The sequence below is a fragment of the Beta vulgaris genome, chromosome 8 (genome assembly GCF_026745355.1).
Source record: "Beta vulgaris subsp. vulgaris cultivar EL10 chromosome 8, EL10.2, whole genome shotgun sequence".
Taxonomy (NCBI): domain Eukaryota; kingdom Viridiplantae; phylum Streptophyta; class Magnoliopsida; order Caryophyllales; family Amaranthaceae; genus Beta; species Beta vulgaris.
The window spans coordinates 36,687,902-36,759,990 of NC_079209.1; the positions used below are offsets into that span (position 1 = coordinate 36,687,902).

Sequence of the window (72,089 nt, forward strand, 5' to 3'; positions counted from 1 at the left end):
CAACTTACAAAATGATCACGAGACATAGAAGAACGCAACCCACCTAAAATACTCACAATGTCACTAGACTGGTCAACACAAGGAATCAGAGGCCAATCCCCTGAAGCATTTAAAGAGAAGGCCACATCCTGTAAAACAGGACACCCCAAAGAGAACATGGAAAGAGTCCTCACAATGAAAGCTGCACAAATCACACTCCTGTGGAAAAAAAACATGACTCTTCTCAAGACGCGCTTTAGTCGAGAGGCCATCCATACAAATTTTCCACAAGAAAAACTTAATCTTAGGAGGAATAGGCAGATCCCAAATCCAAAGAAATTTAACATGATCCGGGGGATGAAGCCCTAGACCTTGAGCCAGCCTAGCACCTGATCGAACAGAATACACCCCATCCGGAGAAAGCCCCCACACCTGCTTATCAGCCATCACAGACGAAGGGATAAAAATCTCGGAGATATCCAGCAGCACATACTCCGGGACCACTCCACGAAGCAACTCAACATCCCATGAATTAGAAAGGGAAATAAAAGAGTTAACACAAATACGATCCATGTCAGGCGGAATAGGAAGGACATTCGCTAAAGGGAAAGGATAAACCCAATTGTCATGCCAAAAGGAAATAGAGGCGCCATCACCCACCACCCATCGCAAACCTTTCTTAAAGAGGGGCCGAAGCTTCAAAAGATTGCGCCACTACCAGGACACAATCGACAACGGAGAGTAACTCCAAAGAGAGTCCGACTTAAGATATTTCTTAGAAACCAAGGAGACCTAATTATTATTAGGATCAGAGATAATCCGCCATAATAATTTCGTCTGCAAAGCAACATTATTTATGTTGGCCTTACGAATGCCAGACCACCAAAGCACTTTGGTTGACAAACTTTATCCCACCCAATAAGGTTTGCTGATTTACAATCCGGGGATTTGTTCCACAAAAAAATCCTATTTATCTTATCAAGATCCTGAAGCACCCCCCCCCCCCGGGGCGAGAAAAACTTTGCATCATAAAAGAAGATTTAGCAGCCAAATTAGCTTGGACCAACACAGCACGACCAGCATGAGATAAAGAATTTGCCTTCCATTTCGTTAGCTGCAACATCGAATTCTCAACAACTTCAGAGAAAGTGGTCTTATTAACCCTATCAGAGATGATCAGACAACCGAGATATTTACCCAGACAAAGAGAATGAGACACAGATAAAATATCTTGAAACGCAGAGAGGCCTCCTCGGGAACATTTTTGAACATTGAAATGAGGACTTATGGAAATTAACAAGCTGACCTAAAATATGACAATAATGATCAAGTACCCCTTTAATGGCAATGTAGCTTTCCTGAGTTGCCTGAACAAAGATCATTGTGTCATCAGCAAATGTAAGAAATGGGATTCGCAAACCAGCCCTGCCAACCTTAATACCAATCAAATTATTAGGAGAGGAGCTGTGGGCCTGATGAGAACGAGCCAAAAGTTCAGCACACAGAATGAATAAGTACGGAGACAAAGGGTCACCCTGCCGAATGCCACGAGAAGGAATAAACTGGTCACCAGGGACCCCATTAACCAGGACGGCAAACGAAACAGACGCTAAACATTGTTCAATCCACCCAATCCACCTCGGGTGAAAGCCAAATTTCTGAAGCATCGCGAGAATAAAGCTCCATTCCAACCTATCATAGGCCTTTTCCATATCTAATTTGATTGCAAGCCATCCAGACTGACCCCCTTTGTTTTTGAAAGAGTGAAAAATCTCATGAGCAATCAAAATATTGTCTTGAATTATCCTATCAGGAACAAAAGCCCCTTGAAAAGGATGGATTAATTTCCCAAGGCATACCTTCAATCTATTAGCCATAATTTTTGCGATTATTTTATAGATAGTAGAGCATAAACTAATGGGACGAAAATGATTTGCCGAAGACGGGTTATCAATTTTAGGGATGAGAGTAATAAATGCATGGTTAATCTCCTTGAGCATTTTCCTCGAAAAGAAAAATGCTTTAATCGCTTTAGTAACTGAATTACCTACCAAGGACCAATACTTCTGGAAAAAGAAAGGAGGAAAACCATCGGGACCAGGCGTTTTATCCGGCGCCAAATCAAAAACAGCCGCTTTAATTTCATTATCTGAAACTGGACGAATTAGACAATTATTATCGTCCTCCGAAATAATTGGGTCAATCAAAGTAAAATCACTATCCAAATCAAAACCACACGAGGGATTGGACGTGAATCGGTCTGCAAACTCAGATGTAATTTCGAGGGCAATTTGGAGAGGGTTAGAAATCCAAATACCTGAACTAGAACAAAAAGATTTAATTTGGTTACGATTTCGGCGAATGGACGCTGAGGCATGGAAATAAGCAGTATTAGCATCACCTTGCTCCCAAAATGTTTCTTTAGATGTTTGTTTCCAGTAAGAAGATTGAAACGCAAACAATTTACGACGTTTAGCAAGAAGGGATTCTTGTCGTGTCATTAAACGTGAATTGGAAGGATCTAACAGAAGATCATTTTGAATCAGAGTTAGAGAAGCATCTACAACTTTAACTTGACGAAAAATATTACCAAATTTATACCTGTTCCATTCCTTAGCTTTTGACTTGAGAAGTTTACACTTTTGAACTAAACAGTACATATATGAACAGTGAAACTTAGTACACCAAGTTTTTTTAACAAGACAATCAAAATCTTTACGTAAACACCACATTTTCTAGAAAACGAAAAGGTGGAGCCTTAGATTGCTTCAACATATTAAGATAAAGAGAAATTGGACAATGATCCGATGACGTAAATATGTGATTAACTATCGAAGCAGCAGGAAAAAGATCCAGCCACCCCAGAGATACAATCGCTTTATCAAGACGCTCCAAAACATTGTTAGGTCCACTACGCTTCTTCCGCTAGGTAAAAGCTTGACCTACAAATGGTAATTCAATAGCAGCGGTAGAACTACAAATACTTAAGAATCGGGCAATCCGGTTAACAGTAAAAGGGGCGCCCCCTAATTTATCAGAACTCGAGCTAAGTTCATTTAAGTCCCCAATAATAATAAATGGAAGAGAGGAGGAATTAGCAAAGGAGGAAACCTCCTCCCAAAATTCATCTTTTGCATTTGCATGGGGAGGGGCATAAATAAAAATAACTAGAAACTGAATGTCCGAAATTAGATACTTAATAGAACAAGCAATAAAACGAGAAGATTTACTAATAACAGATAATAAAAAAGGATTAGAAACATCATCCTTCCAAAGCAACCACACACCACCCGCAAAACCCTGGGTTGGGACAAAATCACAAAAACGGAACCCAACTTTTTTCAAGCAACTATCAAAGGGGGGGGGGGAGGGGAGATTTAGTCTCACACAACATCATGATACTTATATTATTTACAAGACAAAAGGATTTAACTTCCTCTAGGGCATTAGGCCTCCTACAGCCCCTAATATTCCAACAGCCTACAGACATATATTAACAAAAACCATCCGAAACCAGCATACTATTCAAGCTTTGGATCTCTTCAGGATTGAAGATGCAGAATCATCCTCAATACTCTTCCTGCGCTTGGTAGAACTAGACATGGAAGTGGGTTCCACAAGGAGCCTCGCTCAACATCTAACGCCTCAATATTCGTAACCAATGAGCTTTCAGAATTGATAGAATGAAATGATTGCCCAGGTTGAGTATGATACTCCTGAATAAACTCACCTTCATCATTAAGCACAAGAGTAGCATTCTCAACCCCAGAATCATACAGAGAGGGATCAATAAACCGAGGGACCTCAGAGGTGTCCAGAGGGGCAAACTGATTTGCATCAAAAAATTCCGAAGGAAAAACTACCTGGAGAGGCATTGGAGATAGAACCATAGCATGAGACAAAGATGGAGCATGACACCCTGCACCCACACTTCCACCAAGGGGAGCAAGCTTGATAAGAGGTTTTTAGTGTGTCGTTAAAGCACTAAGAATCGCTTTCCAAACAATATTTATAAGTCCTAACAAGCAATTACTAAGAGAATAGTAAGGGCAAGTTAAGGGTCGATCCACAGGGAAAAGGGATTGATTAAAGTCTATCAAGTCCAGACTACCTAATTGAAAGGTATTTGGGGTTTTGAAAGATGTTTGGTAACAATTAAGACTAACTATCAACTAGAACAAGCAAATATCGAGAGTTTAAATATCAAATAAAAGACACTAGAGTTAAGGTTACTAGTATGAATAAGAACGGATAATGATTGTTAATGCGATTGTGAAGCAACAAAGACATTATGCAAGGTTAATTCTCCTCTAAAATACTCGAGTCCTCTCTCGAATGGTCCTCAAGAGTAATCACTTAATCAATCAACTAAATCCTCTCTCGAATGGTCTTTAGTTAATTGATTAAGAGATTCAATAAGTTTGGAAAACCCCTAATGAAGGATCCCCTTAATTTCATCCAATATCTTGGATAGAAATTAAGTTGATTCTTGGGGATGATAAAAGAGTTCAAAATCCGATTTAAGAACATTTGAAATCAAAATACCAAAGTATAAATGTGATCAATATCTATCCTAAGGTCTCAAAACACCAAGATCAATGCATAACTTTCCATACATCACAATCACATCAACATCATATTTAAAACCCTAATTCATACTTTCACCCTAACCCTAGATTATGAAACTACTCACTAATCATGGAGTTAAAGCAATTAAACAAAGAATCTATGACTAATCTAAGGCTAAACATGATTAAGTAATGATTAAACTAATGTAAATCGCAATTAAACTAAGAGAATAAAGATCTAGAAAAATCAAAAGCAAGAACAAAGACGGAAAGAATGAAATAAAACTATAACTTTGAATTGAATTGAATGAAAAGTACCTTGAATGTCAATCGAATCACAAACTATGATCACTAATCTCAATATCCAATGAAACTAAAGTTTTTCTCTCTAATATAAAACCCTAAAATATTTTGAAAACTAGAATGAAAGCGTAAGTCTTCGAAATAAAAAAAACTCGTTTAATGAAGCCACGAGCTCATTTTCCGGAAACGACTGGTGCGGGCGCACAAGATGAGGTGCGGGCCACCAACAGAGGGGGCGCACCAAATCAGGTGCGGGCGCACCTCACCCTTCTGCCTCAAACTGGGCAGTTCAATTTAAAATGATCATAACTTCTTCTTTTCATTTCCAAATCAAGCTTATGACCAGTCGTTGGAAAGATATCGAAACGAGCTTTCACCTCCAACTGAATTACCTTCATCCGATTTTGGTTTGAAAGTTATGTCCATTTGAAGTTCTCCGTTCAAGATTTCATTGTGCAATGTGCTCCTTTGTGCGAGCGGACATGGGGAATGGTGCAAGCGCACCATTTATCAATGTGTGCTTTGTTTTCATTGCTACCTTTTCCAACTTTACAAATCGTAGCCATCTTAGTAGTTTCACCTATATCAAGAACAGAAAACAAGGTGAAAGCAAATGTACTAGAAATTCGGTCAAAAATGACTAAAATCTAGCAAAATATCACTATGATCAAGTATGATCAAGTGAATGAATAGAAGGGGAAAGGGAGAATAAAGAGGAAGAAAGGGGAGAAAGAGGATCAAAATGAGCTAAAAGGAGTCCATAAAGTACGTTTGAAACACACTTATCAAACTCCCCCAAGCTTAGCGTTTTGCTTGTCCTCAAGTAAACCAAGAGTGAGAATGAAGGAAAGAAGAAGAAAAAGAGAATAAAAAGAAAAGGGAAACATGCAACAAACTAACCTAAATGCTCTAAATGCAAGGTTACAAACATGACATGCAAGCTAAATGAGTTCATAGCAAGATTTAGGAGACCAACCAAACACAAGAGGGATGATGATTAGGAAGCACAAGAGTGACTCTAAGGCTCAATCCACCGATCAACCGAGTCTTTTTGAAAGAAGCTTTCCAAGAGTGATTTCTCACTCTTCTCCACTTCCAAGACCCAAGTTTGACTCCCCTAGGGATGCTCAACCATAATTGCTCGCCTCTACCACATTTTGATGACCCTTATCATGACTTGCACAAAATCTCGCCCGCCACTACTAAATCGACCAAGTCCAATCTAGAAGTAAAAGGGACTTTGTTAAGGTTGTAACGGGGCTAGGTTAAGGGTGTGGATGATAGTTTAGGAATGTGGTGCAAAAAGGGTAAGTGGAGTACAAACTAGGGGTAAATACTCCCCCAAGCTAGTCCTAACACCAATCTAATTCAAGAACTCACACATAACCTTGATTTCCACTTTGACTCTTTCACCTTTTGAACTCTTTCACTTTTTGAATATTTTTCATTTTCTCATAAATTGCTCTTTCTTTCTTTTCTTTCAATAGAAATTCAAATGAAACACTAAGAGCTTTCTTTCTTTCTTTTATTTTTTGAAATTTTGTTAGTTTTGCAAATACTTGCATATTAACTAACTTTCAACCAAGACTCAATATCAAAACAACTCAACTCACACAAACTAGACATGCACTCCACTTTGGGAAAGTTTGGCCATGACTTATTATGAGGGTTAAGCAAAAATAGGATAGAAAGGCTCAGATGGGTTGAGAAGCGGATAATTATGCCGGTATACAAGCTTTTGGCTTTGTAGCTCCTATTTCTAGCAAAAAGAAACGCCCTAAATCATTTTCTAAAGGCTCGTCTTATGCAATCTTGGGGAGCTAAAATGCAAGTCACAAGTTAGGCGATCAATGGTGAGGGTTGGGAATGAGTCTTACGAGGTTCTTGGCCCTCCTTCGGGATTCGTCGCACAAGGGGCAAGGCAATCCATTCATCCAACTCGCCTAATTTCAAAGAGACTCTACCAAAAGTTATCGTTCTCAAGAGTCACTTAAAGTCACAACAGGGCTTCCAAAACCATCAAGTCTAATGTAGGGAAGGTCTTCCAATCAAGTTATGAACACTTTTAGCCACAAATCATGCATGCAACCAAGCTATCCTAAATGCAGGAAAAAAAAATATTTTGTGTGTTTTTTTTTATAAACCTAACATGCAAAAGCACTAAAAAGAACCTAAATGCAAAGGGAGAAAAAAATGTTGAGATGGAGAGAACACATGCTAACTAACCCCCCAAGCTTAATAAAACTCCGTCCTCGGAGTGTACAAGCAAAGAGAAAGTAAAGGATGAGGTGGGCAGAAAAACAAGCAAAAATCCTAACCAAGTCAGATAAGGAGAAAGGTCTCAACATACCTGGCATAAAGAGTTCTTTTAGGATAATTAGCTAGACCTTATCACTAAATAATTTGACAAAGATCTCAATAGTTTGTCATAAGCATTAGCACACATTTCACAATGGATCAAATAGGTATGATATAGATAAAGAGCATGCACAAATTTCAATGCGTCTATATGCTTACCAAGTAATGAGTGCCGGAAATAATGAAATTTCCAAGAGAATCCTGGAAAGTATGAAGAACAAACATTAAGATTCAAATAAAAAGAAGAAAACAATGAGTTCTCCTTTTGATGATCCTTGCAAATTTTAAGCTCGGCTATCCTCGATGACTTTCATTTGGGTCTTGTGAAGGTTTAAAGAGGTCAAAGGCTCTTCCAATGGTGAAACTTTGAGGCGGGAATAAGATGGGAAAGGAAGGAACTAAGTCGATTTTCCTTGAAAAAGGAATATGAAGAGAACGAGTAGAAACAAAAGTCTCATCAACTACTTTTTCAACATCATTAGACTTTATAGTGTAAGCTTTCTCAACAAATGATTCCTCTACTCGGGATTCTCATCCATATCCCACTCATCATCTTCATTAGTTATGGTCATACAAGAGTGATTTTGATTATTGATAATTTGACCCAATGTTTCAATTGATATTTTGCTAGATTCGACAATTTTGTCCATCATAGAATCACATCTCTTTAACAATGCCATATTTTCTTCAAGTGAATTAAGAATTTCAGAATAAACATGGCGTTCACAGCTAAGAGACATCTTCTAAATTTGAGAAAATGGTATTTCCATGGTCCCACTCATAAGTATCTCTAGACAACCACCCAAAGAAACTCCATGCTTCATCAAAGTGTTGGAATCGAAATTCACCATTAAACATAGACTCCACAATTTCTCTTGTATGCATATTCAAACCATCATATATCACCTCACACATCTCCCAAATCTCAAGTCTATACTTAGTTAGAAGAGTGTTCTCAAATCTCTGATAATAATTCCAAAATGGTTCATCCTCATATTGAGGAAAAAAGAAGTTCGTCATTTTTTGGAATTCTCTTTAAAAAAAATTTAAAAAAAATTATGTACAAAACCCTAGACTCATATAAACAGCACTTACCACATAAAAAAAAAGAAAAAAAAAACCAATAAAGAAAAGTAAAAAAAAAAAAAAAAAATCAATTAAGCAATTTCAAACTTAAAAAACTTCAATCAATAGCATAATTTCCCCGGCCACGGCGCCATTTTGATAAGAGGTTTTTAGTGTGTCGTTAAAGCACTAAGAACGCTTTCCAAACAATATTTATAAGTCCTAAAAGCAATTACTAAGAGAATAGTAAGGGCAAGTAAGGGTCGATCCACGGAAAATGGGATTGATTAAAGTCTATCAAGTCCAGACTACCTAATTGAAAGGTATTTGGGGTTTGAAAGATTTTGGTAACAATTAAGACTAACTATCAACTAGAACAAGCAAATATCGAAGTTTAAATATCAAATAAAAGACACTAGAGTTAAGGTTACTAGTATGAATAAGAACGGATAGATGATTGTTAATGCGATTGTGAAGCAACAAAGCGATTATGCAAGGTTTAGTTCTCCTCTAAATACTCGAGTCTCTCTCGAATGGTCCTCAAGAGTAATCACTTAATCAATCAACTAAACCTCTCTCGAATGGTCTTTAGTTAATTGATTAAGAGATTCAATAAGTTTGGAAAACCCCTAATGAAGGATCCCCTTAATTTCCATCCAATATCTTGGTATAGAAATTAAGTTGATTCTTGGGGATGATAAAAGAGTTCAAAATCCGATTTAAGAACATTTGAAATCAAAATACCAAAGTATAAATGTGATCAATATCTATCCTAAGGTCTCAAAACACCAAGATCAATGCATAACCTTCTCCATACATCCAATCACATCAACATCATATTTAAAACCCTAATTCATACTTTCACCCTAACCCTAGATTATGAAACTACTCACTAATCATGGAGTTAAAGCAATTAAACAAAGAATCTATGACTAATCTAAGCTAAACATGATTAAGTAATGATTAAACTAATGTAAATCGCAATTAAGGGACTAAGAGAATAAAGATCTAGAATAATCAAAACAAGAACAAAGACGGAAAGAATGAAATAAAAACTAAAACTTTGAATTGAATTGAATGAAAAGTACCTTGAATGTCAATCGAATCACAAACTATGATCACTAATCTCAATATCAATGGAAACTAAAGTGTTTTTCTCTCTAATATAAAACCCTAAAATATTCTCTGAAAACTAGAATGAAAGCGTAAGTCTTCGAAATAAAATAAAAACTCGTTTAATGAAGCCACGAGCTTCATTTTCCGGAAACGACTGGTGCGGGCGCACCAAGATGAGGTGCGGGCGCACCAATCAGAGGTGCGGGCGCACCAAAATCAGGTGCGGGCGCACCTCACCCTTCTGCCTCAGACTGGACAGTTCAACTTAAAACGAGCATAACTTCTTCGTTTTATATCCAAATCAAGCTTATGACCAGTCGTTGGAAAGATATCGAAACGAGCTTTCACCTCCAACTGAAATTACCTTCATCCGATTTGTGGTTTGAAAGTTATGTCCATTTGAAGTTCTCCGTTCAAGATTTCATTGTGCAATGTGCTCCTTTGTGCGAGCGGACATGGGGAATGGTGCAAGCGCACCATTTATCAATGTGTGCTTTGTTTTCATTGCTACCTTTTCCAACTTTACAAATCGTAACCATCTTAGTAGTTTCACCTATATCAAGAACATGGTAAAACAAGGTGAAAGCAAATGTACTAGAAATTCGGTCAAAAATGACTAAAAATCTAGCAAAATATCACTATGATCAAGTATGATCAAGTGAATAAAATAGAAGGGGAAAGGGAGAATAAAGAGGGAAGAAATGGGAGAAAGAGGATCAAAATGAGCTAAAATGAGTCCATAAAGTACGTTTGAAACACACTTATCAAAGCTCACCCACCTGGTTCTTCTTACAAGCAGAGGAATGCACCAGAGGCTTCAAATTAACATCAGTCTCATCATCAGAGCTACTATCAGTGCAATAACCTGGGGAAGCTGCCAATAAAACTGCCTTACCTTTACCTTTGCCATAGACAGGAGCACGAGAAGGGAGAACATGAGAGCCAGTTTTCAGAGGCTCCCTAAAAGAAATACCAGCACAGAAGCTTTATTAACAACATGGGACTTATTTCCCAAAACACCACTTTTAGAAGCCATTTTAGGTTTAGAGAAGGAGGCAGCAGAATTACGCACCATAGGCTTAGGCTTTGCCTGTACCACATGAGCTTGTTGAGCCATGGTACAAGCCTGAGCTTGCCTAGAGGCCTGAGAGAGTAACTCAGCAAGGGTTTTCTGTTTAGGACTCTTAAGAAGATAGATTTTAACATCTTTAGGAGGAGCACTCAACAAGGGACATAGATCAATGTCATGATCCTCATAACCACAGAAAGAACACCCAGATGAGAAGTCCTCATACCAGATATTATACCCACATACTTTCCCCCCAGCTTTTTTAATTTCAGCAAACTCTAGCAGAGGCTCTCGAATGTCAACCCGAATACAAGCACGGGCAAATCTAATCTTATGACGCAAAAGAGATCTAGGATCAAGTTTAATAAGCGTACCAACATTATTACCAGCAAGAAGATTCGCCACAGACTCAAAATTTAGGAGCTCAGTAGGGAACCTGGGGATACGAATCCACAGGTCCACCCACTGAATTTCCTCCAAATAAGGGTCAAAACCAGGACGCCAAGATTGGATAACAAACAGGTCACCTTGAACGTGCCAAGGACGTTCAGACCAAACCAAAGACAAATCAGAAGGATTAACAAAACGCATGAGAATCCAATGATTCCCCATCTCCAAATAATCCACATCACCTTTCAAAATTTCCAGTCAGCCTTAGTTTTAGACATAATAGTTCGAAACTCAATAGGGGCACCTAACACCTTACCCACCAGACAAGACCTTGTTAACTCAGCAATGTCATTTTTAACTTGGTCTAAATCATCTAAGACAGCCACCTCATCAGCGGCTGCCATAGACGGAGGGTCATGACACAGGTCAGCCAAAGGGTCAGCAACAACAGGCACAACACCCTCACAAAGGGTAGCAGACTCTTCAGAACCCAAGACATAAGTATTTCCAACCAAGGAGGGAGGAGTAGAAAGAATAGCATTTTTATAGGAGAAAGAGGACATATTAAGAGCCAGAAGACAAAAGAAATAAATAACAACAGAAAGAAGGAAGGGAATGAAGAGAAGGATGCCAAAAAACCTTACCTTTCCCGTCCTTTTATAGAAAAAAATTATGAATAAGAAGTTGATACCAGAATCCATCTCCAAAGAGAGAGAATTGAGACTTTCCATCACAATAAATGCTCCTGACTGAAGAAGCCCTAAAAAACAGCCAAGCCACCGCACAGCACGCGAGAGAAAATCGAAAGACACCACTCCAGAGAGGCAAAAGCACTCACAACTCACTCTAACACTCTGCCAAGCATTTAATTAAGGGAGAGAGAAAGAGAGATAAGAAACCCCAAACTGAACAGCAAACCCTAAAATTATCGGGAGATTAGAGCAAGGAAACTTATAATTTGGGCAAAAGGACACTTTAACAGTGACTTTAACCACCCTCTCAAAGCTGGAAAGCAACAATTATAGCCATAAAGGACTACTAGCCCTATAAATCGAAGCTATTAATAGCTCGAAATGATTAAGGAAGAACCAATAAACTGCCAAAAGGATAGAGAAATGGATTAACTCACTCTGACACGCATTAATCCACCTACTAGATGGATTTTCCAGTAGAAGAAGGATAATTGAAAACAAACTAAGAGAGGATTTAGATAGGGAAGCAAGAAATTTGAGACAAAAGTATCGGAATTTTTCTAGGGTTTCTTCGACAAAAAAGGGGAAAGTTGAGGGGTTGCAAAAGGTTTTTTTTCTCTTTCTCTTTCTAGCTTTCTCTCTCATCTTTTTTTTTTTATGACCGCACTCCTAGATTATCCAACTAATACTCTAGCCTTCTATCTCTGGAATTGATTTTGATATGGTCTTCTCACATAAATTACTTATTAAAAACAGTAATTAAAACTAATAAACATGATTAATAATAATAGAAAACATAAAAAATATAGTCTTTAATGGAAACTTGAGGAAGAAGAAAAGAAAAAGGGAGAAAAAGAGTGAAATACCGAAATTGCGAGTGAAATATGGCAACAGAATTGTGAAACTTGCAGAGGCCATAACTAATAGAATAAAAATCGGAATTGAGTTATTCTTGAGCCTAAATTCAATAACTTTTCGAGATCTACAACTTTCAAGAAGGAAATTTTGGCTAAAAATAAACGGAACTATGAGAAATCTGGCCAATCAGATTCGGGTGAGAGAAAAAACGAGTGAAGGGAGAGAAAGAAAACCATGAGGAGAGAAAGAATAGAAAGTGGCGTGAGATTTAGTGAGAGGAGAGAGAAAAATAAATCTTTGTGTGGAATAAATAATTGGTATTAAGATATTTATAAAGAGCTTCCTTTTTGGGCTTAGAAAAAAGAGATAAGGTTTAACGAAATTTGATGATGAACTAGATAAATAACTTGGGACTTTAATCATCAACATGACTCTTTTTCCTTTTATCCTTTTTGGATTTTTAGGTTCCTCAATTCCATTAGACTTCTTTTTCGATATAAATTAGTATTTAAAACTTTTATCAAAACATGCTTAATTAAAATATTTTCAACTTTATTAAGTCATGAAAATAATTTCATTTGACTTTTAAAATAGTCAACCTTTTTAAATAGTCAAATCATTTCAAAACTAATTTGTGTTTAAATATAAATATATAAATACTTAAATATATTTATAAAATCCTTTAAAATTATGCGGGATTACAATACGATACAAAACTGTTGTATTCCTTCTATTTGTTGTGATCCAAGTAGAAGGGGTGTGCATACTAGGGACTTTATGATATTGGCCATAGTTATATTGGGGTGACGATCTCTTGTTGAAGTAGGCAGATATAGGGATTAGTCCTGGCCTACTGGCGTTCACATTTCCCTCTCTTAATTTAAAATTGTTGTTTTTAATTACGTGATTAAATGTTATGATTATGTGACTTGTGTCTGGAGTTAGTAATACAAACGTTTGAAAACCCAAACATTAATATTGAAATTGTTCGATCACTTTATTTATTTCATTTTTTTCTAAAATAAAAATTTGATTTTAAAATTATTATTTTATGGGATGGAGTCGAATTACTCAGTTTTTCTGATTTTTGGAGTTGTCTCTCTTGTTGTATTCTTTCTATTATTTTGCAAGTTGAATTTGGTGATGAGATCTCGTGTGAGGAGGCTTAGATAATTCACCTAGACGATATTATTTAGTTATTCTATCTTGGATTTATTTATTTTAGTTTTTATCTAAACGTTGGTTGTAATAGTATTCTTATTTTAAAATAGTTGGGTTAATTTATTTTTCTTTGTTAGCCTTTCGTTTACTCTAGAGAGTGAATGGGCGGTAATATCCTTCAAGTTTTAATAAATGATTTTCTTGAAAACTATATTTATTTGATATTATACTTATTTAAATTTGGAGGGTGTTACAAAGTGGTATCAAGAGCTTAGGTTTAAGATTAATTAGGGAAAGTTGGGTTAAATGAACTAAATAGGTTAAGTAAATTAAATAAATCAAATTAGGACTAAATGAACTAAGTTATGAGAGTGGGTACGAAAAGAGATTATTTTATTAATGTTTTGAAGTACTAATTTGAAGTACTTAATATATGATCTTTATGTTTTAGATGGCAAGACTTCACCAAACCGCAAGAAAAAGGACAGCGAGGAAACTCAGTGGCACTCGCTCTGCTTCACCTTACTTGATTCGCATGAGATATGAGAGGATACTTGTGATTATGTCCATCGTTTGGACTTGGCTATTGAAAGCTACCATTTCAATGATTTATATGGAGATTTTGACTTTTGCACTCCTGAAAAGAAAGCTTATGTTTTGTTGACAACCCTACCTGAGCGAGGACCATTAAGAGCAATCAAAAGAAAATACAGTGATGTTTATGTTAATGAGACACCTAACTTTGAGAGGTACACGCATAAAGGATCGTGGTTTCTGACTATTGAGTATCTACGAAGGGTTATGATTGATGCTATCGAAGAATACCATTACAATCTCAATTTAAATGGCTCTAGTTCTGATGGAGGAGAGGCCGATAGAAGCCCTACCCTTACCCACCCTCAGTCTGATATGGAGGATGAATAGCCTATGGAGGAAGAAGAGCCTATGGGAGATGATGATGACCTTTAGGTTTTCTTTTATTTTATTTTAATATGTGTAATAAGGTTTATACAACCAGTAGCTGCTATGTTGAACAATGATGTTATGATTGAATGATTTAAATAAAGTTGTTTACATTTTCTAAGTTGTGTTCTTAGCTCAACTTATATGATTGTGTCTCATCATTATACTTTACATAAATAATAAATGGAGGTCACCCCATTGTTTTCTCTTTTCTAGGTAGCTTATGCCATTTAACGTCTATACTCGTTCACGTTCACGCCAAAACATAAGCTTGTCATATAGTGGTTTTATGGACGGTTCTTTTATGACTATCGATTATCGATCTACTTATATGTCATATTTCAAGCCTATGCCTGATATGTACAATTGTTCTCCATATTATGGTCCGCGAATTATAGCTGATAAGGGGATAGAGCGTGGAGTTGGACGTCCGAGGTCCACTCGAATGAAAAATGAAATGGATGCAGTAGTTAGGCCCGACAAATACTGCTATATTATTTATCAGGTTCCGGGACATAACAAGCAAAGATGCCCTAATAAGAACGATGAAGGAACATCTGGGTAAATTTGTTTCCATTACAAACATGAATTTATATTATCATATTCACTAAGACATAATGTATTGTTATTATCATAGTCGCTTTGTTTTTTCCATTGTGTTACTAACTTATAATTTTTTTGTTCTTAGGTCTGATGGCACAATTCATCTTTCCCGGTCCCACTGATCGCAACGTTCTCACCCTCTAGGACAAGCATTGGAGTGAGAATGCCTTGAGGGGAATAACGGACACAATATTATCGTGTTGGTTGCATCATCATAGTCTCATTCTTGACTGGGAGGTTCACGATAGGATTCTTCGGTATGTTGAGCGTGCTGATTTTGCTCAGCATCCATCATTTGGAAGGGGATGTTTGGAGATCGATCGACCAATTCTAACGTAGTGGAGCGATGGAGGCAGGAGACACATACCTTTCATTTGACTGTCGGGGAGGCGATTACTTTAGAAGATGTCGTTGTTATCCTTGGACTTAGAGTGCACGGGCTACCTATTACTAGTTCAGGTGAGGGTAATTGGGCTACAGTCGTGCACGAGTTGTTATGGATTTGGCCCACCACTCCGGAGAACAAGCCCAAAGTTCTCCAGGGTTCGTCTTTAAGGTTGACATGGCTTCAGCTTAAGTTTTTCTTGTTGCCAAACAATGCTGACGAGGAGACGGCTTAGAGATTCACACGAGCTTACATTCTTGTCTTTATGGGGTCCATTCTTTTTGCTGACAAGAGTGGAGATACAGTCCAGGTAATTTATCTTCCGATCTTGGTTGATCTGGACGTAGCGGGGACATATAGTTGGGGTAGTGCGACCCTTGCATACTTGTATCGACAGCTACGTTAGGCATCAAAGAGGGGTGCGAGGGAGTTAGGTGGATATGTGTTGTTGTTACAGCTTTGTGCATGGAGCGCATACACATCGACAGGCCTGAGATTTCGAGGGTGGGGGATCCACCTCCATAGTCTGACGACCGTGTTCCTGTTTTAGGCTCCCAGCATGTTCCGGGGGTTGACCCCTTAGCTGTCAAGTAATATGCACTGTCTCACATTTGTTACCGTTATTTATTTAATGTCATTTTCTAAAAGGATAATAATGTATATATCTTTTCAGTTGGCTTTGGGTACACCTCACCAGGTCCCACTTAGCAAGTGAGCTTTCTTACTACAGGGATGCACTTGACCATCAGACAAATGAGCAGGTAGATATGGTCTCACATGCCTAACTTATATACATTAGTAGATCTCTCTCACATGCCTAATATTTTTGCAACCTTCTTTCTTTGTAGATGACTTGGCAGCCGTATACGGAGGCGAGACTCACGTTGTTACCTGCTATATGTCGAGCTGATCTACATGTATGGCGCACATTGGCTCCACTTATTTGTTTCGACATTGTGGAGTTTCATTTTCCTGATTGAGTTATGTGCCAGTTTGGATTCAAGCAAATGATTCCAGCACCTTGTGATACGAGCAAATTCCTTCATGGCATAGATCGGAGGTCGACGAACAAGAATTATTCGCTCAGACATCGACCTTACATAGCGCAGTGAGGTGAGCGCGAGAGACGTATTGTTCAGGGTACTCCGTTTAGCAGTCGTACTCATGTCATAGAGGAGTATATGATATAGTATCGTTGCATCACGAGGTTGCACATGACGGATCCATTGAGGCGACCTCCTTCTACACATTATCAGCCTACATCTGCAGATATAGTACTGGTAAGTCACATGATTTGTATTTATACTTTTATTTATTTTTGAAACTACTTAATGTATATTTTTTATTCTATGCAGGCACATAATTTATCTGATGTTGCTCATATGTGCAGTACTACATTGGAGGTTGTTGAGTCTGTATGCGCACACATTGTAGACTATGAGGGGCTCGTGTATTAACGTTGTTGGTCGGGCTAGACATGGCCACATCTTACAGGGCGTGCCTATTTATGCTGCATATACATCAACTTCTATATCTTCTATGGCCACCACCCATACATCTACTACGATACCTTTGCTTTTGCCTCCACTCTGTCAGAGGACATATCAATGACATTTTGCCACGACTCCGTCTTCCCTTGATGCCATTGCGGAGTCTAATGAGTCCACACCTAGTTCATTTAGACCTACACAAAAGAAGAAGAGGGAGGCTTAACACTTTCATTTATTATTTGTATAGTTAGTTAGCTAACGCTATGTTACATTTTAGACTATGTTTGTGATTGATATATCATTTTCTTAATCTTTCTTCATCATTAAAATTTTTTTTGGTTAAATCTAAATTTGCATGAACTTGGTGTTTGGTGATTGATATGTGGATAAACTTGATGTTGTTGGATGATTGGAGAGATTTAGTGCTGGAATTGCAGGTTACAGAGCTTATTTTGAAATGTTTCTGGCATTTTGGCCAGTTATAGGAAAGCAACACTGGCTGGGGCTTGTGTGCATCTAAACTGCTACTTCGAGTAGCGTTTCATATACACCGGGTAGGGCTGATTAACAGATCAGGTTGGGTCGTGTTCGGGTTAATAATAAACGGGTTGAACATGTCCCAACCAAACCTAACCTGTTTATTAAACGAGTTGCAAAACTCAACCTTGACCCGATCTGTTTATTGGACGAGTTATCCATATAACCTGTTTAACTCATTTACATATTTATTACTACTAAATTTTTATTAAAATTTATTAATTTTCAACAATAACTTCACATAAAAGTATGCACGATTAGATTTTCTTTTGAATTTTTGTGTTCTACAATTAGTATTTTTGAAATTTTCACCAACTTTAACACAACTTGTTAGGAAATTTGTATTTTAATGAGTTAAACAGGTCAAAGCAGGTTAATTTCGGGTTGAAAATCTCAACCTTAACCTAACACATTTGATTAAATGGGTAAATCTTATCAACCCATTTACTCAAATGGGTTAAAAATCTCAACTCAAACCCGCTTATTTCAAGTCGGGTTCGGGTTTGGTAAACGGGTTGGGTCAGTTTTTCACAGTCCTAATACCGGGGCTGCATTTGCTGCCCACAACGGGACTTCAGGTAGTGGTTTACTCTACTTAACCGCTACTTTGAGTAGCGGTTAATTTTAAAGTGAACCGCTACTTTGACTAGCGGTTTATTTTGACGAAAACGAATTTTTTTTTTCTCGTGAGCTGTTCTACGTAGACGGTACCTATATAATTTAATTTATTCTTTGACGAATGTGAGGAATTAATACCCATTTTAATATTATTCAATGAAAAAATTCCTGCAAAACAAATTCTTCAAAAGTTTTTTTTTTGATATATAATAGAGATAAAAAGCACAGATCTGACCTCAATTCTTCCTTTCTTCTTTCAAGTAGACCATTCTCTCTCCGCTCTTCTTCTGCACGCTTCTCCCTCTGCTAAACTCTGCTGCACCAACCTTCAACAACCAAATATGGCTGATAATGCTGAATCATCCGAGTAAGTTTTTCTTCATCAAAGATCTCGAATTTCTATTTGATGTCACGCTTAACTTAACCAATTAATTTTTACCAATTATTTGTGATCCAATATTTTGATTCGATTTTGAATCGCCTTTACTCAATATTTATGTTTTTTCTTGTCAAATTTTGACAGTAAGGGCTCAAAAAGAGATTACAGTACTGCAATTCTTGAGCGCAAGAAGTCTCCAAATCGATTGGTTGTCGATGAAGCCGTTAATGATGACAATTCAGTTGTTTCTATGCATCCTGACACCATGGAAAAACTTCAGCTCTTTCGTGGTGATACTGTTTTAGTCAAGGTATAATTTTATAATCGATGTGTTGTGTTATCTGCTTGTTGTTTCCAATTTGTTTGGGTTCTTGAAAATTGTGTGTTTTCAAGTTGTTTTGGATAGAGATTTTATGTAAGGATTTATCCCGTTTTGCTAATGGCAGCGGGATCTCTGATATCATATGATCAATCAGGGTACCATTGAGAGATTTTTAGGTCTACATAAGTATATGTGATTTTGGCTGCTGGTAAGTCTGAGATGTTTTTGCTCTTTACTTAAGAGTTTGATTGTTCTCATGTGAAGTGGAAGATTTTGCTATAAACCATTTAAAATAAGGAAAAGGAAAGTAAGATTCACATACTCATGTAGGGAGACTTGTGGTTGACATAATCAAGGAAGTTTGTGTAGTTGACCTTGGGGATATTGTGTCCAGAAGCTATTTATGGCGTGCAGATTAGACCCTTTCTTTGAGATAGGGGAATATTAGGTTGAGGAATCATATTGAGTTTTTTTTTGAGTAAATGGAGACTTGGTTGGTGACAGCTTATGTAATGGGAGTGTTTGGTTAGGTGTATTATGGAAAGGGTAAGGGAATCATTACTTGATTCCCTTACTTGTTGTTTGTTTACTTCATTTAATGAAACCTTTTACCCTCTTCTTACCGGCTTACCCCCAAAGTCCTCTACTCTCTTACCCCCACCCCCCCTAAGGTTTCACTTACCCTTTCTTTGACTCACATTGAACATTTCCTTGATCACCCAACCAATCACCACCAAACCACCCAACCATCACCATCTGAACGCCCAACCACCACCACATGACCACCCAACGACCACCGCATAACACCTCGTCGCCTCCAAACCATCGTTCACCCAAAAACCACCTCTCCATCCACCACCGTTCACCACAAACCCTAGAAAAAATGGGAGAAGTGATGCTCTGCAAAGGACTGCCTCGTCAGTGACGGCAGCAAGTAGCGGAGGGGGAGGAGGTGATGCAGGGAAGGGGAGCGAGAGGAAGCGGCAACCAAACGAGTCGGGAAGGAGAGAGGGAGGAGTGCGGGACGCGATGGGAAGGGGAGGGGGAGGGGCGACGGCGAGTTGGAAGGGGGAGGGGCTACAATGAGTCAGGAAGGGTGGGGGACGGTCTGTGGCACGCAGTGCTACTGGGGTGGGTAGGGGGTGGCGGGGGCACTACAAGGGAGAGAAAAACGGGTGGTGCTATGGTGGAAGAAAGGTAGGAGGAGGAAGAAAGAGAAATGACCTTGTATCAACCAAACACCAATTAACATCTAAGGGTTTTCCTTTCCTTTCCCTTACTAGCCCTTTCTTGATTCCATTCCCTTTATCCCATGACAACCAAATCCCCCCTGAGTTTGTTTTGGCGATACATGTTTGGAATTTCCAAGCACCATTACAAATTGATGAAAAAATCTTAATAGATGTTATGATCATGTTCAGCTGAAAAGTATGGATAAGTGATCTTGTTTGATTGTGTAAAAGTGTAAGCTTTTTAATTGTCTCTTTTTACAGTTTATTAGAGGGAAAAATGATGTTTTTTGACCTTCCAATCGTTCTTTATGTGGCACATATGGTTTCAGTATTCTGCAGGTCATTCATCTAAGTTGGATGTTGGGTTCACTAAGTGTTCAATTTTCTTTTCCTGTAATCATGCTAGGAGAGCTAAAATTGTTTTAGACTTGCTATTTTGACTTACTAATGCAACTGTATATATTGAAGTCTGATTGTTGTGGTTTTTGTGGGGAAAAATTTCTAGGGAAAGAAAAGGAAAGACACAATCTGCATTGCCCTTGCTGACGAGACTTGTGAAGAACCAAAGATTAGGATGAACAAGGTTGTGAGATCTAATTTAAGGGTTCGTCTTGGTGACGTGGTCTCTGTCCACCAATGTCCTGATGTGAAATATGGGAAACGTGTCCATATTCTTCCTATTGATGATACCATTGAGGGTGTCACTGGAAATCTGTTTGATGCATACCTTAAACGTGAGTATTCATTTTATATTGCACTGAATTTTGCTATATTACTGAGTAAGCTGGATATGCAAGACATTATCTTAACATGTTGTCAAGATCTTTGTGTAAATTTCTGCACTTTAGGTATATATGAAACTTTTTTATTCCAACTATACAAGACTCTGTATTTGCAGCCCCGCCTTATGTTAGTACTTTCTAAGATTTTAGTAAAGTTTATATATTTTTTAACTTGTGATTAAATGATAATGTTAAGCAAATGGGGAAGGTCGAGTTGTTCCAGGTAAAGCTCTGGTGGTTAGGTGTGTCATGGAAAGGATGTGATGGAGAGAAGAGGTTTATATAAGTGAGCGGTTCACTGGTTGGCATTTCTATTTCAACTTTACACTTGTGACATGTGTTTCAAATTGTATGTGACAGATGAGAGCTGACTTGTGATGCGATTGAATTGCTTTAGGCCTTTTGTGTTCAGCTAGTTGAGCTTAGTTGCTGCTGTATACCTGTCTCTGACTAATTGTAGAACTTCTATTATACTTCCTTCGTTTTATTATACTTGCATCATCTTCCTTTACGGAAGCAGCATAATACTTGCACCATTACTTAAATTAAGCTGTCACTAAGGACTGATTTATGTTGAATAGGCCTTGTTGCTTTGTTGTATACATAAAAATTTGAAGTTGCAGGGAGCTATCAAGCACGGGTATGCCAGTTGAGTGCTGTATCCGGTACCGGGTTCGAGTCGGGTACGGTACAGGTACGGGGTGGATTCATACCCAAACCGTACCTGAGATGGTGGGTACGTGGGCTTTTGACAAGGACGACAGTCATATTTAAGTTTTTATTTGGAATACCGTTTCTGTTGATCTTACATACTCATGATGATTTTTTTGGAAGATTTTGCAGTTTTGATTGAAGATAGGTTGCTTAAGTGTGAACTTGTTATAACTGGAATTCTGAGTTAAGGAGCTTTTACTAGAACATGAAATTCGTTTCCTACTATATAGGTCAATATTCCTTTATACTTCCTCCTGCTCTATTATTGTTGCAACATCACCCCTTGGAACATAATCTAAGAAAGTGATGCGAGGAAGAGAGATAGAGATACATAAAAAGTGGGACCCATGTGATAGGAGAAGGATACAGAGAAGATATCACCATAGTACTTAATATGAACTTCCGTATAAGGAAAGCCTTGCAATCAAAAAAGAACGAAGGAAGTATATAGCTGTTCTAGTACCGGTATTGGACATTTCCTCTGTTCTTTTAGATTGATTTTTTTTTTCCAAAATACCATTGTAGGGAAGATAACGGGATATTGTTTGAGTGTTCGTTGACTAGTCTGCTCTCCTTATGAGTCTTTAAGGGAGTGTTTGTACATTCTTTTCCAATGAATGGTGCTAGCTTGATGACGTATGAGCTTAACTTGTTTTCCTTTAATATGTAACCCCTTGAGTCTACAGGTGGTTTAGAGCATCATTTTGATCCAGCATGGTTTGATGAATAATAGGACACTAATGTGTGAGGCTGTATGGCGGACTGTTCTTAGATTATAACTTTGTTCCGTAGAGTTGCTTTTGGCACGGTTATTAATATTTCCTCTAAGTGTTCGATTAATTTTGGAAGTTGTAGATAAAAAATAAGGGGAAATGTTGGGATAAAGTGAGGGAAGTAGAAAGAAAAAGTCAGAAAAAGTGGATAGAGAGAAACGAAAGACTTTGCCTATCACCTAACTTATTAGCCTATTTGGTGAAAGTGGGAAGAGAGAATGTCACACAAGGAATCAGCTGATTGTTTTGGGAGACTTTGTGAAAGTAACTATGCGAGTATTTTTGGACAAAGGGAGTATATTGGAGCTAGCACATCAGTTAAACAATTGTATCATTGTATGGATCTATATATGTTCTGATAATGACGGTTGTAGTAGTTTTAAGGTAACAGTGCTACAGTGGTGGATTGAGCAAGCAACTTAATGTTAGTGCTATGTCACACTTTCCAGTCATTGAAGCGTGAATTGCTAAATTGGAGATTGTCCACTTCATCATTGAGTTTCAAGCATGGAATTAAAACTCTCCCGTTCCGTTACAGAACGGCCGTTCTATAACGGATTTTGGATTTGCCGTTCCGCGAAATCCCGTTACGGAACGCCATAATAAAATTCACGTACTTCTCGGCGCGTTATCCGTTCCGTAACGCGAACTCGCCGCGTTAGAACGATTTTATCCCCGTTACATCCGTTCTTTTCAAACATTGGCCAAATTTTTTTTTATGATTTAATTATATAGTTGAGGAAACATGATATTCTATTAGATTTGATTATATTATGTTCTAATAATGCTTCATAAACTTAAAAAATGCAATGCAAATAAGGTTAAAACATATTAATGTGAATTTTTTACAAAAATTCACGCCGCGTCGGCCGCGAAACGTTCTATTTCGCCGTTACAAGCCGTTCCCGCGACAACGCGACCGTTCCCGCGAACGCGACCGCGGGCGCGTTTTTTTTCCCTGGTTTCAAGAGATCTGGACATAATTTTCTTAAAACTCCCAATGCCCTATAAGAGTTAATAGTTGTTGTATTTGTGTTGGTTCCTTTCTCCTATTAAAAACTAATCCTCACCAAACATAATTAAAATTTGCAACCTCCCTTTTTATTTCTTGCTTCTCATTGTTTGGGATGTTGGAGTAATTACAGATTTTGTGAAGACATTGAATGGTACAATGACCAAAATCTTGCTCTCTTTTATTTGTACTCTAAAACATCAGCTTATGAGCTAATAATTGAAAATTCTGAAATATTAAGTGCTAAAGAACTTGGAGAATCGGCTTTCACAGTAATGATTCATAGAACAAGCTTTGGTAATGGATGATAATTGATGATGCAGTAAGTCAGTAACACAAGTACATAACTGTTCGTGGCTACAACTGATATGTGTTTTATTTTATCAAATGCATTTGATAGAATCCTTATCACATAATGGCAAGTTGAAAATCTTTGATGTAGCCGCTTTTAATTATAGATCGGACTTGCTTTGATAATATGTAATCATTTCCAGCGTGTTTAATTGCTGGTTTTTTTGTGGGCTTTTCAGCATATTTTCTTGAAGCGTACCGGCCACTGAGGAAAGGAGACCTTTTTCTTGTGAGAGGGGGGATGAGAAGTGTCGAATTTAAGGTTATTGAGACTGATCCTCCTGAATATTGTGTGGTTGCCCCGGATACTGAAATTTATTGTGAGGGTGAGCCAGTTAAACGAGAAGATGAGAATCGATTAGATGAGGTTGGTTATGATGATGTTGGTGGTGTGAGGAAACAGATGGCCCAGATTAGGGAGCTGGTAGAACTTCCGTTAAGACACCCACAGTTGTTTAAATCTATTGGTGTGAAGCCACCTAAGGGAATTTTGCTTTATGGACCTCCTGGGTCAGGAAAGACTTTGATAGCACGAGCTGTGGCAAATGAAACTGGTGCATTCTTCTTTTGTATCAATGGGCCAGAGATCATGTCAAAATTGGCGGGGGAAAGTGAAAGCAATCTTAGGAAAGCTTTCGAGGAAGCTGAGAAGAACGCGCCATCCATCATTTTTATTGATGAAATTGATTCAATTGCTCCCAAGCGAGAGAAAACCAATGGAGAGGTGGAGAGGCGTATTGTTTCCCAGCTATTGACTCTTATGGATGGGCTTAAATCACGAGCACATGTTATTGTTATGGGTGCTACTAATCGTCCAAACAGCATTGACCCTGCACTAAGAAGGTTTGGTCGATTTGACAGAGAAATAGATATTGGTGTTCCAGATGAAGTAGGGAGACTTGAGATTCTACGCATTCACACAAAAAACATGAAGCTTTCTGATGATGTATGGACCTCTCTTTCCTCCTTTTAGGAAATTGATCGATGATATTCACTGCTTTGATATTTTGTTTAATCGAGTTTCTTTTCATCAAACAGGTTGATTTGGAAAGAATATCCAAGGACACACATGGTTATGTTGGTGCTGATCTAGCTGCCTTATGTACTGAAGCTGCACTTCAATGTATCAGAGAGAAGATGGATGTAATTGATCTGGAAGATGAGACTATTGATGCTGAGATCCTTAACTCCATGGCTGTTTCAAATGAACACTTCCAGACTGCTCTTGGACAGAGCAATCCATCTGCTCTGCGTGAAACGGTTAGTTCATGTTACGGTTTTAATATTAAGTTCCTATTCTGTTAATGATATGAAGGACTCATACTGCTGTCATGTGAATTTTTAGTATTTATTTGTAATCTTCATACATATATGAAATGTGAATTTAAGATAGTGTTTAGGACATATGCAATCTTTTATTTTTGTATGAAATTGATGTGCATATCTTATTGTTGATTATGACTGTTTGGTATGTCAGGTTGTTGAAGTTCCGAATGTCTCTTGGGAGGACATTGGTGGCCTTGAAAATGTCAAAAGGGAACTTCAAGAGGTGCTACCATTTCCCTGTAATTGTCCCCGCCTTTCTGCTCTACACTGTGAACTGAACACTTCCTCTTTTTCTATTGCAGACTGTTCAATATCCTGTGGAGCATCCTGAGAAATTCGAAAAATTTGGGATGTCTCCTTCTAAGGGAGTTCTATTTTATGGACCTCCTGGATGTGGAAAGACTTTGCTGGCGAAGGCTATTGCCAATGAGTGTCAGGCTAACTTCATTAGTGTGAAAGGTCCTGAATTGCTAACAATGTGGTTTGGTGAGAGTGAGGCTAATGTTCGAGAGATTTTTGACAAGGCCCGCCAGTCAGCTCCATGTGTTCTATTCTTTGATGAGCTTGATTCAATTGCAACTCAGGTGTAGACTCATACCTATTTGGCTGAATTCATCTTAGTATTTTTCCATGCTCATTGATATCATCTTGTGTCTTGGTGTTGCGTCTAGGCTAATAATCATTAAGTTTTTTATCCGTGGCCTTAAAGTGGTTTGAATAAATATGCTGAAAGCTTAGGTTGGCATGTCTGTTGAGTTTTGAATGAATAGAAAATGTCATTCAAAGAGGGAAAAGTCTGAAAGCATATTGATGTCACAGCGTGAAACAAATTAACACAAGCTCTAAATGTCCTAAATTATAATTTGATTCAAACTCAGCTTTAATTTTTCCACATTTCTGTACGCTATCTATATGTGCTGTTAGTTTTTGGGGCACTTGGTTTGTCATTGTTTGAATTGCAATATGTTTTTCTTTATTGTAAGTTACCAATCTAAATCCCGAATTCCCAATTATTCTGCTTCTGTAACTAGTTGAGTTTACCATTGGTCTATCATGATGTCTCAAACATACCTTCTATTAATGTTATTTATGGCACTTGCCATCTACGTTTGAGTGATTTGTTTTAGTTTCATTAATTTGGCTGATTGCAAGTGTGGTCTGTGGGTGTCTTATGCAGAGGGGAGGCAGTGTTGGCGATGCAGGTGGCGCTGCTGACAGGGTTTTGAACCAACTTTTGACAGAAATGGATGGCATGTCTGCCAAAAAGACTGTTTTCATAATTGGAGCCACAAATAGACCTGATATTATTGATTCAGCTCTTCTGAGACCAGGGCGTCTTGATCAACTCATTTATATTCCTCTTCCAGATGAGGATTCCCGTTATTCCATATTTAAGGCTGCCTTGAGGAAATCACCTATTGCCAAAGATGTTGATATCAGAGCACTTGCAAAGTACACTCAGGGATTTAGTGGTGCAGATATCACTGAAATATGTCAGCGGGCTTGCAAATATGCCATCAGAGAAAACATTGAGAAGGCAAGTATTTTACTTTGGCAGAAGGGATATTAACGGTTCATCTCCCGTTTTCCTGTTTTCAAAGTAGCACTTTGCTTATGTTTCCACTGTTAATCTGTTAGTGCTTTTTAAGCATTTGATCACATTTAAATTTGTAGTAGTCTTTTCGTCATTGGTGGGAGTAGGAATTTTGTGTGGTGAATTGATGAGTTGATTCTCAAGCTTCTTGACTGGGTTGTGATTATTCACAAGAGTTTTAGTAGAGACGGAATGGAGGGAGATGTAGTTACGGAGGAAGTGAGTTCAACTTCTAACAAAGCGATCTGAGTTTTTGGATTAGGGAGTTTGATTTTATTTATTTTATTAAAAAGTACATAACTTTCTGTTCTTTAGACAATCACCTTTATTTAAGAAAACAAAAGAAACAACATAAAGTTCTTTTTTTTAATGTAAACAGGATATTGAAAGAGAGAGAAGGGGAAGAGATAACCCTGAGGCCATGGAGGAGGATGTGGAGGATGAGGTTGCTGAAATCAAGGCTGCACATTTTGAAGAATCTATGAAATATGCCCGCAGAAGTGTCAGCGATGCTGATATTCGCAAGTATCAGGCCTTTGCTCAGACTTTGCAGCAGTCAAGAGGGTTTGGCAGTGAGTTCCGTTTCTCCAATACATCCACTGGGACTGCAGGTACAGATACTTTTGCTGCGTCTGCTGGTGGAGCTGATGAAGATGACCTCTATAGCTAGATTCTCTTTGGCTTTCATTTTTATTTCATCCGACCAATGTATTATTTAAGAGGATGTGGTTGCTTCCTCTGTTAAGGAGTTGTTGCTCATAAGTTGATCTCCTTGCCCTCATTTGCCTGTAAAATCCTGATGTTGGATTTGGTTGCCCGGAGCAGCTAATGTGAATCATCATAAATTAGTCAATATTTAGACATGCTACTTTTACCTGTCATTCTGCATTTCTATTTGTGTTTTGTTTCCCTTTCTTATCCATCGTACCCCAGTACTAAGACAAATGTTAGAGCCTTAATCTCATTAAAATAGTGTCAATGTTTGAGTAAGGTACGGACCGTCGCAAATGAATGGTTATGTTGGATAATGGAGCACTGTTCACTTTCTTTAGTTGGTGTGAACTAGCATACTACAAATATGCAAATTTGTAAATTTTGGTGTCAGAATTGTGCAAACCTTATTCTTCTGTCCTTTGCTCTTTCATTCAAGGAAATATTCGTAAGAATGATCCAGACTAGACTTGTCTTCCACTAATCACTCTATTTTGATTTGCTGAGCTGGTTTTTATGGAGTTATATAGCATGTTTTAATTAATCGGCTTTCATAGTTTCTAAAGACGAGCTTATTTGCATCCTTTCCATCTCACAAGTTATTTCATCAACTGCTGAAAACATCGTTCCCTCCCTTTCTTTTCAGAGCCTTCTCTGGTGAAGTTTATGATTTTTGTAGACGATCTTTTTCATCATTGATTTATGCAACAAATCAAAAATTGCCGAAAATTTTCCCTCCTTTAATCCATTTCCAATTTGACATCCTTTTCTTTGGCTTTTTTATTTATTAATTTTAATTGAATTAACCTCTTTTTTGACAATTGAAATTCTTGTAGAATAAAAATTTATACTGAAGTATAATGTTTGATTTTTGGATTTTGAATCTGATATCATTTTCTAAACGTTAAACCAAAAATTAAAAAGCTTATGATATTTTCAAAGTTGAATGTCTCGATTATGTGGGCATTAAACTAGTTCTCAAGCGTTTGAACATCTTCTTCAATTGATGATCAAGTTTTTTTTTCCAGATAAGGTCAAAGTATATAAGTAAATTCCTCATTTAGTTGTGATGTGAGAGAAGTTCAATATTTGCAAATGACGGTCTTCACCTCTATACAAGGACTTGGCTGAGTTTGTCTCATGACATAGAACACCCAACCAAAAAATGAAAATGCAGGAGATTGAAGTTAATTGAACAGCTGTACCAAGTCGTGGAGAAAATCGCGACAATAAGACCACCTTTGTAGGCAGTGGCGGATGTAGGAATTCAATCATATGGGTGTGGAGCCATTCAAAAATAATTTTGTTTAATGACCCTTTGATGATGTTCGGTATGGTAGGTGTTCTTATTAAGCAATATTATGACTAACCTATACTATCCCACATTTTGTGTTACTATTTGAGTGCCACTTATTCTAATAGGTTGATTAGAATGTCTTTTTAAATTTTACCTAAAAATTGGTGGATCATAGTAATATTACTAACCAATAGAATAAGGTGTCACACAAGTGGACAAAAAGTGGGAAATTGTTTATCTTACTAGTTTGTATGTGTTGTATTATAGAGAGATTTTTAAGCAAGATTGGAGAGTATGCTCTTGTTATTGTGTTCTTCACTTTCTCCCGCGAAGTGCGGTAATATATAGTCCTAGGTGAATAATTCACCCGGTGATACATATTACTGCATAACTGCAGTGAAGTGTCTAATCATGGAAGACAAAATACGGCGCCGTTTTTATCCGTTCACTGTTTACATAGAATATTACAACACTCCCCCTTGAACAGAACTTAAAACATATATTACGGGTGACAACTGCCTCATTAAAAACTTTACATTTGAAAAACCCTAATGGGATAAAAACAAATATAAAGGAAAAGAGTACAGTTGGGCTTTGATATGCTATATGCTTTTCTGCCTCGTTAAAACCTTGCCAAGAAAAACCCTATGGGATAAAAACTTGGATGAAGGAAAAAGAGTACAGTTCATATAGCGCTTCCCCTCAATTTAACGTATATCTCGAAGGCGACGCAGACCAGTTAGGTGTACAAGCTCTTGGAATTGCTTTGCTGGTAATGCCTTTGTGAGTAGGTCGGCTAAATTGTCGCATGATTGAACTTGTGTGACATTAATTGTTCCTTCCTTCTCCAAATCGTGGGTGGAAAAGAATTTAGGATCGATATGCTTTGTTCAGTCACCTTTGATATAGCCTTCTTTAATTTGTGCAATGCAAGTGGTATTATCTTCATGGATTATAGTTGGACCTTCTTGTGTCTCTTTGATACCACTTTCCCTGAGTATGTGATGGGTCAAAGATCTCAACCATACACATTCTCTACCAGCTTCATAAAGTGCGATTAATTCAGCTTGATTTGATGAAGTAGATGTTAGAGTCTGTTTTGTTGATTTCCAAGAGATTGTTGTATTTCCATAGCTAAAAAATAACCTTTTGCGATTTTGCCTTGACTGGATCTGACAGGTAACCTGCTCGCATATCCTACAAGGGTAGGATTTCCGTCTCGTGGATAGAATAATCCCATATCCGTTGTCCCGCGTATATAGGGAGTAAGTGTTTCACTCCACTCCAGTGCCTGTTTGTAGGTTCGGAGCTGTATCTAGCTAATAAATTGACCGAGAATGCAATGTCTGGTCTAGTATTGATGGCTAAGTACATTAAGGCTCCAATGGCACTTAGGTATGGTACTTCGGGACCGAGTATATCCTCCCTTCTTCCACGAGGGGGAAAGGATCTTCATCAATTTTTAAGCGACGAACAACATAGGTGAACTCAATGGATGTGATTTGTCCATATAAACCTTTTTAGCACTTTCTCGCTAATTGGATTGGTGAACAAGGATTCCATCCTTTAGGTGTTCAATTTGTAACCAGACAAAATTTGGTCTTTCCAAGATCTTTCATCTCGAATTCCTTCATCATGCATTTAGCAGGTTTCTTCAATTTCATCGGGTGTCCCGATGATATTTAAGTCATCAACATATACGCAATTATAACAAACCATTTTCGGTTTGTTTATGAAGACAATGGACAAATTTGGTCTTCTTGTAGCCTCGATTCATGAGGTATTCACTAAGACGGTTATACCACATCCTTCCAGATTGTTTTAAACCGTAAGTGATTTTTTCAATTTTATGGAATGTAGCTTTCGAGATTTTGACCTCAAGGATTCAGGTAGTTCAAGTCCTTCTGGGAGACTCATGTAGATATCAGTGTCAAGTGACCCATATAGATATGCTGTCACGACATCCATTGTTTGTCGTGACTCGTGACATCATATCTATATTTGCAAATGACGGTCTTCACCTCTAAAGTGTCACACAAGTGGAAAAAGGTAGGAAATTATTTGTCTTATGACATAGAACACCCAACCAAAAAATGAAAGTGCGGGAGATTGGAGTTAATTGAACAGTTGTACCAAGTCGTGGAGATAATCGCGACAACAAGACCACCTTTGTAGGCGGTGGCGGATCTAGGAATTCAATCATATGGGTTCGGAGCCATTCAAATTATAATTTTGTTTAATGACCCTTTGATGATGTTTCATATGGTACGTGTTCTTATTAAGCAATATGATGACTAACCTATACTATCCCACATTTTGTGTTACTATTTGAGTGCCGCTTATTCTAATAGGTTGATTAGAATGTCTTTTTAAATTTTAACTAAAAATTGATGGATCATAGTAATATTACTAACCAATAGAATAAAGTGTCACACAAGTGGACAAAAAGTGGGAAATTGTTTATCTTACTAGTTTTTATGATGTATTTCCTCTGTATTTTTTTATCTTTCCTACTTTGACTTTGCACGTTTGCCAATGCACTTATTCTACATTAAATATCTCTCATTACATATTAGTAAAAATTATAATGATTGAATATTAATAAAGTACTCATTGAGACGAATCAAACAAGACCCCACATGACTATATTTTTTTTTTATATATTGAGAAAAATTTAAAAGATTCTCTCTAATTGTGAATAGTGTCAAGATTCTAAGTGAGAAAGATAAAGAAATACAGAGGGAGTAGTTCTTTTCTCCCATATTTTTTTGAGAAGCAAATCTTGAGTTTCCTAGTGCCACAGAGGATGTAATTGCTTCGAATTTTTGCTTGAGTAATAATACTATCTAACTGCTCTCTTACTTCAAAAAAAATATTGATTGTCTGATTTCTACTAAGGGGACGTTTGGTTTGTAGGTTGGTACGGGTTTGGAATCAGGAATCAAATAAGGGTGGTATGGGGTTGGAACTTGATTCCTAATACCATGTGCTTGGTTCAGTTTTGGAATCAAAATGATCCCCATACCTAGTGTTTGGTTTAAAATATCTATGGAATCAAGAATGAAATTAAGTTTATTTTATTTTTGTCTTATGTCTTGTTTTAAATAAATCAATTGTGATACTATGCAATAATTCTAATCTTTTCCTTTTTTTAGACTTCTTTTAATTATCTAGAATCATTATCGTAAAATTTTAAAATACTAGAAAATTACAGCATATAATCCAAATACTACAAAGGTTCACAACTACTGGACAAATCATTGAATTGTCTACTAATTTAACACTTTCTCCACTTCTAAGGAAATACGTTCCTAGTGATTTTTCTTTTTACAATTGGCCAATGTATACAAGAACATAGCTACTATCTCTTCGAAGCTCATATTTCGAGTACCTCGTAATCAACCAATATCCCTAACCATCTCACAAAGTACACTAAAGGTGTCTATTCATTCGGAATTTACTCCTACAAGCAACATCACTATCCTTGATCAATGCATTCAAATTATCTAATCTACGACGCTTTTTAATCGGTGTTTAGGTGTATTTTACGTAGATTTACACCTATACTACGTAGCATTAGATACATGATAATTGCAGTGTTAATAATAACCAATAAAGTCACAAGTAGCTCTCTTTATCTCCTCCTCCTTCTCAAGAATAATCCATATACCTCCATTATTTCTATATTTGATCACATATTCAAAAGTAGTTGTGAGTATTCACTTTAATAAAATGACGATGATAAGAATAAATCTGAAATTCTAAAAGACAGATAGTCATATATTACTAAATCTTGTACTTAGAATTGTCACATAATATATATGAGACTAATAATATAACCAAGTTATCAACAAATATCACCAATAAATAGTGTAGAGCACTTATTATTCTGTCAAAAAAAAATAGCACCAATATCAAGACCTAATTAACACACAAGAAGTAATATAGAGCATAAATATAGAGCACTCACCATAAATACATAGCACTAATACCACCATATTCAACACATCATCAATACACCATATCACATAGTTCCAAACTCCCAATACATAAAATTAAAAAATTCATTCCTTATACCAAAAAATTTCTACACTTTCATTTGTTTAAGTAATAAATAAATACAATAATCATTAGGCTATGAAAAAAAGAACTGCAGGGAAGAAGAAGAATCTGAGTAGTAACAAGATCTTCTTCCAACTTTTGAATGCTCATCTTTTTCCAATCTTCTAATACATGTCTCAATAATCGAAACTACAAAAATCAGGATATACAAGAAGAATCTTTAAGAAATTATAATCTAAGAATTATAAAGTTCGAAAATCAGATTGTATGGCAAAACCCAAGGGATCATATTATGTGATGATAATCAAACTAGTTCAGGCCACTCGACAGTACAAGCTAAGAGAGAATAATGACTGAATACTTGGAGTTCAGACCACTCGACAATATGCAGGGAAGAAGAAGAACCAATGCTTTCTTCTCTTTTTTATTTCTGTGCAGCAAGATGTTTTATATATCTTAAATAATTAATGATACCTAGCGTTGGTATGAGCCAAACCCACCACCATCATGGATTTCTAAACCTCATGCCTCATGGGTTTAAGGTATTGGTTTTGGGTTTAAGGTATTGGTTTTAAAATTAAAATTTTACTAATCAAACACTAGTTATACGTTTTAGCCCATTCTAAACACATACCTCGCTCATACCTATATTTTGTGAACTAAACACCCCCTTAAAGATCTTGAAGTATTGTAGTTTCATAAGTTGCTTATTTCTATTACTTCCCCCGTTTCATAATATTTGCAGCACTTTTCATTTAGGGATGTTTCAAAATAAATGCAACATTTTTTTCTTTCCTTATCTGGTAAGTTTTGGGAAGTGAAAAGACAATATTAACTTTACTTTATAAAATGAGTTTTGATTACCTACACTAATCTAAATGAATTAAATTAATTTTGGCCTCCACCCATTTAACTTCCAGCCACCACCACCCTCTTAACTTCTTCTCTTCTTCCACAACCCACAACCCAACTTCCACAACCCACAACCCAACTTCCAAAACCCACAACCCAACTTCCACAACCAACAACCACGACTACCAGCCATCACACCTTCATCCCTCGCTCCCTCGCTGACCACTAGCCAACCCTCCTCCATCCTCTCCCTCATTGACCACTAGCCAACCCTCCTCCTCCCTATCTCCTTCGCCGACCACCAACCAACCAACATCAACACAAAGTGGGGATGTTATCGGATGATGCTGCTGTGAAAAAGCTATTTTATGTCTCCTGCGAACTCCTCCATCTTCATCTTCATTTTCTTTATCATGCAATCTCCTTTGTCTCCACGAAGATTCTTTCTCTCTCCTTCGATCTTGTTCATTGCAATTTTTTTTTTGTTTTGTTTAGGGTTAGATCTATCTTTCCTATACTATTTTCACGAAGATTCTCTCTCTCCTTCGATCTTTAAATGTTCTGTATGAAGATCTTGGTGAATGTTCGTGATTTTTGCTCACATACAAGCATTGGGTATTTGGGTAGATATCTTTGAAACTTTGTTTGAACAAGTATTGAATGTTTCTGGGTTGTTTACTTTGATTCTCTGTGATGAATAAATTTGAATTATAATGTTGGGTTGTAATGGTGGTAACATGGTAGTTGTGGTGATGGTGTTAGCAGGGTGGTGGCAAGATGGTTGTGGTGGTGGTGTTGGCAAGGTGGTTGTGGCGGTGGTGTTGGGGTTGGCGGGGTGGTTGTGGCGGTGGTGTTGGGGTTGGCGGGGTGGTTGTGGCGATAATGTTGGCGGGTGGCGGGATGGTTATGGTGGTGATGATGGTGGTGGCGAGATGGTTATTGTGGTGGTGTTGGCGGGGTGTTATGGCGATGGTGTTGGCGAGGTGGTTTTGGTGGTGATGTTGGCGGGGTGGTGGCGGTTGGCGGTGGCAGGGTGTTGATGGTGGATCCTAGGTGTTGATATAATGTATTAGTTGTATTATTAGTTAGTCTAATCAGATCGTACCTTCCCATCTAATTGTACACTAAGAAAAATTGCCTCGGAGTCCGCAATTTGAAAAATGTTGCATATAATATGAAATGGAGGAAGTATATTAATCATCCCCTAATCATGTTCATCCCTAGATTAGTTATAATATTCATATTTTTATGTTTAGATTTTATGATTAGTGAGTATTTTTCTATCTAGTGTAAGGATGAAAGTATGAATTAAGACTCCCATGTATATTAATGTAATTGCGATGATCTGAAGATGATTATGCACTGATCTTGGTTTTTGAGAATAGATATTGATCACATTTATGCTTTGGTATTTTGATTACAAATATTCTTAATCGAATTGTAAACTTTTTTATCATCTCCATGAATCAACTTAATTTCTAGTCCAAGATATTGGGTAGAAATTAAGGGGATCCTTTTATTAGGAATTGTAATCCCCCGTAAATTTATGAATTTTATAAATATATTCTAATGTATAGTTATTTATATTTAAATATGTTTTAATATTTAAATGATTTAAATCTTCAAAGGTTGACTATTTGAAAGTCAAAGGAATTATTCTAATAAATTAAGGAAGTTAAAATATTTTGTCTAGACATGTTTTGAAAAATATTTGAAAAGCTTAAGACACTTTTTTGATTTGGAAAACGATTTCTAAGTGGGTATGAGGAACCCAAACACTTTTTGGATTAGGAAAAGGACTCCTAATTGGATATGGAGAATCAAAACACTAATTTCATTAATCATTAAACTCTAATTGAGCCCAATTACCTTTTCCTAAGCCCACAACTGATGATTCTTTAAGTTTTATATTTCAAAAGTATTTTGGAAAATAGAGGATTGTCCTGGTGTTACAGGGGTTCTCTATACTTATTGGATCTCTTAATCAATTGACTAAAGACCATTCGAGAGAGAATTTAGTTGATTGATTAATCGATTATTCTTGAGGACCATTGACACGGTCGTTGCACGTGCCAAATTAAATACCTAACTTAGCCTAATATAGGGTAAGAAAGGGTCGAATCCACAAGGAAGCAAAGATTAATCAAGGGTTGAATGTGATTTAGCGAGCTAAGCCTATTTTTGGGGGTTTTTGAAATTAGTGAACAACTAAGAAATTAGGAACTAAGAAGCTAACAAATAGATTAAATAATACGAATTAAACTATATTAAAAGGACACTAGGAATAGGGGATTCACGAGCTAACAAATTATCAACCAAATCGTCAAGCCAAGGGGATTCAATAGGGTCGATTAGGGGACTCGATCACTCAAATGCTTCCCAATCACTCTCTCGAGCTAATTAGGAGGACTTAATCAACCGATTTTACCTATTCTTATGGTAAAATCGGTTAATCAAGTATTTCCACAACTCATAGTGATCCAAACGAGGTCCTAGGGAGTCAAACACCTATTCTCATGGTGAAGCCAACCTATAATCTAGCTAAAGGTCTATCTAAGATTTCATTTCTCAATCCTTCACCTTAGATTTCCACAACAAGTTCAAATGGTGATCAATAAATAAACAAGGCAATCAAATTAGTTAGACAACACAATCTCACCCAAAGTACACCCCCAAGCTTGACTTTTAAGGCCAACTCATGGTTAGCAAGGTCATCCCCTTCCCCTAGCTACTAATCTACTCACTAGCCATGGAAAGGGATAAATAAAAAGCTTGAACCAACAATGGTGAAACAATAATGGTGAAAATCATATCTAATAAACTAATCATCAACTAATTACTACTAATCAATACCAAAGCAAGATAAAACAAACATAAAAGCAGATAAGAGAAAAGATAGAAGAAATACTCAAAGATGGATGATATTCAAATGCAAAACTCCATTGAAATAGCTTAAATAACCCACATTCAAAAGTTTAGATATAGTTTCTCTCTCTAGGTTCTACTTCTCTCTCTGAAACTCTCTCTCATTAGAACTAATTATATTTTTCAGGAAATTAAAACTCCCCTTGAGAATTATTACAAAATTGGTTTTATACCCCGTAGAAATAAGGGCAAAGTTGTAAAACACGAAATAAAAAGAATCGGGATCTGGGCATTGGAGCGCCCGCTCCTGCCAATATGGAGCGCCCGCTCCAGTGCTTGGAGCGACCGCTCCTGCACCGCTCCAGGGCCGCTCCAACTTTATGCCAGCCTCATTCGACGACGGAGCGCCCGCTCCTCTGTTTGGAGCTTCTTCCTTGCATATCTCTGCTTCAAAACACTCCAAGAACACATTAGGGGGGGGGGGGATAGAATGCACATGCATATGAAATGACCTATATGCAACCTAATAGTATGCAAATGAACTAAAACTAAATGCTAAACATGAGAGTATGAGAAAAGATGAGATGGAAAAGGGAAAGAAAAAGGAAACTAAATGGCCTAAAATGAATCTAAATGATCTAAACTAAATGCAAATAAGTGAACCTAAAGTCCACTTATCAACCATTCGAGAGTGCACTCGAGTATTTAAGAGAAAAACCAAACCCTGCGTAATTATCGCCTTTAAATCAGAATTACATTAATGATCGTTGTCCATTTTGATTCATACTAACTCTATTGTCTTCCTTATCGGTATTTTCATCTCATGTTTATTTGCTAGTTTGTTGATCTTAGTTATTAGTGGTTACCAAACCATTCTAAAACCTCCTGAAACCCTTTCAACCAGGCAATTTAAACTTGTTAGACTTTAAAATATCCCAATTTTCCCGTGGGTCGATCCTTGACTTTACTAGTTTCTTAGTAATTGCTTATTAGGCGTTATAAATATTATTTAAAAAGTGCTTTTTGGTGCCTTAACGACACACTAGCTTAAAACCTCTTATCAGGTTGTCGTATGATTAAAGAAGGTTACTCATGTGAACAAATGAGGTTACTCGTATGAACAAATGAGGTTGCTTTTGTGAATAATTGGGGTTACTCATATGATTAAAAAGGGTTGTCATATAATTATGTGAGATTACTTGTATGAATAAATGGGGTCACTTTTGCGAACTATTGGGGTTACTCGTATGATTAAATAGGACGTTGTATGATTAAGTGATGTTACTCTTATGAAGAAATGAGCTTACTTTTGTGAAATTTTTTGAGGTTACTCGTATGAAATAAGGTCTTCGTATGACTAAATGATATTACTCGTATGAAAAAATTGGGGTATTAAGGAAAATAAATGGGGTTACTTTTGTGAAAAGTTGGGGTTACTTGTATGATTAAATGGGGTTACTTGTATGATTAAATGAGGTTACTCTTATGAACAAATGAGGTTATTATTATGAATAAATGAGGTTACTTGTATTGATAAATAAGAGTTATTTTTGTGAACAATTGGAGTTACTCGTATGAATAGATAATGTTAATCATATTGATAAATGGGGGTTACTTTTATAAACAATTTAGGTTACTTGTGTGAATAAATGAGGTTACCCATATGATTACGATTCCACAAAATATACCGCTAATTATGGTCCAATTTAATTTCGTCATAATTGAAATTACATCATCATCATAATAGCATCCTTCAAAACTTCAATTACCCGAACAAATTAACAACTGAGCAATGCAAAAGGATTCTAAAAGTCGAATTTGAGAAACAACTCAAGTTTAGGTACATGAATTTTGTCAATTTTAGAGAACAAAACAAGGGGTAAAGTAGACACAATAATTCGAATTTGGAATCATTTAATTCATTTTGTCTAAGAAAGTCAACATCAGGATCAACTCTAGCGTGGAATTGGAAGCAACTCGCCTTTTTTATTTTTCTAATTTGATGGAGTCGGTTGAGCTAGGTTGAAGATGAACACACATATTGGTTGGAAAACCCTAAAATCTCGTGTGTGTCTTATATATGGGCCGGCTATACCTATTAAAGATATGACCAATAGGTGTTGCCGGCCACATATGAGAATTTGTGTTCTTAGTTTAATGCGGTAAACGACTAATATCGTCCTCACTGCTCTAGAAAATACTTTTAATATGGACATGTATGTAATATAGAATTAATTATGAAAAGATCCGTTCTGGACTCTAACCCGTAAAATCCGTCGAATTTGGGACATATATTTTCAAACCCATTGAATTCAAGTATAATTTATTTTTTTTTTTTGAAGGGGGGAATTCAAGTATAATTTAGATCCAACGTCTGAAAATGAATCTAGATCCGGGTCCAGATCCAAGCGGTTGCCATTTTATGGGCATAAAGACTTGTAAAGTTGTAAGCATTACCCAATACCCAACTCTCCTTTCCTTCACATCGAACATTGTTTCTCCTCATTTCTTCTACGTTTCGTGCTCCACAAACTCTTCTGCGCTCAACCTTCAACAACCAAGCTATGGCTGATAATGCTGAATCATCCGAGTAAGTTTTTATTCTTCAAAGATCTCGAATTTCTATTTGATTTCACGCTTAACTGAACCAATTAATTTTACCAATTAGTCGTGATCCAAAATTTTTGATTCGATTTTGAAACGCTTTCACTCAAAACATGTGCTGTTCCTTGTCAAATTTTGACAGTAAGGGCTCGAAAAGAGATTACAGTACTGCGATTCTTGAGCGCAAGAAGTCTCCGAATCGATTGGTTGTCGATGAAGCCGTTAATGATGATAATTCAGTTGTTTCTATGCATCCAGACACCATGGAAAAACTTCAGCTCTTTCGTGGTGATACTGTTTTAGTCAAGGTATAATCTTATTATTTATGTGCTGTGTTATCTGCTTGATGTTTCCAAGTTGTTAGGGTTCTTGACATTGCGTTTGTTTTGAAGTTGTTTTGGTTTGAGATTTTGTGTAGGGATTTATTCTGTTTCGCTTATGGCAATTTCTGGTATCGTTTGGTCAATCAGGGTACTATGGATAGATTTTCAGCTCTATATAAGTATTTGTGATTTTGGCTGCTGGTAAATCTGACATGTTTTTACTCACTTAAGAGTTTGATTGTTCTAATGTGAAGTCGAAGATTTTGCTATATGACATCATCAGAAAAGAAATTTAGAAAAAAAGGGACACTTGTGGTTGAAATAATCTAGGAAGTTGTGATGTTAACCTTGGGTGATCTTGTCTTTGAAGCTAGAGCCTCTTGAAAGGCCTTCTAATTTCTGTGAGGTGTGGGTTCCAGGTTGATGTATGGTGTGCATATTAGATCCTTTCTTGAGATAGAGGAATGTTAGGCTGAGAATGCATATTGAGTTTTTTTTTTTTGGGTAAATGGAGACTTGAGTGGTGACAACTTATGTAATGAGTTTGTTTTGGCGATAGGTGTTTGGATTTTATAAGCACCTTTACCGATGAAAAATTGTGATGAACTAACATCAACAGCATACTGAAACAATAGATTAATGTAAGAAAAGAAAGTTTAGGGAAGTGAGGAAGATGATCAAGGAAAGAAACAATTGAAGTTATGATTGAATAGATGATTAAATCACCAATTACAAATTTACAACCTAGCCACTCTTGCGAGAGGAATGACACTCTCCTAACTAATGTAAGTGACTACTTTGACCAATTTTCAACGTATATTCTTTCTCCCTAATTTCCTCTATTTATAGAGTTTCCTCCCTTTCTACCCTCTAACTTAATTTTCAAACTACTAACTAATAGCGCAATACCAAAAGTTCCCCTCTCCCTAGGTTGATTCATTACATGACAGGCCGCCCAAACATTCACCTTATCCTCAAGGTGGATAATAATTGGCAGCTTGTTCATGGTTGTCGCAAATTTGGCTTGTGTTTTTCTGTCCCTCCAGCCTAAGCAGATGCATTGATACTCGTAAGTTAATTGTTGTGCAAGCTCAGTTGGCATAGGAATGGTGAAGAGAGTTGAAACATGGCTATCAAAATATTGGGCTGAGGAATTAGGCTTAAAGATATACTACCTCTGTTTCAATTTAATCTACACACTTACACTTTTCACGCATGCCAATGCAAAACTTTGAGGATATATATCTTTAGTTTTGTATTTGTAAAAATTATAAAAAGTACATATTAATAAAATACATACTAATACGAATCTAACAAGATCCCATATGACTATGTTTTTATTCACGTATAAATCACAAACGAAAGTCAAAGTGCAATTTGTGAATAGTGTAAAATGTCAAAGTGTAACTATTAATTTGAAACGGAGGTAATTAATAATCAGTCGCAGGTGTCAAGAGTGGGTTTGGGTTATTATAATGGGTACTGGGTTGGACAACGAAATGTGAGGGGATGGGTTTGTTGGACATAGGCATAGTAAGGTGGGAAATGAAGTAATATACGCACAAGTATTGGAAAAAAAAGTAGTTGGATTTAATGTCCAGCAGCACGAATATAATGCTTTCATCATCAAATGAAATAATGGGCTCAAATTTTGAAGGCCCAATCACTTGTTTCACATGACCCACTTCAATTAGGTTGCTTGGCCTACTAGGGTTCTCTTTTCTTTTCTTAATTGCATGTGACTTCTGCTTCCCTCTCCTTCATTAGTTCATTTGTTATTTCCCTTTTACTCTATTCCTTTTCTTTTTACCATTCTACCCTTAGTAGCTTGGTCTAGAATTATCTTTCTTTCCCTGCCAAGGAGGAACTCACTCACCGAAGCTTCTCCAATACTCCACCATTTCTAAAACTTCATTAGAGATGTCTTTGACACGCCACCGAAGAACACCACCAAGCTTATCTTCGGCAAAGAAACCAAGACCACCACCACAACTAACAAAATCTCCATTCCCCTTGACTAGGTGACACTCACAAAATCACAACCTGCATCTCCCCTTCGCACATATGCAAAACCATCCCAAAAATTTCTCCAATATTTTTTCAGATCTACTATTCTCCACTTCCCTTTATGGAATTTTTTTCCCCTTTGAAGCACCTTCCATCTACTTTAGCAACCCCAATTCCTCACCACCGGGGCAATTTGGACCACCGTCGAACCCACGACCATTTGCACCACCCCTCTCGAAAATTTAACAACCTCAAGCTCATCGGTATCCCTTCTCGTTTTCTTACCTTCAAAAACATTGATATCACCATCATGAATTTTAGAACCACCATTAGAACCAGCGCGTGAGCCTCCATCTTTGTCTTCACACGCAAATAATCGCACTCCCCCACTTGATCCCACCATCTTTTCGCTAGTGAAGAAGATAGGATAATCACTAGACTTAACACCAAAGCCATTGCTGAATTTACATTTTTCCAGATTTGTATGCCCGTTCTTCCGCTACAACCACTGCCCTGTTTTTCCTCTTCTTCAAGATCCTTTCGAAGTAACTTCAACTCTTGTTTATTGGAGAAAAGGCTTCATCGATTATCTTCTTAGATCCTTTTGAAGTTTCTCGCAACTTCTTCTCATGATATCATCCATTTTTTGGCAAACTCTTTTACGGTCTCCTTTATGTCCAGACTCAAATTTCCATCAACTTCCATGGCAGGCTTTTTTTCTGGAAATACGAAAATTAGCTTGTTAATCTCTCTAAATTGAACTGATGCCATTTGGGATGTAGGGCTGTGAACTGGTCTATGACCAGACCGAAATTTGGTACAATTTTGAACTGGGACCGAACGGATCGAACCAGAATTTTTCTAGTCCGGCTCGGTTTTGGACTTGTTGGACCGGAATTTGTATACTTCCTCCGTTTTTTTAGATGTTACACTTTCTATTTTAGGAAGTTTTAAATTAGATGTTACACTTTTATTTTAGGTAATAACTTCTCTATCTCTCTCCTATCACATGTTCACATGGGACCCTTTTTGTTTTTCATTCTCTCTATCTCTCTCCTCTCCAAAAATTACCTAGGAGTCCGTGATTTGAAAAGTGTAACATCTAAAAGAAAACGGAGGAAGTATATTTTTTTTAAATATTTTTTATTTAAACATATTTATAAATTAGATAAATTAAAACTTAATCATTTTAATAACAATATTCTTAAAGATAATAAATATTACTCCCCCCGTCCCAGAATACTCTTGACACTTATCAAAGCACGTAGTTTTAGATGATAAATTGCTGTTTGGTTGTCAATTGTATTTTATTGAAAAGTAAATGTGATAGGACTTAGTAGTTAGTAAAAGTAGTATTATTTTTATTTTAAGGAGAGAGAATGTGAGCCATGGTTAGACTTGGTAGGTAATAAGAGTTGTATTATTTATTTAGAGGAGAGAAAGTGTGGGCCAATAGTTAAAAGGTAGAATGATTAAAAATTTAAAATAATAGTGGGTCATATCCAAAAATAGAAGTGTAAAGAGTATTATGGTACATATAAAAAGAGAAAGTGTAAAGAGTATTATGGGAAGGAGGGAGTAGGTTTTTAACTTTCTAACTTCTTACCTTTTAAACTTTTTTAACATGTAAACTTTATTTTTACTAAATAAAAGAAACTCTAGTCCATCGGTCCGAACCGAAATTTTTTGGGTTTGGACCGGACCGGACCGGAATCGAGATTTTCTGCAGACCAGAGACCCGAATCTTCGGCCCAGTCTGGTCCGGATTCCGGTCCGACCCCAGTTTTTGCACAGCCCTAGTGATGAAAGAACATAAAAAAAACTGAAACAGTAGGTTAATGGAAGAAAAGAAAGATTAGGGGACTGAGGAAGATGATTAAGGAAAGAAACAATTTTCAACAGATCTTCTTTCTTCCTAATTTTCTTTATATATAGAGTTTCTTCCCTTTTAACCCTCTTAGTTATTTCTCAAGCTACTAACTAATTATGCAATACCAAAAGTACCCTATGTTGTTTTGTTACAAAAATCTAAGTAGATGTTATGATTATATTCAGCTGAAAGTTATGGATAAGTGAGCTTGTTTGATTGTGTAAAAGTTGTAAACTTTTTAATGGTCTCTTCTTTTAGTTTATTAGAGGGAAAAACACGGTATATTTTACCTTCCAATCGTTCTTTATGTGGCACATATAAGTTCAGTTTTCTGCAGGTCTTTCTCCTAAATTGGATGTTGGGTTTGCTGATTTTTCAATTTACTTTTCCTATGATTATGTTAGGAGAGCTAAAGTTGTTTTAAAGTTGTTATACTACTACAACTGTGTAGTTTGAAGGTCTGACTTTTGTGTTTTTTTTTTTTGGGACAATTTCTAGGGAAAGAAAAGGAAAGACACAATCTGCATTGCCCTTGCCGACGAGACTTGCGAAGAACCAAAGATTAGGATGAACAAGGTTGTGAGATCTAATTTAAGGGTTCGTCTTGGTGATGTGGTCTCTGTACACCAATGTCCTGATGTGAAATATGGGAAACGTGTCCATATTCTTCCTATTGATGATACCATTGAGGGCGTCACTGGAAATCTGTTTGATGCCTACCTGAAACGTGAGGTTTCATTTTCCATTTCACTGGCTTTTGCTATATTATTGACTTTATGCTGCGTGTGCGAGATATTATCTTAACGTGCTGTCAAGATCTCCATATAATTTTCTTCACATTACCTATGAGAATGTGCTTTAACCACTCTTCATCATCTGTGCTCCTTATCTTAAAGTATCTCTTTATTTTGTTATATGTACTATATGCTAGTTTTACTGTGTGTTGGTTAGTTTTCTTTGAAAAATTAAACAGAACAGCTAGATAGGAGTATAGGACTAATTATTGTTAATCATGGAAAATTTTTCCACTTCTGTAACTCGGGCATAAATAAAAAATTTTGTTGATTCTTTCAACCATAGTTTGAAGGTCTGACTTTCTCAGCCAATAATATCGACACTTTTACCTTCGTTTTAGATGCGTATATCACTACTTTAACCCTAGATCTGAAAGTTGATAGTGATGTCGTTATTCTTTGGTGCACATTCGATTAATCAGAAGGTGTAGAGCAAGTTTGGTAACAAGTCTCACCTTTATTGTCCCCTCCGTCTACTAGGGAAAAAAAAACGCAGTGGCGTTCACGGGAACGGTCGCGTTGTCACAAGAACGGCTTGTAACGAGAAATAGAACGTTTCGCGGTCGTCGTGGCGTGAATTTTCAAAAATAAAAAAATCACACAAGCTTTGTTTTAACTTTGTTTTTCTTCTATTTTATTTTTATATTATATCATGTCCAAAACTGTTATAAATACACTATTTGGGGGTACTTTTGATGATATTTGAACATACAATCCTTTACAAGAACTCATGTATAAGTAAAATGGAAGACAACACTACCAAAAAGAATAGTGCAATTAAAAAATAGTAAACATGTGACTGAGTGTTGGAATAAAAAGAAAAAAAGAATAAAAAGAAAAAGAGAATAAAAATTATAAAAAGGGAAGAAAAGAAGACAGAGAAAGAGATATTTATCTCAATTCTCACGTAGTCACGTGAGAAAAAAGAAGAGAGAGAAAAGAAGAGGAAGAATTAGATCGACAAAGAGGGAAAGAGAGCACTAACCTAGCGACTGCCGCCGTCCACCGGTGGCTATGATACCAGAAGCAGCTGGAGGTATGTCAACAACATTGCTTGTCGTGATCGACGAAGTAGGGGACATCGTTTACCTCCCACACGCAATTAGGGTTTCCATTTTAGATTACAATCTGAAGTAATTCAATGCAATTACTTCAGGGGTTTGCGTCGAATTAGAGTACAAAGATTCCAGGTAAGATTTAATAATTTAAGTCAGTTTTATGCTTTTGTTCTCATATTTCCTTCTCTTCCTCGCGTTTTTACACAAAGCGGCCAAGAAAACGTTCTAGAGCGCCGTGAATCCGTTACGTAACGGCAGAACGACCGATTTTGGTGTGAATTTCCTTGCACCGTTCTAGAACGGGTTTTCTCGGAACGACAACTCTCAAACCCGTTACAAAGCGCCCATTTTAGAACGGAATGACCGAGGATTTCTTCCGTGCTGTTGACTTTGCCACATCCGAGTGTAAATCAGTATGTCTGACCCGTGTTATGTACCAAGATCAGTGTCAGGTCGTATCAACATTGGTATGGTGGCAAAAATGCCGTGTCGAAATATCATAGATTTTAGAAAATGTGGTTACTTTTCAGGATAGCTCATGGTTATATAACTTCATGATTATTATGTCTGAATGGAGGGAGTATTTTAAGTGTGTTTAGTACCATGTGTCCGTATAGATGCTTAAGATAATGTTCAACCAATCATCTCTTTTTTTGTGCACATTGTTGCTGAATGGTTATTCTTTAACTATGTTTTGTTAGGTGTAAAATACATTTGTAGAAAGATTTCGTGAACCATTGTGATTTTGATGTTTTGAAGATTAGGTATCCGTATATTTTGTTAAAGGAATGGTTTGAGAGATGAATGATTTGAGAGTTTGAGAGCCATATAGATGAATGTCAAAGAAATGTTCAGTACTGTCTCCGCCCATATAGATGCTTAAGATAATCATTAACCTATCATCTCCTTTTATGTCCATATTGTTGCTGAATGGCTTTAATTCTATGACCATGGAGTGTTTGGCAATTAAAGATTTGGAGTAAAAAGAGAGTTTTGGACCATTTTTAGAGTTTTGATTAGTCAAAAACTCTAAAAGGGGTGTTTGGTAAAAGAGAGTTTTAGAGAGTTTTGGAATAAAATCTCTCAAAATGAAAAAGCTCATAATAGGAGCTTTTTTATTAGAGGATTAGGTAAAAATATGTACAATGACTTTTTTGCCTCTAATAATAATACTACACATATGGATTAAAATGTCTATAAAAGTCTTTTCACACAAACAAATGGAAATAAGCTTTTAGTAATCAGTTAATTGTTACCACACACACACTTTTAATAGAAAAAGTTGTCAAAATCAGCAGTTGACTGCTGAACAAAAAGTTCAAACTCTAACAACAAACTCTAAACTCTAAACTCTAACAGCTAAACTCTAAACTCTATTTGCCAAACATGCTCTATGTCTTTTTATCTGCAAAATACATTTGTACAAAGATTTGGTGGACCATTATGATTCTTTTTTTTTTTTTTTTTGAGATTAGAGATTTGTATATTTTGTCAAAGAAATGGTTAGAAAGATGAATGATAAGAGATTTGAGGGCAGCAATCGGAGGAGAATGTGGGGGATTAGGAATAGAGACGAGGGGAAGAAGAACCAGATAATTGATCTTGAGAGGGGGGGGGGGGAGGGAGGACGAAGTTGCGAGAAAGGATTACGAAATTAAAGGATTACGAAATTAGATGCTAAAATCTGAATATTACTTGTTCTCTGTCACAAATCTTAGAAACCCCAAAATATATGATGCTCATAGCTATAAACAATAGCTTTTGTCATATAGGAGAGATTTTCCTTAGAAGAAGATATCCTGTAAGAAAATTTTAATTTGAATACCATAGAAACTTCTTAGGTATATATGAAATTCTTTTATTCCAACTATTCAAGACTGTATTTGCATCCCTACCTTATGTTAATGCTTTTTAAGATTTCGGTAAAAATTGGTATCTTATATAACTTGTGATACAATGACAATATTAAGCAAATGGGGAAGGTCATGTTGATCTGGATAAACTCCGGTGGTTAGGTGTGGGATGAAAAGGATGTGATGGAGAGAAGGGGTTCATATAAGTGGGAGGTTCACAACTTGGCATTGCTCTCTCACCTTTGCACTTGTGACCTGTGCTATGATTATGTTCCAAATTATATGCGACAGATGACATGTGATGTGATTGACTTGCTTTAGGCCTTTTGTGTGGAGTATTTGAACTCAATTGCTGCTGTAAATATGTCTGACTAGTTGAAAGACTTCTCTTATATTTCCTCTGCTTCCTTTCATGGAAGTTGCATAATACTTGCATCATTACTTAAATTGGCAATGGGTATACTGACGTTCTCTGTCTCTCTCTCTCTCCCCTAACACAAGAGTTCCCATTTTTATCTTCCCCATCTTCAGATGGACTCCTATAAGCTGTGCCCAAGCTACATGATGCAAGTAATAAAAAGGAGGAAGTATAAATTTCAGTCTGTAATTATTTGGAAACCATTTCTGTTGATCTTAGATACTCTGAATGATATATTGGAAAATTTTGCACTTGTGAGATACGCTACTTAAATATGAACTTATTAGAAGTGGAATGCCGAGCTAAGGAGTTTTTACTAGAACATGAAATGTGTTCCTCTTATATAGGTGGTCAATATTCCTGTATAGTTTAATGTTATAGTACAACTATTGGACAATTCCACTGTTTTTATAGTTTGAATTTTCGTATTTAAAAAATCATTGGAGACAAGGATAATGAGATATTGTTTGAGTGTTCATTGACTAGTCCGTTCTCCTTATGAGTCTATAAGAGCATCCATATCAGCGGGAAATGATCTTCCTCGTTTTAGAAAAAAGGAGAAAGAGAAGCTTCCCACCATTTTTGTATGCTTCCCATGAAAAGTGGAACACCAACAAATAGGGAGGCTTCTCATATTGGCAATGAACCAAAATGCGTCATGTGGCTGGGCAAATGGTCCCCCCTTTTATCATGAATGTAGGTGATAAAGTACGAGAGAGAAGGTAAATGGGGAACCTCATGAATGTAGGTATGAAATTGTGAAATGGGAAGGGTAGGTGATAAAGTTAGTAGAAGGTGATATGGACTAATGAGGTGAGGAGAGAGAAAATATGGGGAACCTCATAATTGTGGATGCTCTAAGGGAGTGTTTTGTACAATTTTGATGACTTATGAGCTGAACTGGTTTTTCCTGTAATATGTCATCCCTTGAGTCTACAGGTGATCTAGAGCATGATTCCGATCGAGCATGGTTTAACGAATAAAAAGACACTAATGTTTGAAGCTGTATGGCTGGCTATTCCTAAATTGTAACTTTGTTACACAAAAACTTGCAGAGTTGCTTTTGGCATGGATATTAAGATTTCCTCTGATTTATGAATAAAAAATTTGGAATTGTGTAGAGAGAAAATGAGGGTAAATGTTGGGATAAAGTTAGTAGAGAGAAAAAGAAAGAACCAGTGGATAGAGAGAAAAAGTAGGTGAAAGTGGGAAGAGAGAATGTTATACAAGGAATTGGTAGATTGTTTTGTGATATCCAGAAAAGAAATATGAGTGTTTTTGGGACAAAGGGAGTCTAGCACATCAGTTAAACTATTGTATCATTCTATGGATCTATTTATATCTTGGAAATGGTAATAGCGGTTGTAGTTGTGATTGGGGTGAGAGGTGGCGTTGAGCAAGCAGCTTCATGTTAGTGCTATGTCATGTTTTGCAGCGTGATATAAATCGGAGATTGTCCACTTCATCATTCAGAATTTAGAGATTTGGACATAGTTTTCAGTTGTAGCTGAACATATGTGTTATAAACCTTGCCTTATAAAATTATAACCTTAGTTTAAAAAAGCGCACCCAAGGCACGTCTAGGGGTAAGATGAGCCAAGGCGGTGAGAAAATCACATCTATCAGTTGAGACGAGGCGCACATTTTTGTGCTCCTTTACTTGAGGCATGAGGCGCAAGAGGCTCCCGCTTTTGGGGTTGAGGCGTGCATGTGGGCTACCACCCCTTTTTTATTTTTGTCTTTTGTTGTGTTTGAACGTCATTGCTCGACATGCTTTTTGGGTAGAATCTCTAGATCTAGAAATGTTGCTTGCTGCTGACTGCTGGACGTTGTCACTTAGCCGGTAAGTTCTCTTCTGTCTTTCTTTCTTCTTAATTTGTTATCTTCTTCTACTGGTGTCTTTTTGTATCCTTTATTTTCTATCTTCTTCTCTTCTACTTCTGTCTTTGTTCGTTCTTTATTTATTTTGGTCTTTCTCTCTCTTTCTTTCTTTATTTCGGTCTTTCTCTCTTTCTTTCTTTCTCTCTCTCTCTCTCTCTCTCTCTCCTTCTCTCTCCTTCTCTCTCTTTCTTTCCTTCTTTCTTTCTTTCTTTCTTTCTTTCTTCCTTCTTTTTTCCCTGCATATTTCTTATTTCTTCGCAGTGGGTATTCTTTTTCTTTCTTTATTTCTTCTTATTTTTCTCATGTGGTAGTTTTTTTTTTCTTATAGCAGTATATGATTCTTTATTTCTTAATTCTTCTTCATTGCAATTTTTTCCATATGGCAGACTGGAAGTGACTAGATATTTTTATAAATTCCCTTTACATGCTTCTTTAACAATAGTTCTGGGATATCATTCGAATTGTACCTTGTTGGTAGTTGATGATGATAATTTGGATTTTAAGTTGTTCTACTGGGCTAACTTGAAACTTTGTTTGCTTTTTCTTTCTAAGTACTTTGACTTGTTTTGGTATTCTAGCGATGAACTATGCTTTCTTGTACCCTTTTTGTGGTGTCTAATATCATATCTATGTTGTTAAGTATTACAATGATTCTTTATTTGATTTCTAAGTTTTGTTGGTTTCAAAGGTGCGCTGCCCCTACAAGATGCGTCGCCTTCGCATTGAGCCTTTAAAAACAAGATCATAATTTTAAGTTTTCTTAAAGTCTCGTTGCCCTATTTTTACCTGATGTTTTATACTTTTGCACAAGGGTTAATAGTTGTATTTGGGGTTAGTTCTTCTATCCTACTAACATTATTCCTCACCAAACATAATTAAGAGTTGCCACCTCCCCGTTCTTTACTTGCTTCTCATTGTTTGGGAGGTTGGAGTGATTACATATTTTGACAAGACATCGAAGAGAGAAATGGCCAAAATCTTGCTCTTTTTTTATTTGCACCCTAAAACATCAGCTTACGAGCGAATAATTGAAATTCTAAAACATGAGGTGATAAAGAACTTGGAGAATCGGCATTCACAGTAATGATTCATAGAACAAGCTTTGATGATGGATTATTGGTGATACAGTAACATAAGTACATAACTGTCAATGACAATAACAGATATGTGTTTTGTCTCATCAAATGCACTTTATTGAATCCTTATCTCCTGATGGGAAGTTGAAAATCTTTTATTTAACTCCCTTTAATTAATAGATCGAACTTGCTTTGATAATATGTAATCATCTCCAATGTGTTCAATTGCTGAAATTTTTTGTGCGTGTTTTCAGCGTATTTTCTTGAAGCATACCGGCCACTGAGGAAAGGAGACCTTTTTCTTGTGAGAGGGGGGATGAGAAGTGTCGAATTTAAGGTTATTGAGACTGATCCTCCTGAATATTGTGTGGTTGCCCCGGATACTGAGATTTTGTGAGGTGAGCCAGTTAACGAGAAGATGAGAATAGATTAGATGAGGTTGGCTATGATGATGTTGGTGGTGTGAGAAAACAGATGGCCCAGATCAGGGAGCTGGTAGAACTTCCATTACGACACCCACAGTTGTTTAAATCCATTGGCGTCAAGCCACCTAAGGGAATTTTGCTTTATGGACCTCCTGGATCAGGAAAGACTTTGATAGCCCGAGCTGTGGCAAATGAAACTGGTGCATTCTCTTTTGTATCAATGGGCCAGAGATCATGTCGAAATTGGCTGGGGAAAGTGAAAGCAATCTCAGGAAAGCTTTTGAGGAAGCCGAGAAGAATGCGCCATCCATCATTTTTATTGATGAAATTGATTCAATTGCTCCCAAGCGAGAGAAAACCAATGGAGAGGTGGAGAGGCGTATTGTATCCCAGCTATTGACTCTTATGGATGGGCTTAAATCTCGAGCACATGTATTGTTATGGGCGCTTACTAATCGTCCAAACAGCATTGACCCTCACTAAGGAGGTTTGGTCGATTTGACAGAGAAATAGATTTGGTGTTCCAGATGAAATAGGGAGACTTGAGATTCTTCGCATTCACACAAAAAACATGAAGCTTTCTGATGATGTATGGGCCTCTCTTTCCTCCTTCAGGAACTTGATCGATGATATTCTCTGCTTTGATATTATGTTTAATCGAGTTCCTTTTAATCGAACAGGTTGATTTAGAAAGAATTTCCAAGGACACACATGGTTATGTTGGTGCTGACCTAGCTGCCTTGTGTACTGAAGCTGCACTTCAGTGTATCAGAGAGAAGATGGATGTAATTGATCTGGAAGATGAGACTATTGATGCTGAGATCCTTAACTCAATGGCTGTTTCAAATGAACACTTCCAGACTGCTCTTGGACAGAGCAATCCATCTGCTCTGCGTGAAACGGTAGTTTATTTTATGTATTAATTGGTATTGAGTTCCTATTCTGTTAATTATATGAAGGACTCATAATGTTGTCATGTGAATAATTAGTATCTATGTGTAATTTTTATGCATGTATGAAATGTGAATTCAAGGTATTGCTTAGGACTTGTGCAATCTCTTATTCTGTATGAAATTGATGTGCATATCTAACTATTGATTATGATTGTCTTTGGTATGTCAGGTTGTTGAGGTCCCGAATGTCTCTTGGGAGGACATTGGTGGCCTTGAAAACGTCAAAAGGGAGCTTCAAGAGGTGCTTCCATTTCCCTTTAATTTAATTGTCCCAGTCTTTCTGTTCTACACTGTGAACTGAACCCTTTCCCTTTTCCTATTGTAGACTGTTCAATATCCTGTGGAGCATCCTGAGAAATTTGAAAAATTTGGGATGTCTCCTTCTAAGGGAGTTCTATTCTATGGACCTCCTGGATGTGGAAAGACTTTACTGGCGAAGGCTATTGCTAATGAGTGTCAGGCTAACTTCATCAGTGTGAAAGGACCTGAGTTGCTAACAATGTGGTTTGGTGAGAGTGAGGCTAATGTTCGAGAGATTTTCGACAAGGCCCGCCAGTCAGCTCCGTGTGTTCTATTCTTTGACGAGCTTGATTCAATTGCAACTCAGGTGTAGACTCATACCTGTTTGGCTGAATTTACTTAGTTCTTTCATTCTCATTGATATTATCTTTTGTCTTGTGTCGCGTCTAGGCTAATCATCATTGAGTTTTTGATTCGTGGCGTTCAAGTGGTTTGAGATTTAGATATGTTCAAAGCGTAGGCTGGCATATCTGTTGAGTTTTGAATGAAATAAAATAGAGAATACCATTAGAAAAAAGTCTGAAAGCATATTGATTCACAGCTTTTGACAGCTTGAAACAAGTTAACAAAAGCTCTAGATCCCCTTAATTATTATTTTGATTCAAACTCTGCTTTTTTTAATTTTTTCACATTTGCAAATCGCTATCTATCTGTGATGTTTGTTTTGGGGCACGTGGTTTGTTAGTGTTTGAATTACAGTATGATTGTCTTTATTGTAAGTTACCAGTCTAAATCCCAATTATTCTGCTTCTGTAACTTTCTGGTTGAGTTTAGCCATTGGTCTATTATGATATCTCACACATACATTTTATTGATATTCATTTATGGCACTTGTCATCTATAGATGAGTGATTTGCTCTAGTTTCATTAATCTGGCTGATTGCAACTGTTGTCTGTGGGTGTCTTACGCAGAGGGGGGGCAGTGTAGGCGATGCAGGTGGCGCTGCTGACAGGGTTTTGAACCAACTTTTGACGGAAATGGATGGCATGTCTGCCAAAAAGACTGTTTTCATAATTGGAGCCACAAATAGACCTGATATTATTGATTCAGCTCTTCTGAGACCAGGTCGTCTTGATCAACTCATTTATATTCCTCTTCCAGATGAGGATTCCCGTTATTCCATATTTAAGGCTGCCTTGAGGAAATCACCTATTGCCAAAGATGTTGATATCAGAGCACTTGCAAAGTACACTCAGGGTTTTAGTGGTGCAGATATCACTGAAATATGTCAGCGGGCTTGCAAATATGCCATCAGAGAAAACATTGAGAAGGCAAGTATTTTACTTTGGCAGAGGGGATATTAACGGTTCATCTCCCGTTTTCCTGTTTTTAAAGTAGCACTGTGCTTATGTTTCCACTGTTATTCATCTGTTAGTGCTTTTTAAGCATTTGATCACATTTAAATTTGTAGTAGTCTTTTTGTCATTGGTGGGAGTAGGGATTTTGTGGTGAATTGATGAGTTAATTCTCAAGCTTCTTGACTGGGTTGTGATTATTCACAAGAGTTTTAGTAGAGACGGAATGGAGGGAGATATAGTTATGGAGGAAGTGAGTTCAACCTCTAACAAAGCGATCTGAGTTTTTGGATTAGGGAGTTTGATTTTATTTATTTCATTAAGAAGTACATAACTTTCTATTCTTTAGACAATCACCTTTATTTAAGAAAACAAAAGAAACAACATAAATTTCTTTCTTTAATGTACACAGGATATTGAAAGAGAGAGAAGGGGAAGAGATAACCCTGAGGCCATGGAGGAGGATGTGGAGGATGAGGTTGCTGAAATTAAGGCTGCACATTTTGAAGAATCAATGAAATATGCCCGCAGAAGTGTCAGTGATGCTGATATTCGCAAGTATCAGGCATTTGCTCAGACCTTGCAGCAGTCAAGAGGGTTTGGCAGTGAGTTCCGTTTCTCAAATACTTCCACTGGGACTACAGGTACAGATGCTTTTGCCGCGTCTGCTGGAGCTGATGAAGACGACCTTTATAACTAGATTCTGTTTGGCTTTCATTTTTATGTCATCCTACCAAAGTACTATTTAGAAGATGTGGTTGCTTCTTCCGAAAGGAGTTGTTACTCCTTTCCCCCTTTGCCTGTAAAATACATCGTCATGTTGAATTTGGTTGCATCGGAGCAGCTAATGTGAATTATCCTAGACTAGTCAATATTTAGACATGTTGCTTTTACCTGTCATTCTGTATTTCTGCTTGTTTTTCTGAAGCTTTCTTGTCCTTACTGGTACTAAGACAATATTGTCAGAGCCTTGATCTCAAAATATGGTGTCAATGTTCAAGTGTGGTTCGGGTCCTCGTCAAATGAATGCTGATGGCGGGCTGTACAAATAAGAGTATTGTTGACTTTCATTAATTGGTGTTAACTCGCATAATACACCAATTTATTGTGTATATTATAGTTCAGATACTAATTATTAAAAGAACCCGAGATTGCGCTAATGTTCAAGTGTGGTTCGGGTCCTTGTCAAATGAATGCTGATGGTGGGCTGTACTAATAAGAGTATTGTTGACCTTCATTAATTGGTGCTAACTCGCATAATACACCAATTTATTGTGTAATTATATTTCAGATACTAATTATTAAAAGAACCCGAGATTGTGCTAATTATAGTTCAGATACTAAATGGATTAAACTAGTGACCAGAAGAAATTAACTTAGTTATTGTTGGGCTAATTCTCTTTTTAATATTGGGCTTATCAATTTATATGTCGGAGTCTCTTACAAAATAACTCCTAGTTCAAAAGATACTAAATGGATTAAGCTTTCTTGTCCTTTTTGATTTGTTTGTTTTATCTCTTTCTCTCTCTTAAGCTCTACTCTCTCTATATGTGAGATGATTGTGAGATACATGTGATATGAGCTTTTATTTGAGCCTCAACAAATTAATTATGGAATATTTTTAATGGTTGAAGGGAACAATGAATTGTTTTTTTCCATTTGAGGGTGTATATGTACTCTCTCCCCTAGTTTAGAAGTATGTACTTTTTAGTATTTGTAGTTGGTTTATAAAGAGACTGTCTTAACGAATTATTTGAGTTAGGTTGAAAAGAGGAAAACTTCGAGAAGGAAGAAAGCGAACTATTTGAGTTAATGTATCACGAGAAAAATAGTGTAAATTAGAAGTGACTCGTTTAATATTAATGTTGTTCAATTTGAAGTTTAGTGATTAAATTGATTGTATTATATTTCAGATACTACACCAATTTATTGTGTATATTATATTTTAGATACTAATTATTAAAAGAGCTCGAGATTACGCTAATTATAGTTCAGATACTAAATGGATTAAACTAGTCACCAAAAGAAATTAACTTAGTTATTATTGGGCTAATTCTCTTTTTAATATTGGGCTTATTATTGCCTAATTTCAATTTATATGTCGACAATCTCTTACAAAATAACTCCTAGTTCAAAATATACCTTAATCAAGAAACAATTAATTCCGTTAAAGATATTTGAGCTTGCATGTTAGAGCTCAGTAGCCCAAGTTAGGGAGGAAGAAGTATTAGGCCTCCCTCCCCAAAATATGAAGGGAATATGGTATGCATATGTGTGCTGGGGCAAAGCCCGTTTCGGCTTGGCTTGAAAATTTTGTCCTTGCTCAAGCTCGAAAATGGCGACCTCGACTCAAGCTCGAAAATGTCGACCTCAGCATAAGCTCGAGAAAACTTATGAGCTTAGTGCGGCTCCATTTTTAGCTTGAGCTCGAGATTGCGCAATAGATGGCTGGCTTGACTTGAGGCTCGACTCAAGCTCTAGCTGATCCATATACCTTGAGTTAGGTATTTGAAATAGTTCTTTATTAGAGAATAAAAACTTTATGTTTCATTCTCTAACGGATATGATAGTTTATGAATTAGGCTTTATAACCTTTTTCTCAGCCAATGAGAAGACTCATAAGATATTCTTTGTTCCTTTTTATAATTTGGTTCTCATCCTATGAGAGAACTCATATAATATGTGACACTCCGATAATTCTCTCTTTTTAGAAAATACATTTATAATATACAAGTAGAGAATTACCCAAATATTATCGCCCGTGTGAAACGTATCGGCTTATTCAGAATTTTGTAGCGGAAAACAATTAACTAAACTTCAAAATTATTATAAATCAATAAATAAGTAACAAGTGTTTGAAACTTAAACAATCTAATTTAACCAACTGAAACAAACTTAATAAAATATGTTCTTAACATATGCAGAAAGTAAAACTATACTAGTTACACATTCTCTCCATTCCAGATTCCCAATGATGCACATCTATGAACCTGTAATGTCAATGCTATACTGAATCTGCTTACCAGAATGGATCATCACATGATCAATAAGGCAAAGCCATGATCATACACACAAACAAAGCACGTAATCAGCAAAGCTGAGTACTACATACTAAAACATAAGCATTCCTAACATGATACTACTAATAACGTGCAGGGATAAATAATCATGTAATCATATAACGTTCTGCAGACAACTTCTACTGAACTAAACCCTAAACATCTTTTTATCATTCAAATGGAATACTTATTGGACCCTGAGTTGTCCAACCAACAATGCCTTCCTTACGAAGACGGAATACGTGAGCTACTACGTATTCCAGAATGACCTGCGATATCGAGGAACCTTTGAAATAAAAGAGAAATGGGGATCAATCCATCTCCTAGAAAAAGTCATGGCACGCTCACCATAACCTTAACTCTGTCCAACTCTAGACGTGCACTAGTCTAAAGTCTACAACTATTCTCGTCACACTTTACGTTAATTACCAATTATTACTTGTTATTACACACATACAAGCAACACAGAAATAATCAAATAATCACAATGAACTTCTTTTATCTTAGGATTTAATAAGTGATCACACCATACGATCCAAAATTACTTCCTTTAATCCAATCCATCTTATTTGTTGAACCTAGCCAACAATCCAACTTACCTTTATATAGGCATTGCTCCAACTTACCAAATAAGGCCCACAGTCCTCATAACATAATAAAAATAATACTTGCCAGGAATACATGAATAACATGATTCAATCTCTATAAAGTATATCAATTCCTCATGCGAATTAATAAATAAACTTTCTTTTCATATTCCATACAAACATACAATCTAGTATTCATAATAAATCTCAAATCACATGCTTGCACATAGGCATAAAACATGTAACAATCAAATACCAGAAATCATATATATATATATATATATATATATATATATATATATATATTATAATATATATATATATAATATAATATATTATATATATATATATATATATATATATAATAATAATAATAATAATAATAATAATAATAATAATAATAATAATAATAATAATAATTTCCTATAAATGATACTAAAATCTCTTAAAACATGATACTAATCACATAGCACACAATTATGAACGTACCTCGTGTAAACTAGCCTGTAGGGCACTTTTAACTCTCTTAAAGTTCCCTACAAAATATTCTCAGCCTAGAAAACTATATAACCGAAATTAATATTCTTAAATAAAAATTACAGCAACTCTATATTATTTAAAATCCCCTCTAAATACGTTTAAAAGTTGATTTTAATATCAAAACTTCAATTATTTTTAATTCCTAGCATAGTACTACCATACTAGTAATTAAAAACTCTTAAAACTCCATTAATAAAACCTTTATGAAATTACAACAACTTTAAAAATTAATAAACCTCCTTTAAACATATATAACATATTTAAAATCATATTCTAAGTCAATCTCATAGTATCTATAAACCCTAAAAATTCATGTTTTCATGATTAAAACTACAATCTAATCATAATAACAAATCTGAATTTTTTAATTCTTATAATATAAACTATATATAAATCAAGATTACATATAAAAACAGTAATTTAAACTAATAATCATGATTAACAATAAAAGAAAACATAAAAATATAGTTTTTAATGGAAACTTGAGGAAGAAGAAAAGGGTGCACAGAGTATGGAGTATTATGTCCCTCATCCATAAGGCGTCTCTTAAGGTCATTACACTACTGTGGTACACACCACCTCCCTTTAAACCTTAGACTCCCATCATCATGAATCTTAAAATCAGCTTCCTTACCTTGCTTCATTTTCTCCTTGATCTTCTCTAGGTGCTCATCACCAACTTGACCCTCTATGATCTCATTGAAAACTGACAAACCCAAAGAAAGGATACTAAGTCTTGCCTTACTTTCCCGAGGATTTAAAATTTCTAGGCTCAACCTTTGCATATCTCGACACAACTCCTCAGGGACTATCAAAGCACTCAAGCTATGACTCGATTTCCTACTCAAGGTGTCAGCAACCACATTTGCGTTCCCCTCGTGATACTGGATGTCTAGGTCTTAATCCTTAATCAACTCTAGCCATCTACTTTGCCTCATATTCAGGTCTTTTTGGGTGAAAATGTACTTCAAGCTCTTATGGTCTGTAAATATCTTACAATTTGATCCATAAAGATAATGTCTCCAAATTTTCAATGCAAACACAATGGCAGCTAACTCTAGATCATGGGTAGGGTAATTTGCCTCATAAGGTTTTAATTGACGCGACGCATACGCTATTACCTTACCATTCTGCTGTAACACACATCCTAGACCATTCTTTGAAGCATCACTATATACCTCAAGTCCCTCATTCACATCAGGTAGGGTTAAAACAGGTGCAGAGGTTAAACGATCCTTCATAATATAAAAAGCTTCCTCACACTTTTCACTCCATGTAACACCCCGATAATTCTCTTTTTCTAGAAAACACTTTTATAATAAACCTTAGAGAATTACCCAGGCATTATTGCCCGTGTGATAACGTATCGGCTTACTCAGAATTTTGCAGCGGAAAACAACTTATTAAAAATCAACTTTATTAAAACTTATGAAATCAAAAACAATTGTCAGAACTAAACACACCAACTTAAAACTATTGTCTGAAAACATAACTCCTATGAAAACAACTTAAATGGTTCTAGTAATACAAGAGCCTCTCCATTCCAGATTCCCCAATGATATGCATCTTTGAACCTGTAATGTCAATGCCGTCTCAACTCTGCTCCCCCGAAGGATCACCACAGGATCAATAAGCAAAGCCATGATCACAAACACAGACAAGCACGTAATCAGCAAAGCTGAGTACTACATATCAGACATACATAACCCTAAACATGATACTACAAAAATAACTTGCAGAAACAATTAATAATATAAGTAAATAATAATCTGCAGACAACCTCTACTGAACTAAAATTAAACTAACTTTTTAACACTTAAATGGAATAGTTATTAGGACGAGTTGTCTTGCCTACTAAGATGAAATGGGGCGCGACTCCACATTTCAGAGTGACCTGCGATATCGAGGAACCTTTGAAATAAAAGAGGGATGGTGATCAACCCATTCCTAGAAAAGCTATGGCACGCTCACCATAACCCCAACCCTTATGTCCAACTCTAGACGTGCACCAGTCTAAAGTCTATACTCTATTCTCGTTTCACTTTACGTTAAATATATTTTATTACTTGTGTTGACACCACAACAAGCAAATAACACACAATCTATAATCACACAATCATAACAAAATTCATTTTTATTTTTGGATTAACAAGTGATCACAACTTATCAACCAAGACTCCTTGACTTCCTTTTTAAACCTTTTCCAGCTTACTTGTTGAACCTAGCCAACAATAAACTTTACCTTTATATAGGTATATCTTGTACTTACCAAATAAGATCCACGGTTCTTATAAGATAAATAAATAATACTCAAAAATCCATGTAACACATGATTCAATCTTACTTACATTAATTCACTCACGAATTAATACATAAATTGAACTTATCTGCTTGCATCAAACTTCCATACAAACATCAATACTCATAAATACTTCTAGTTTACATGTAGCACACAGGCAAATAACATGTAAAACAATTCCAATAAATCATATATATGAATAACAGAGTCCTATACATGATACTAAGAAATAAAACATCCTTAAAGCATGTTTCTAAATCATATAGCACGTAGACAATGTACGTACCTTGTATAAACAAATCTGTAGGCCACTTTTACGCTCTAAAAGTCTCCTACTACGAATTCTCCGCCTAGAAAATAAAATAATGAAATAAATACCTTGAATTAAAAATTTACAGCAACTTTGAAAACGATCCAAACCTCTTAAACGTGTTTTAAAATCGTTTTTACGTATCAAACTTTCGTTATTTTTAATCCCTAGTATAGTACAACTATTCTAGTGATTAAAAATCATTTAAAACCCTTAAAATACTTATTTTCTGAAATTACAGCATTCATAAAATTTTATAAATCTTCTGAAAATATATTTAATACATATAAAATTATATGCTAACCAAATCTCATAATTTATATTTTATAAATATAGTTTCTAGTGATTAAAAACCCTAAAAACTATATCTTTCATAATAAAAACTGAAAATAACTTAATTAATATAATAAAATCTGGAATTTATTATACTATTATGCATGATAGCCGAAATATTTTTAAGCATATAAACACTAATTTAAATCATAAACATGCTAATTAATAATAAAATAATATAAAAACTAATACTTTAATGGAATCTTAGAGAACAAGAAAAGAAAAACAACCACAACAATGGAGAAGGAAGGGCCGACGGCAGTGGCGGCAGCAAACAGAGACCGGCGGCAGCAACACTTGGTTCTTGAAAAGATTTGTGACGTTTCTTGTTCAACAAGAAACGTTACTTGAAGAAGAAGAAACAATTCTTGAGAGAAGATGAAAGATGGCGCACAAAGGAGAAGAGAGAGAAGGAAAACGCCGAGTGAGAGGGAGAAAAGAAGATCACGTGGAAAGAGGAGAGAGAAATAAAGTGTGTTGGGTAAAATTTGGGTTTTTAGGATATTTAAATAGAGGATTTTCCTTTTGGGCTTAGGAAAAAAGATTTTAATAAATAAAAGTTTGATGACTAATAAGATGGACTCATTAGGACTTTAGTCATCAAATAATCCTTTCCCTTTTTATCACTTTTGGGCTTTCGATTCCATTAAGCTTTCTTTTCAAATATGCTTTTATTAATTAAAACTCTAATTAAAACATGCTTAATTAAAACATTACAAATTTTATTAAGTTATGAAAAATATTTTTAGTTGACTTTTAAAATAGTCAACCCTTTTTTAAAAGTCAAATCATTTTCCAAACTCATTTGGATTTAAATATAACTACATAAATACTTAATATATTTATGAAAATTCTTTAAAATTGTGGGGATTACAGTCTACCCCCCTTAAAAGAAGTTTCGTCCCGAAACTTAACACAAAACCCTCGTACTTTCAAAAGTTTGAACTCAACATTTCGAAAACTTTTGAAGAAAGATAGTGCCTCTCGTGCACTTTCCCATTTTTAAAACACTTGTGTTACTTATGAACACCTTTCTTATGCGGAGACTCTACTTCTTTTGCACTAACATGTGCAAATTGCCCGACATAGGCATACATATGCATGAAAATCTCATAAAAATAGACAAAAGTGCGAAATTTATCGCATTCTACCCCCCCTTAAAGAAACCGAGTTACGCCCTCGTAACTCACCTCAAGGAATAGATCTGGATACTTTTTCTTTATATCCTATTCGGCTTCCCACGTTGCCTCTTCTGACTCGTAGTTAGACCAAAGAACTTTGACAATACAAACATCTTTGTTGCGCGTACTACGCACTTTCCAGTCGAGGATCTTGACAGGTCTTTCCTCATATGTGAGGCTACTATCTATCTGCACTCTTTCAGGCTCTAACACATGACGCTCATCAGGGATATAGCGCTTAAGTTGGGAGATGTGGAATACATCATGCATCTTTTCAAACTCCATTGGCAATGCCAATCTATAAGCTACTTTCCCAATGCGCTCCAAAATCTCATATGGGCCTACGTATTTAGCACTTAGCTTACCCTTTTTCCCAAATCTCATAACGCCTTTAGTGGGTGATACTTTCAAGAATACTTTATCACCTACAACAAACTCATCTTCGCGACGTTTTAAATCTGCATAACTTTTCTGTCTATCTTGCGCAGCTTGAATTCGAGCCTGAATCAATTTGACATTCTTGACGGTCTCCTCAATAAATTCAGCCCAAAACTATATTTTCGCTAAAGTCATTCCAGCAAATGGGACTTCTACACTTTCGTCCATATAATGCCTCAAATGGTGCCATCTTTATACTCGCATGGTAACTATTGTTGTAAGAAAACTCAATCAAATCTAATTGGTCCTCCCAACTTCCTTGAAAATCGATTGCACAAGCTCTCAACATATCCTCCATAGTCTGATTAGTCCTCTCAGTCTGACCATCGGTCGCAGGGTGAAAGGCGGTACTCATTTTCAGTGTTGTCCCAAGGTTTAATTGGACCTTTTTCCAAAACTTAGATAGAAATCTAGAGTCACGATCCGAGATAATGTCCTTTGGAACTCCATGCAATCTCACTACATGCTTGATATAGGTTTTAGCGAGTTGCTTCTTTTTTCATGTCTCCTTAATAGGTATGAACACAGCGGACTTGGTCAGTCTATCCACAATAACCCAAATGGTATCATTTCGACTCCTCATTTTGGGTAAGGCAGTCACAAAGTCCATAGAAATAGAATCCCACTTCCATCCAGGAACCTCTAACGATTGAACTTTCCCCATGAGTCTCTTATGGTTTATCTTCACTTTCTGACAGGTTAGACACTTAGACACATATTCAGCTACTTCTCGCTTCATGTTCGGCCACCAATAGATCACCTTAAGATCTACATACAATTTGTCACCCCCAGGGTGCACAGAATACGGAGTATTATGCCCCTCGTCCATAAGACGTCTCTTAAGGTCATTGCACTTCTGTGGTACACACCACCTCCCTTTAAACCTTAGACTCCCATCATCATGAATCTTAAAGTCTACTTCCTTTCCTTGCTTCATTTTAACCTTTGCATATCTCTACACAACTCCTCAGGGACTATCAAAGTGTTCAAACTATGACTCGATTTCCTACTCAAGGCGTCAGCAACCACATTTGCTTTCCCCTCATGATACTGGATGTCGAAATCGTAATCTTTAATCAATTCCAACCATCTTCTCTGCCTCATATTCAAGTCTTTTTGGGTAAATATGTACTTCAAACTCTTATGATCCGTAAATATCTTACAAGTTGATCCATAAAGATAATGTCTCCAAATTTTCAAGGCAAACACTATGGCAGCTAACTCTAGATCATGGGTAGGGTAATTAGCCTCATAAGGTTTCAATTGACGCGACGCATAAGCTATTACCTTACCATTCTGTTGCAACACACAACCCAAACCATTTTTCGAAGCATCACTATATACCTCAAATCCCTCATTCCCATCAAGTAGGGTCAAAACAGGTGTAGTGGTTAATTCTCTTTTTCTAGAAAACACTTTTATAATAAACCTTAGAGAATTACCCAGGCATTATCGCCCGTGTGATAACGTATCGGCTTACTCAGAATTTTGCAGCGGAAAACAACTTATTAAAAAACAACTTTATTAAAACTTATGAAATCAAAAACAATTGTCAGAACTAAACACACCAACTTAAAACTATTGTCTGAAAACATAACTCCTATGAAAACAACTTAAATGGTTCTAGTAATACAAGAGCCTCTCCATTCCAGATTCCCCAATGATATGCATCTTTGAACCTGTAATGTCAATGCCGTCTCAACTCTGCTCCCCCGAAGGATCACCACAGGATCAATAGGCAAAGCCATGATCACAAACACAGACAACCACGTAATCAGCAAAGCTGAGTACTACATATCAGACATACATAACCCTAAACATGATACTACAAAAATAACTTGCAGAAACAATTAATAATATAAGTAAATAATAATCTGCAGATAACCTCTACTGAACTAAAATTAAACTAACTTTTTAACACTTAAATGTAATAGTTATTAGGACGAGTTGTCTTGCCTACTAAGATGAAATGGGGGCGCGACTCCGCATTTCAGAGTGACCTGCGATATCGAGGAACCTTTGAAATAAAAGAGGGATGGTGATCAACCCATTCCTAGAAAAGCTATGGCACGCTCACCATAACCCCAACCCTTATGTCCAACTCTAGACATGCACCAGTCTAAAGTCTATACTCTATTCTCGTTTCACTTTACGTTGAATATATTTTATTACTTGTGTTGACACCACAACAAGCAAATAACACACAATCTATAATCACACAATCATAACAAAATTCCTTTTTATCTTTGGATTAACAAGTGATCACAACTTATCAACCAAGACTCCTTTACTTCCTTTTTAAACCTTTTCCAACTTACTTGTTGAACCTAGCCAACAATACACTTTACCTTTATATAGGTATAACTTGTACTTACCAAATAAGATCCACGGTTCTTATAAGATAAATAAATAATACTCAAAAATCCATGTAACACATGATTCAATCTTACTTACATTAATTCACTCACGAATTAATACATAAATTGAACTTATCTGCTTGCATCAAACTTCCATACAAACATCAATACTCATAAATACTTCTAGTTTACATGTAGCAAACAAGCAAATAACATGTAAAACAATTCCAATAAATCATATATATGAACAACAGAGTCCTATACATGATACTAAGAAATAAAACATCCTTAAAGTATGTTTCTAAATCATATAGCACGTAGACAATGTACGTACCTTGTATAAACAAATCTGTAGGCCACTTTTACGCTCTAAAAGTCTCCTACTACGAATTCTCCGCCTAGAAAATAAAATAATGAAATAAATACCTTGAACTAAAAATTTACAGCAACTTTAAAAACCACCCAAACCCCTTCAACGTGTTTTAAAATCGTTTTTACGTATCAAACTTTCGTTATTTTTAATCCCTAGTATAGTACAACTATTCTAGTGATTAAAAATCATTTAAAACCCTTAAAATACTTATTTTCTGAAATTACAACATTCATAAAATTTTATAAATCTTCTGAAAATATATTTAATACATATAAAATTATATGCTAACCAAATCTCATGATTTATATTTTATAAATATAGTTTCTAGTGATTAAAAACCCTAAAAACTATATCTTTCATAATAAAAACTGAAAATAACTTAATATAATAAAATCTGGAATTTATTATACTATTATGCATGATAGCCGAAATATTTTTAAGCATATAAGCACTAATTTAAATCATAAACATGCTAATTAATAATAAAATAATATAAAAACTAATACTTTAATGGAATCTTAGAGAAGAAGAAAAGAAAAACAACCACAACAATGGAGAAGGAAGGGCCGGCGGCAGTGGCGGCAGCAAACAGAGACCGCGGCAGCAACACTTGGTTCTTGAAAAGATTTGTGACGTTTCTTGTTCAACAAGAAACGTTACTTGAAGAAGTAGAAACAATTTTTGAGAGAGAATGAAAGATGGCGCACAAAGGAGAAGAGATAGAAGGAAAACGCCGAGTGAGAGGGAGAAAAGAAGATCACGTGGAAAGAGGAGAGAGAAATAAAGTGTGTAGGGTAAAATTTGGGTTTTTAGGATATTTAAATAGAGGCTTTTCCTTTTGGGCTTAGGAAAAAAGATTTTAATAAATAAAAGTTTGATGACTAATAAGATGGGCTCATTAGGACTTTAGTCATCAAATAATCCTTTCCCTTTTTATCACTTTTGGGCTTTCGATTCCATTAAGCTTTCTTTTCAAATATGCTTTTAATAATTAAAACTCTTATTAAAATATGCTTAATTAAAACATTACAAATTTTATTAAGCTATGAAAAATATTTTTAGTTGACTTTTAAAATAGTAAACCCTTTTTTAAAAGTCAAATCATTTTCCAAACTCATTTGGATTTAAATATAACTACATAAATACTTAATATATTTATGAAAATTCTTTAAAATTGTGGGGGATTACACTCCACTCAAACTTGGACTTTTTTTTCATCAAGTTGGTGATAGGCCTCGCTATCTTCGAAAAATCTCTCACAAATCTTCTATAATAGCCCGCTAGACCTAAGAAACTCCTAATATCTGATACGCTCTTTGGAGTTGGCCACTCACTCACAGCTTGAATCTTAGCAGGATCTACTGAGACTCCTTCCTTAGACACATAGTGATCAAAAAATGCTACTTTCTCCAAACGAAACTCACACTTAGTGAACTTGGCATATAATTGGTTTTTCCTCAACGCCTCCAAAATAATCCTCAAGTGTTCATCATGCTCAGCTTCATTCCTCAAATATATTAAGATGTCATCAATGAAAACCACCACAAATTTATCTAGAAACTCATTAAAGATCCTATTCATTAAGTCCATAAATATAGAAGGAGCATTGGTTAACCCAAATGGCATTACAGTGAACTCATAGTGACCATAACGTGTTCTAAAGGCAGTCTTAGGTACATCCTTATCAGCTACCCTCAGTTGATGATATCCTGAACGTAAGTCAATCTTTGAGAACACACTTGCTCCATTCTATTGGTCGAATAGGTCATCTATTCTAGGCAAAGGGTTTTTATTTTTGATGGTTACATTATTCAACTACCTATAGTCAATACATAGCCTCATGCTTCCATCCTTTTTCTTCACATATAGCACATGAGCGCCCCAAGATGATGCACTAGGTCTAATATAACCTTTATCTAATAACTCTTGCAATTGCATCTTTAACTCACTCATCTCAGGAGGTGTCATTCTATAGGGTGCCTTAGATATAGGTGCGGTTCCAGGAACTAAATCTATGGTGAACTCAACAGCTCTAGCAGGTGGCATGCCTGAAATCTTGTCTGGAAACACATCCATAAACTCGTTCACAATTGGGACATCCTCAAGTTTCACTTCGACTCCCTTACTCACATCCTGCACACTACAGAAAAATAATTCACACCCTTTTCTCATCAATTTCCTCACTTGCATAGCAGAGATAACTCCAAACTTCTTAGGTTTCCCAAAACGTCTATAGGAGGTCAATTTTCCCAAAGGGTTTCTCAACACTACCTTTTGAATCTCACAATCAATATTAGCCTTGTAAAGACTCAACCAGTTCATTCCAAGAATTACATCCAAGTCTCCCAAATTGAATTCTATTAGGTCAGACGTAAAGACACAACCTCCTATATTCAAAGGCAGGTTTTTAAACAACTTAGTACACCTTTTTGCCAGTAGGAATACTAATAGACAAGTCAATTGATTCAAATTCCACTAACCCCAGACTCTTTAGGACATAAGACGATATAAAAGAATAAGTCGCCCCCGAATCAAATAGCGTTTTGACAAGGAATGAGTTAATAGAAAAATTACCAGTAACTATGTTGGCAGACTTCTCAGCTTCATTCCAACTCATCACGTATATCTTTCCCGCAGGCTTGTTCTGATTGGGGTTCTCACTTGCAGGTTTACTATAGTTCCCCCTGATTATTCTGCTACCCTCCAGTCTTAAGACCTTGGTTTCCTGACTGGTTGGACCCTGACCTAACCTGGTTACCATTCCCTTGACTCTTCTGGTCTTTTCCATGCTTAGCATAGCACTCGAACTCCCTATAACCCTTCTTTTGGCAGTAGTGGCTAACCACTAGGTCTCCCTTACAGTCTCTCCCAGGATGATTTTTGTTACCCTTTTTGCAATGGTAAAATCTATCAGGTCTACCCTGACTACGGTTATCCTAGTTGTTCCTCCTTTGGAAATTCCCATTGTCATTTCGATTTTTTTTTAAATTCCCTTGGTTCCCCACAGCATTGGAATCCTTCCTCTTTTCGCCTACTACCCCATTTTTCTTGTCTCTCCTTGACTGCAAACCATAAATATGAGATGGTCTCTGTAATACCCCGAATTTTCAAAGATTATTTTATTATTTATTAAGGTTTAATATTATTTCCACTTAAAATTATTTTATGATAATGCGATTTTATTTGATAACTATGTTTATTAAAATAATGATTTCATTTAGTTTTGATTTATTTAACAAGTTTCAATTAAATCATTTACTTGTTTTATTATTCATTTCATTATTTCTAATTAATCAAACTCCTTAAATTTGTTTGTGGGTACCTTTGTTCATGTTATCCATCCACATTAGTAATCCAAAGCCCAAATACTAGTCCATAGTCCATATGTCTTTTACCAAAAAGAAAAGTTAAAACAAAAAAAAAAAGGGGAAAAGAAAATGAAAACTGATTTCCATCTTCTTCCCCTTCCCTCTTGTTCGCTCGTCTGATTCAACAGCTCCAAAGGAGCCAAATTGTCAACAATTTACAACTCTTGTCAGTAGAGTTGATTTTCAGTCCACAAAATCAGATTTTAGGGGGTAAAAATTTCAAAGGCTAAAACTCCATAGCCTCATCTCCACCATTAATGGCATTGACTAAGCTCCCCAAAATCAGAAAATTTTGTCTATAAATAGCAACCCAAACACATTCAATTGCTCAAGCAAAGAATCTAAAAAAGGTTTGCTTCAATTCATTTCTTTCTTCCTTAATTTCTGAAAATTGTTTTGAAAGTTAAAAATGAAAGTTTCAATCCACCATTATCAATGCCTCTGTTTGTTTGAACCACCACACCACCGAGAAAAACGGCAGAAACCCGACCACCATCGATCACCAGAACCGCCGGCCCAAAACCCCGTTCGTAGCCCTTCACCCTCGCAACCTTCGCGCGTCCCCTGCAGCCCGCCGCAGCCCTTCTGTTGCGTAACCCGCGACTCTCCTCTGCGCACCTCCACTCGCGCCCAGCCACACTCAGACCGCCACCTTGCTTTGCCCAAAACCACCGAAAACGACCGGCCCAAACCCAACACCACAAATCTCCTCTGTCTCCCCTGCTTGGCTGCTTCGTGCCCCTCCCTTTCATTCCTCCTTGTGTTGTTTCTCATTTTGAGAAACTGATGTTTTAAAACATCCTTTTCCTTTTCCTTTGAGTTTTAATTGTTTTATTTTTGTTTACTTTTACTTTTAAACCAAAACTCAATAACCTTTCTTAAATTAGTTACTTTAGTAAAGTTAGTATATTTTAGTTAGCTTAGTCTTTGATAACTTGATAATGTTTCCTATTTTTCTAAAATAATAATAATAATAAAAAAGAGTATAATAGAGTTAGTTTTTCAGGTTTAAATAATTGTTCAAGTTAATAAAAATGAAATTGAAGTAATTTCGTAAGTACTTAAAATGATTTCATATATGGTTTGAAAACTATAAACTTTGATTTATAAACTCTCTTAAAGATCATTAAGAATTTCTGTAAAGTTATTTGGATTAATTAAATTGTTTATTTTATATACGTATATAAAAGGGGGGTTATTTAGGAACTAACTTAGATCTTATTAACTTCTATTGTTGACTCCGATTTCGTAGACGAGGAATATCAAGAGTGTTAATCCTTTCGGTGAACTTAACTTTTGGGCACGCGTCACGAGGTAATCTCCGATGTCCATCTAAACATAGATTTCGTTAGCGTAAAACGAATTGATTACGTGATTATTATGTGCTTATAAAATTTTAGTATGGAATATAATTATGGATTATCGATTTAATGTGGATTATAAATACGAAGAACAAAATGGACAATGATTATGGATTTCGATTATGAATCATGACTATGGACGATGTACGATTATAAACCAAAACATCTTGTTCATTATACCGTTATTAAAAACGGTTAATGTCATTTAATAATGTTATGATTATCATTATATTATTTTGATCATTATTATTATTATGATTATGATTATTATTATTATGATTATTATGATCATTATTGTTATTATTATTTTATTATTATTGTTATTATGGGAATTTATGAAAATTGGTATTAATAAAGACTTGTGATATTGAAATGATTATGAATCTGAAGTGATAAATTAACTCAAGTGATGGTTGTATCTATGAAATGAATTATTGAAATCTCTATGAATGGATTGAGATTATAATGGATTGAATATGTTCACACTGGATTGAACAAGATGACGTAAATGTGTACATTATTTATGTGATGACGTGAATTAAAAGATGTTAATCACGTAAAGTGAAATATCGGAGGGAAATTGATGTGAAATTGAAGGTTATACTTAGGTTCTTGAATGAAAGATTAGTTTTTTTATGTTTCTTTAATGATTTTGATTCGAAAAACCTATGCCTCACGCACAAGAATTTCAATGATATGAAATTATCCACTCCTAACCAAGGGTGATAATAACTAGGGTTTGCATTCACTGCTTAAACTTGGATTCACTCCTAAAACTTTAATTCCACAAGGAATAGGTTAAACTCAAAAACTTCTCTACTTTATTATGATGGCCGAAAATCATATATATATATTACAAGATTTTCCTAAACCTACTAGAACTAGGAAAGCTTAAAGATAAAAGATATCTTCCTAAAGATAACTTACTAAGCACACGCCTAAACCTAATTAATCCACACGCCTAATTAAGATAAATACTACTTATTAAGACTCCATGATAAGGAATTAGACTCCTACTCATAATAGGATTCCTTTATCATTTAAATATTTACTTAAAATAAACCCTAAATTACATAGAATTCTAACAGAACTAGAATACTACATAATATTATTACTCTATTATATCAGAAATTATGAACAAGTTGCCCTGTATGAGGGGTTCAGCGGCCCCTACAGGTTCTCTGGTTACTATGCTGATTATTCTGTTACTGTCTTTCTTCTATCTTGTTGTGATCCAAGTAGAAGGGGTGTGCACACTAGGAACTCTGTTATTATGGTCATTATGTTTATCCGTAGGTGGTTTCAGGGGATTGACCCCGGCCTACAATGTTGAAGTAAGTGGTTACAGGGGATTGACCCCGGCTTACTGGCGTTCTCTTTCCTCTCCTTGAATAGCCGGTTTATTTGAATTAATGATGTGATTATTCAATGTATATATATGTGTATATGTGCTATGAATTCCAAAACTATTAATCTACTATTTTACAAAGTATTTTCAACTTAAGTATTTTACGGGATGGAGTTGGAATTACTCAGCTTTTCTGATTTTTGGGAGATTGTTTCTCTTGTCTCTTTTAAGTGTATTTGTGTAGGTGGGTGATCGAATGGGGAACAAAAGGGAGATCATTTAGAGTGTCATCCACTTAGCATATGATTAGCTTCCGCTGGAACTCTGAAATATTTAATTAATTAGTAATGTTTAACGAACGATTTACTTAGTTGTAATGATTAATGAATTTGAGTTTAGTTTGTTTTTAAGTTAGCCTTGCATTTATTTCCAAGGAGATAATTGCGGTGGTAGCGCCACCCGTCGAGTCGAACCCTAGTGGATTTAAACTCCCCCAAATCCCGAGTTTTATCGAATAAAGAAGGGTTCGGGTCGGCGTGGGTGTTACAGTATCAGAGCGGAGTTAGATTAACTAGGGAAAGATTTAAATTGTTAAAACATAGTAATTAAGAAAAATAAATCAAATAGGTTAAACTTAAAATTTGTTTAGGAAGTAAAGATAATAAAATATTTAGGAGAAATGAATTATGATTAAAATATGACTTAAGGATCTAGTATGGGTACGAATGGGTTATGTGTGCATGTATGGAAGTACTCGTTAAAGGTACTTATTAATTGTTTATATTTTATTAGATGGCCAGGACATGTATGACCGCCAGGAAATGCACCAGAACCCCACGTCAAGGACCTTACCTTCTAAGGATGAGGGTAGGAGAGTCTATTTAAGCTTATATCTATCAGTTACGTTTAACCATGAAGTGTTATCACCTCAATGAAGGTCACGAGAATCCAGATTACCTCACGCCACCTAAACAAGCCAATTTTTTAATTCACACTCTTCCCAACGATGGCCCTTATGCCAAACTCAAGAATGAATACTCGGATATTCTGAAAAATGAAAGGCCAAACTATGAGCGATACACATGGAAAGGGAAGTGGTATCTCACGTTGAGCTACCTGGAGAAAAGAATGCTCGATGCCAGAGCCAAGTGGCTTAATGACTACGCAACCTCCGACAACGATGAACCCGACTATAGTGACAATGAAGAAATAGAATGAAGCCCTACCCCACCCGTTGAAAACTATGGTGA

General features: G+C 36.2%; 1 protein-coding gene and 1 non-coding gene across 3 annotated transcripts; both read left to right on the forward strand.

Moving 5' to 3' along the window:
- Window positions 1-18,362: 18,362 nt before the first annotated feature.
- Window positions 18,363-27,521, forward strand: LOC104901384 (cell division cycle protein 48 homolog). 2 transcript variants are annotated; one of them, XM_010688950.4, is made up of 9 exons: window positions 18,363-18,522; window positions 18,679-18,844; window positions 20,594-20,822; window positions 23,900-24,666; window positions 24,759-24,980; window positions 25,198-25,269; window positions 25,349-25,630; window positions 26,224-26,583; window positions 27,020-27,521. In XM_010688950.4, exons 1-9 carry the CDS (start codon window positions 18,497-18,499, stop codon window positions 27,308-27,310), a joined length of 2,415 nt encoding a protein of 804 aa, XP_010687252.1. In that variant the 5' UTR covers window positions 18,363-18,496; the 3' UTR covers window positions 27,311-27,521. The 2 variants fall into 2 exon arrangements, with proteins under 2 accessions (XP_010687252.1, XP_048490167.1); XM_048634210.2 differs by lacking the exons at window positions 18,363-18,522; window positions 18,679-18,844; window positions 20,594-20,822 and adding an exon at window positions 21,775-21,814.
- Window positions 27,522-38,858: 11,337 nt separating this feature from the next.
- On the forward strand, window positions 38,859-54,178 carry LOC104901385 (cell division cycle protein 48 homolog). The gene is made up of 9 exons (XR_008967179.1): window positions 38,859-39,017; window positions 39,174-39,339; window positions 43,730-43,958; window positions 50,566-51,325; window positions 51,417-51,638; window positions 51,859-51,930; window positions 52,015-52,296; window positions 52,902-53,261; window positions 53,698-54,178. It is a non-coding gene; the product is annotated as a cell division cycle protein 48 homolog (transcript).
- Window positions 54,179-72,089: the final 17,911 nt, after the last annotated feature.

Bases quoted from the DNA above. Each gene is read 5' to 3' on its own strand.
- LOC104901384 (XM_010688950.4), top strand. From the start codon at position 18,497: ATGGCTGATAATGCTGAATCATCCGA. The intron at 20,823-23,899 runs GTGAGTATTCAT...TGGGCTTTTCAG, and splicing joins GTTTGATGCATACCTTAAAC to CATATTTTCTTGAAGCGTAC. The intron at 26,584-27,019 runs GCAAGTATTTTA...TAATGTAAACAG, and splicing joins TCAGAGAAAACATTGAGAAG to GATATTGAAAGAGAGAGAAG.